Here is a 72089-nt window from a genome sequence, read left to right as displayed (position 1 = left end):
AGTTGGTGAGCATAAAAATAGCTGTTTTACGTTAAAATACAATGTTTTGATGATTATGGAAAGGCTGGATTCCAGTGCCAAGCACTGGAATGACATCCTCCCTTATGGAAATTGCTCTCAAATCACAATGTTCGTACAGCTATGGAATGAATCGCGGTATGACGGTTATCAGTAAACATGAATTACTTTAGCTATGCAATCAGGCTTCCTAAAAACACTTTGTAGCCAATCAATTCTTGAGTATAAAAAGAATTCCTTTAATAATAAGGTATGCTAATCAGGAATTTAATAAAACAAGCAACTCAAGTAGGAAGCAGTGAAAATGCAATACGGTATGTCGAATATCTCTATCAATTTGAGAAGTTTAGAAACACATTAAACCTCACTTTATCACTAATAAAGCAAAATAGGCTCTCATTTGAAATATACCAAGAGGGATTAGTGGATATGGAAGAGGGAGTGTGTAAGACAATCAGGTCTTCCAGTGTAAATAGATATGTTATTGTACTGAGGAAGTCAAACCCATACATTATAGTGCATGAACTTTCACACATGGTTGAAAATGAACTGAACTTAAATTTGGAGCAGGAATTCCTCCATAAAGTTTACCAGGATATTGAGCAGAACCTAAAGCAAGCAAATATTCTTGTGCAGAAAATTATCGGCCAAGTTATATTTAAGGAGATACAGGCTTATCAAACTGCAAAATCACGTGCATCTGAATTATTTGCACGCTATTTTGAGCTATTTGCTTGGGCGCAGGAGGTTTACCCTAAAGATAAAGAATACTTAATCCGCACTCAAGACTTAAACAAAGTGTTCCTTGCTACTGGCCAATGGAAAAAGAGCTACCTTGATTCACAAATGATGGAGAGAATAGATAAGGAAATCAAGGAATACAGCAATAAAACTGCCACTAAAGACGTAACCAAAGTGCAAAGCAGTTGGACTAATAAATTTTCTCCTGGGGGCAAAAAAATTAGCTCTATATTTGGAGATGATGATTAGCTTATAGTGCAGGTTTTCCTACGTCATCCCGCGATTCATTCCACGACTGTACGAACGTCTAGTTTAGTGATAAAATGTATATAACTATTGATGTCATTCGAGCATTTACATTTGTTACATCAGCACTCACATTTGTCATCTCAGTCTCCTCTTCCTGTCATCCCAGTGCGTGACACTGGGATGACACCATCATAAAGGAATCAGTGTCAGCTACTTTCATGACACCATTCTTTTTTCTGGATCCAAGTAGTCAGGGCACTGGGATGACGAGAGAGGAGACCTGGAATAACAAGAAAGTGCTCCATCTCAATAGCGCAATGTTCATACGATTGTAGATTCATTCGCGGTATAGATCCCGCTAACACGTAGCGGGATGACGGTTGTCGGTAAATCTTTCAGCTGTAGAAGTTAACTTTGCAGTTAACTTCTACAGCGTTTCAAGATATAGTTTTGATAATAAAGTGCTCGAATATACATGAAAACCATTTTAGCTGTTGAAACAAGCTGCGACGAAACTGCAGTAGCGATTGTAAATAGTGACAAGCAAGTCCTTGCTCACGAAATTCTCTCCCAAGCAGAACACAAAAAACGTGGTGGGGTGATCCCTGAAATAGCTTCACGTGCTCATATGGAGCATTTAAGTGGTCTAATAAAAAGCGCCGTGGAAAAATCTAACCTTAACTTTTGTGACCTCAATGCAATTGCAGCAACATCAGGACCAGGACTCATAGGTGGATTAATAGTTGGTACAATGATGGCTAAAGCAATTGCGCATGTAGCACAAAAACCATTCATTGCAGTGAATCACTTAGAAGCGCATGCATTGGTTATTAGGTTACTGCATGAGGTAAAATTTCCATTTTTAGTCCTACTAATATCAGGTGGTCACTGTCAATTTTTAATTGCACAGGATGTAGGTAAATACATTAAACTTGGAGAAACGCTCGATGATTCACTAGGAGAAGCATTTGATAAAGTTGCTAAGATGCTGGGTTTAAGCTATCCCGGAGGGCCATTAATTGAAAAGTTAGCTAAAAAAGGCAATGGTGCAAGATTTAAATTGCCAAGGGCAATGATAAAACGTTATGGATGTAACTTTTCGTTTTCTGGAATTAAAACAGCAGTAAAAAACTTAGTGCAAGAACTTAAAATGAGCGAGCAAGATGTGTGTGATGTATGTGCTTCCAATGCTTCAGGAGAAATGGGATTCATTTTCTTGTATCTCTTCAAATCAGTTATAGCTTTCTCTCTTGCTTCCTGAGAAAGCTTTGTTTCATTTATCTTTTTTTCAAATTCATTGAGTATATTCCCTTCATCACCATTCTCAAATTCGCCTAATTCTTTCTGTATAGCTTTCAATTGCTCGTTAAGGTAGTAAACTTTCTGAGTGCTTTCAACTTGCGATTTAATTGTCTTATATAAACGGTTTTGTGCGTTCAAAATACTCATTTCTCTCTCAATAAAAGCAAAAGCTTTTTTTAAACGCTCTTCTGGGTCATAAGCCTCAAGTATACTTTGTTTATCTGATACTTTTATATTTAAATGTGAAGCTACCGTGTCTACAAGTTGATCAACTTCTTTGATTTGATCAATGGAGTTAATGGCAACCTCGGGTTGATTTTTCTTGTTTAGCTTACACCAGCTATCGAACGCGTCTACAACAGACCGCCTTAAAGCTTCTAAATCAATATTGTCTTCATCTTCTTTATAATAATTGTCTAACTCTACCCTGGCTTGTAATAAAGTATGAGAGCTAATATATTCTACAACTCTTCCCCTTCTTATCCCCCGGATTATAACTTTTACTGCATTGTCAGGTAATTTTATTAACGGTTGTACAATGCTTGCTAACACACCTACTTCATAAAGATCTTCAGGCTCTGGATTATCAACAGAGCCATCTTTCTGTGCTACAAGAAAAATCTCATTTTGGTGATTACTACTACTTATTGCATACTCTAGTGCATTAACAGATTTTTCTCTGCCTATGAATAAAGGCACCATTATATTTGGAAAAATTACTACATCTCTTAAAGGTAATACTGGCAATGCAGTAAAACTAGAGCTTACAGCACGTTCAATGTTCATAATATATGCCTCAAATTAATCATTAACCGTTATAACATTGCCATTGTTATTATGATTAACCGTTGCTTTTCCTAATTCTACCATTTTCTTAGTGATTACTATAGTGCTACCTTCAAAGCCTCCGTTTCCAGATGTATACATAATGTCAAGCAAAAGTGACTCCAAGATAGCACGTAACATTCTTGCACCTGTTTTGTAGCTTATAGCCTTTTTAGCAATAGCTGATATTGCTTCATCTGAAAACTCAAGGTTTACTTTGCTAAACGCAAGCAATGCTTTGTACTGTTTTATTAGTGCATTCCTTGGCTCTGTCAACACATGTATTAAATCTTCATGATCCAGCTCATCTAAAACAGCAGTTATTGGAACCCGCCCTACAAATTCGGGTATTAAACCGAATTTGATTAAATCTTCAGGTTGAACATCATGTAAAGCATTCTTTTTCTTTTGCTCTTTAGACTGACTTATATCTGCTCCAAAGCCAACTGACGTTCCCTTTTTTCTCGCTTCAATAATTTTATCGAGGCCTTCAAAAGCTCCTCCACAAATAAACAGTATGTTACTAGTATCCACTTGTATAAACTCTTGTTGTGGGTGTTTTCGCCCTCCTTGTGGCGGAACATAAGCAACTGTACCCTCCATAATCTTAAGCAGAGCTTGCTGGACCCCTTCACCTGAAACGTCACGGGTTATTGAAGTGCTTTCAGATTTTCTTGTAATCTTGTCTATTTCATCTATAAACACTATACCACGCTGTGCTTTTACAACGTCATAATTTGCAGCTTGTAATAAACGCGACAACACGCTTTCTACATCATCACCCACATAACCTGCCTCAGTTAAAGTTGTCGCATCAGCCATAGCAAATGGCACATCTGAAACTTTAGCAAGTGTTTTGGCTAGCAAAGTCTTACCAGAACCAGTGGGACCAATAAGCATTATATTTGACTTCTCGATTTCAATATCACTTATAGCATGAAATTGTACCATGGATTGACAATGGTTATACATAGCTACAGATAAAACGTGTTGCGCGTGTTCTTGACCTACAACATGCTTGCTGAGAAAGTTTTTTATATCCTCAGGTTTCTTTAGTAATAGCTTCATATCAGATATACGATCTGAATTAAAAGATCTATCTTTCTTTTGACTTATTGCTTTATGGGATAATTCTATGCACTCATTACAAATAAACACCTTTAAACCATCCGAAGAGTTAGTAATCAATTTATCTACTTCATCTTGCGCCTTGTTGCAAAAAGAACAGTAGTGTAAATCATTATTGTTATCCATTAACCCACCTTTTGTTTAACTTTAATATTTTCAATTTCAATATCTGTACGCTCAGCTATCACCCTGTCAATTAAGCCAATTTTCCTTGCTTCTTCAGGATCCATGAATTTATCTCTTTCCATCATTCCTTCAATTTTCTTCAGTGAATTTCCAGTATGTTTTTCATAAATTTGATTTAGTTTTTTCTTAACCCGCAAAATTTCATTAGCATGTATTTCTATATCAGTTGCTTGACCATGATAACCACCAGATGGCTGATGTATCATAATTCTTGAATGAGGTAGAGAGTAGCGCTTACCTTTTGTACCAGCTGCAAGCAATAAAGAACCCATAGACGCAGCTTGACCTATACATAAAGTTGAAACGTCTGGGTTTATATATTGCATTGTATCGTAGATCGACAAACCAGCAGTTACAACACCACCTGGTGAGTTGATGTACATACAAATGTCTTTATCGGGATTTTCCGATTCTAAAAATAAAAGCTGTGCTACTATTACACTGGCCATGTTGTCCTCAATAGGACCTGTTACAAAAATTATTCTTTCTTTCACTAGTCTTGAATATATGTCATAAGCGCGCTCACCGCGACTAGTTTGTTCAACTACAATTGGTATAAGAGTCATACCTTTTCCTACTAAATATTATCAAATAATTCCTTTAATTCTTTCACAGAAATAATCTGCTCTTCTTTACTAACTTTTTCTATTATATAATCTGTCACTTTATACTCAAGCGCTTGCCCTCTAACTAATTCTTGAAATTGTTTATTTGATTCAAAATGCTTAAGTACTCTGTCAAATTGCACATCTTTACTGACATATTGATTTACAATAACACTCAAAACATCATTTTGAGTTAATGATATTTTATGTTCTGCACTAAATTTCATAAATAACATAGCAAGCTTTACACGTTTTTCAGCTTCTTTACGAGAATCATTTTGAGCACCCAATTCTCCTTCCATTCTTTGTTGCTCTTGTTTTACTATGTCTGTGGGTAAATCAAAACTATAGTTAGCATCCAAATAATCAAACAGCTCCTTTTTAATTAAGAGATTTCTCATTTCGGTGCACTGATCACCAATCATTTTTTTTGCATGATTTATTAGCAAAGAATAATCTTTAAACCCAATACTCTTAGCTATTTCATCATCATTTTCAAAATCTTTGGCAATTTGAATCTCATTAACTCGCACAGAAAAATCAGCTTCCTGTCCTGCAAGGGAAATGGCTTGGTAATTTTCAGGAAATTTCAACTTAAAGTTCTTTGTTTCTCCCTTTTTCATACCAGTTAATTGATCTTCAAAACCATTAATAAATGTGCCAGACTGGGGTCTGGGTTCCTGGAAACCAAGAAAAAGACCTGCCTGTAATACTGCCCGCGGATGTGGAATTCACAAGTGGTGGCAATCCACTTGATAAACATCCTACTTGGAAATTTGTTGATTGCCCAAAATGTGGAAAGCAAGCAGAGCGTGAAACTGATACGTTTGACACCTTTTTTGAATCCTCTTGGTATTTTGCTGCATTCTGTAGCGAAGATAAATCAATAGACAAAGATGCGTGTAATCGTTTTATGCCTGTTGATTATTATATAGGTGGAATAGAGCATGCAATTCTGCATTTGCTTTACTCACGATTTTTCTGCCGTGCTTTAACCAAATGTGGCTATTTTGATATTAAAGAGCCTTTCTCTACTTTAATCACTCAAGGAATGGTCTGCCATGCAACTTATAAAGACGAAAATGGTAAGTGGCTATTTCCCGCAGAAGCAAAAGAATTAATAGCGCGAGGTACAAAAGTTCAAGTGGGCAATGTTGAAAAAATGAGCAAATCGAAAAAGAATACAGTTGACCCAAACTTTATCATAGAAAAGTATGGTGCTGATACTGCTCGCTTGTTTGTGTTGTCTGACACTCCTCCAGAGAAAGATATGGAATGGTCCGATGATGGTGTGGAAGGTTGTTCTCGTTATGTAAATAAATTGTGGCGTATGGTCATGCAGCTTAAGCCTGTGAATATGCACTATGATAACAAAAGTGTTACGGGTGGACTTCTAGAGTACAGAAAAAAAATTCATAAACTCTTACATGGACTTACAGATGACTTGGAAAACTGCAGATTAAACTGTGTAGTGGCAAAATTTCGTGAAATGACGAATTTAATAGCTGAAATAGACGTAGCAGCTGGAAAATCTCTTATTGATGAAGGTATATGCATACTAATCAGAGTAATCGAACCATTTATGCCGCATTTAGCTGAAAGCCTATGGCAAGAAATAGGAGGTCAACCTTGGCCAAAAGCTGATGAATCATTATTAGTTGACGATACGGTAACTATAGCAGTGCAGATCAATGGAAAGTTGCGTGCGACAATCGAAGTGGCAATTAACTTACCTCAAGAAGAATTGAAGAAAATAGCGATAGACTCTGTGTCCAGTAAGATCGATCAAAACAAAGTTCGCACTGTATATGCTGTACCAAATAAGATAGTAAATATAGTTATATAAAAAATCCGTAGCGCATCTTTGACTTCATGGTTATACTCTTTTTAACATGCGATTATATCTTTTTTAATATAAAGGATATATACTTATGCATTATATATTTTTTTGTATGAGGAGTTATATGAAAATGAAAAGATTATGTGCTTTAGCTGTGTTGCTCACTTCATCTCTAGCAGGTACAGCTAATAATAGTGCAAGTAAGTCAGAAGATCAGTACTATGCAGGTTTAAACTTTGGTGCTGGATGGGGTGGTGGCTTAAAAATAAAACCTAGCGTTGTTTTTGGTTATCATCATGACAAAAACTCTAAGTTTGAACTTGAGGTTCTCACTGACATAAGTGATATGTTTGGTAAAGAAGAAAAGAAAATGGGGGCTAGCTTATTAGCAAATTACCGTTATTACCCCGACCTTGATATTGATCCCGTTAAGCTATATGTCAGCGGAGGTTTAGGAGGATACCTACAAGTAATACCTTTTGGCTTTGGTAACAGTGGTACAAGTGAACCTGCAAGCAAAGATATTGAAGCTGCTGGAGAGAAGGCATCTGTAGTAGATAAAATACTGGGTTCTATTTCCTATAAACTAAAGGTCGGTGTTGATTATGAAATTACTCCACAGATAGTTGGTACAGTTGGTATTACCGCAGGCGGGCAACTAAGTGGCTTTAAACCACCAGTACAAATACCGGACGCGATTCTAGAAGTAGGAATACGTTATAATTTTTAATGCTGCTACTTAGTTCATAAAGGTAGAGGCAATGTTGAGGATGAAATAAACAGCATTAAAAAAATCTGGAAATATATGAGATACTTTTCGAATATGGTTTTGAACGCTGACTATAGATTAGAAAAATAACAAGAAAAAGGGTAAACATACTGTAATTGCTGTTGAATGATGGAGTCCATTATTTTAGCACGAAGTAACGAATTCAGTAGAATAAGTTCTTCAAAAATAATTTAAACTTTTATTAGTAGGAGCAGTCTCATGGAATATTATAGCGATCTCACTAAAAGAAACTTTTATAAGTATCGTTGATGAGAAAGGAAAAATTGTTAAGGAAGAAGTTGTTGCAAGAGAAAGTAAGGCAATAGCTGAATTTTTTCTTGGTCAAGGCAAAAAATATGAATCCATGGGAATAGAAAGTGGACAGTTGTCAATTGACCTTACCCAGAAAAAGTGGAGAGAAAGTGTGGAATGTTTTTTACAAAAAGAATGATGCATCAAATTGTTCTGGAATGCAATAGTTAGAGGTTGTCCGGAAACAAGTAAAAGGCTATAATATCTGAAATTTTAGTACGGGGTAAAGATGAGAAAAAAGTATCCAACAGATCTAAGCGAAAGGGAATGGGCAAGAATAGAAAAACACTTCAGAGTATCATACAAGAAAGGAGGAAGGCCGCCAAAGTATAGCAAAAGAGAAATATTAGAAGCAATTTTCTATGTATTGCGTACAGGGTGTCAATGGCGGTATTTACCAAATGATTTTCCGCTATGGAAGACTGTGTATGAGCAGTTCAGGCAATGGAAGAAGCAGGGAATTTTTGAGAAAATGAATTATGAAATTACAAAATATAGTAGAAGAAAAATAGGAAGGAATGAGCAGCCGAGTGCCTGTATAGTAGATAGTCAATCTGTAAAGACTACAGAAAAGGGGGGATCAAAGGCTATGATGGAAGTAAAAAAGTAAAGGGTAGAAAAAGGCATATAATTACAGACACTCAGGGTTTTATACTAGGTTGTTACGTAGGCGCTGCTAACGAAAATGATAGAGATGGTATTAAAATAGCATTAAACAATATGAGAACAAAATATACTAAAGTTAAAAAAATGTGGGCTGACATGGGATACCAAGGAAGAAATTTAAAGAATCACATAAAGGAAGAATATGACATAGATATTGAAATTGTTAAAAGGCCTCCATGTAGATTTTGGGTGCACAAAGATACGCCACCTGAGCTACTACCAACAAGAGAACAAGGGTTTAAAGTACAGCCAAGAAGATGGGTTGTAGAAAGGACTTTTGCTTGGGTTAATAGGAATAGAAGGCTATCGAAGGAGTATGATTTACTCACAACATCCACTGAGAATTTCATATACCTAGCTATGAGTAGGGTTATGTTAAAGAGGGAATATGCTTGAATTTACTAGTTTCCGGACAACCTCTTAATAGTGACGTTGTTTGTTATAAAAAATTTCTATGTATTCAAATATTGCAGTTCTAGTGTGTTGAGCAGAGTGTTGTGAAGTATCAATAAGTATTTCTCTTTTCAATGAGCTAAAGAAGCTTTCTGCAACAGAATTGTCGTAACAACAGCCTTTATTACTCATCTATATTCTTTACAGCTAAGAGATATTGATACCCTTGCGCAGTATATTGTGAACCTTGGTCACTGTGCAGCAGTAGATTTTTAACAGGTTTACGCCTATTAATGGCCATTAATAAAGAGTTCATAACCAATTGTTTATTTATTGCACTACTCATTAACTACCATACGTGAGAATTATTGCTGCCAAATATAGCCATCCCTCCTTGGTTTTGATGTAAGTAATCCCATACTTTATTTGGTTGATCAACAATAAAGTTTTGATCTAGTATATTGGGAGCTACAGCTCTATTATCTGTTTGTTGTTTTTTAATTTTAAACTTTCTTCTCAGTATAGCCCTGATGTCATTTTTCTGCATAATACTTTGCACCGTTTTCAAATTGCAACTTTTACCCAAAGCCTTCAATTCAGCATGAATTTTAGGAGCTCCATATCTACATTTAGAAACTTGATATATTTTTTGAATAGCTTCGAGTAGCTCTTTATTCGCTGATTCTCTACTGCTTATTTTTCTTGTGGTCCACTTATAGTAGCCACTAGCAGAAAATCCTACATAATTCCTGTACTTTATAGCAGTTACTATATAAAAAAATATTTTACTCTTTTTGACTGGCCAGGGCTTTTTTTTAAATGTCTCTTTCCCTTGTTACTCTTGCTTTGTAAATCAAACCTCTCTTTGTCGTAAGGAGCCATGTTACCTCTACCTGGAAATGCATCTGCTGCCGACTTTTTTTCGTTGTGTTTCTTTATCCATTTTCCTAATAAACCACCCTTTATTCCTAAATCTCTTCCTATTTTTGTAATTGTTTGACCTACCTTTCTTTGTTCATTTGCCAGCTTAACAGCTTCCAATTTGAATTCTGCCGTATATTCTCTTGCCATTTCTAATCCTCCAAAATTTTATTTTACCCGAAAAAACTCCTTTCTTTCTCTCCACTTTTTCTGGGTAAGGTCAAACAATGACTATGCAAAAAAACTAATAACATGTATAATCTATAAATAATTTCTGAGGTAGATTGTGAAACTAGGTGTTAATATCGATCACGTTGCAACCCTCCGCAACGCACGCGGAACTTCTTATCCAGATCCATTGAAAGCAGCAGAAATAGCCATTGACGCTGGAGCAGACTTTATTACTGTACACTTACGAGAAGATAGAAGGCATATTAGAGATGAAGACGTATTTAACCTAAAAAAAAGCATTAGCACTGAGTTAAATCTTGAAATTGCAGCCACGGAAGAAATGCTTGAAATAGCAAAAAAGGTAAAACCCTATTCGATTAGTATAGTACCAGAAAAAAGAGAAGAATTAACAACCGAAGGTGGCCTGGATATCGTGAATATGCACAGTAAACTTTCTAGTATAATAGAGGAAATGCATAGCTCTAGCATAAAAGTCTCACTGTTTATCGATCCAAATATTGATCAACTAAAATATCTTGAAAAGCTAGGGACAAAACCTGACATAATAGAAATTCACACAGGGGATTACTGTGATAATCCATCAGAAAAAAAGTTACAGTTAATTACTAATGCTGCAGAGTACGTCAATAAATTAGGAATAGAATGCCACGCAGGACATGGCATAACTTATGAACACGCTAAGAAGATGACAAGAATACCTCACATCTCAGCTCTTAACATAGGCCACTATTTAATTAGCGAAGCTGTATTTTACGGCTTACACAGCGTAGTAAAAACAATGAAAATGACAATGTCTAACTAACTGCTGCTTTTTCCTTCTCATTTAAAATACTTAAAAGAGTTTGGCTTGCTTTAAATTTTACCCTTGTCTTTTTAGGAACAGTCATGATCTCACCACTTTGGGGGTTACGACATTGTTTTTCCTGACTGATAGCAGTAGAAAATGTTCCTATTCCATGCAAACGTATTTCACCTTTCCCATGCAGCTCATTCTTTATTATTTTAATAAACGCATCATGAATCTTGCTCAAATCAGATTTTGTTATATCTATATTCTGACTAGAACAATCTTCCTTTAATTGTTTTATTATATCTTCTTTACTCATAAATTACCTTAATATTGAAAAAATCACATAAATAGCATATTATGTTGACACCGATAGTCAACTAAATTCATCACAAAAATAGAGGATATCATACATTTTTGCAAATATTTGTATAATACTTACAAAAAAACACCACTATAAAATAACTATCTCTTAGAAAATTGACACTTTTTCCGAGCTTTATGTTGACCATATTTCTTACGTTCAACAACACGTGAATCTCTAGTTAAGAACTCACCATTACGTAATATAGAATGCAAATCTTGGCTTACGCTACTTAAAGCTCTGCTTATTCCATGAGCTAGAGCACCTGCTTGACCAGATAGCCCTCCACCTTTTACAGTTGCAAATACATCATATTTATCTAACATAGAGGTTGCAACAAATGGCATTTTTACTGTTTGGCACACTGACTCTCTTTTAAAATAAGAAATTAGATCGCCTTTTTTGTTAACACTAAATTTTCCACTCCCCGGCTTTATCCATACTCTTGCTACAGATTCTTTTCTTCGGCCTGTAGCATATAAACGACCAAGCGAATCAACTGCTGATTTAATTGTCTTTTCTGACCAATCATTGTTATTTATTGTAGAACTCTTCATTTTTACTCCATTACTTTTTATTTTTACGATTCAAAGAGGCAAAATCTATCTTTTCAGGTTGCTGTCCTTGATGCTTATGCTCTGAACCAGAATAAACATACAAATTTTCAAAGCGTCTACGTGCCATAGGCCCATCATCAAGCATCCTTTTCACTGCCATTTCTATTACACGCTCAGGAAATTTGCCATTTAAAATATTATCTGGAGTAGTTTTCTTCAAACCACCAGAATAACCTGTATGCTTATAGTAAATTTTATCTTTAAGCTTCTTTCCGGTGAAATGCACCTTTTCTGCGTTGATAATAATTACATTATCGCCACAATCCATATGAGGTGTATACTCAGGTTTATGCTTTCCACGTAATAGTGTCGCTACAACACTACCACTACAACACTCCCTACCACTAATCCTTCTGCATCTATGACAAACCACTTTTTATTGATTTGTTTCTCCTTTAAGAAAAAAGTCTTCATTATTTGATCCAACAATAGTAAGCTATGATATACTTAATTTCTCAATAGTGTCAACAATATTAGTTATTGATTATTAAAGTAATTTATGTTAGTAATTGAGCTGCGCAACCAATATGCATAGGAATTAGAATGTTTCGATTGATTATCACACTTGCGATCATTTTTAATACTATAAGTTGCTATGCAACCGATGTGGGAGAAGTGATAAGCAAAGCCATCAAAAATAGCTCAAAAATAAAGTCTCAATTTTACCAATATAAAAGCGCAGAAAAACACTATAAATCTTCTGGGTTAGCTGGATTTTTACCTGACATTAATTTGCAATACAATTTCGATAGTAACTTTAATCTTGATACATCTGAAAAAAAACTTACATTGCGCCAGAAATTAATCGATGGCGGTGGTACCTTTGCCACATTCAGTCGATCAAGCCATCTTCTCAAAGCAGAAAAGATGCGATTTCAGCAATTAAAACAAGAGCTTGCACTTAATGCTGTGAAAGCATATGTTAATGTTTTACAAAAGACAGAAATATTAAAGCTCAGAGAACATAAAGAACGCGTTTCTTTGGAACATTTGTCAGCTATGAAAAAACGCTTTTCCCTTGGAGAGGTAACCAATGCTGAAGTTTTGTTAGCAAAAGCAAAATTTTCGTCTTCTATATCCGAAAGAGTTGATGCTGAAGGTAAATTAAAGTTGGTAAATATTGCTTATTATCATTTGATTGGCGAAGATGCTGATGACCTTTCTGAAGCTAATGATAAACTACCTTCTGTTCCAGAGCTAAATGAATGTTTACAGTTAGCAAAAACCAATAATTTATCTTTAAAAGCAGCAGTTTATCAAAAAAGAGCAGCCGGAATGGAAGTGATCGCTGAAAGCTCCAAGTGGCTTCCTTCTTTAAATCTAAGTGCAAGCAAAAATTTTGGGGAGGATGGTATGAAGGTAGACAAACTATTAGAAAATGTTCATGTAGTTTTTACTCTTGATGTTCCAATCTTTAAGAGAGGAGTTAATGCTTTTGGTGTCAGTAAAGCTAAAATGGATGCAAAAAAATCTACCTACGATTATTATGAAACGGTAAAAAATATAGAACAAGCAGTTGTAAATGCTTGGAATAATGTGTTGACAGCAAAGGCCATTATCAAAGCAAGTCAAGAAGCGGAAAAAGCAGCAGCTCTAGCATTGGAAGGAGTTGAGCAAGAAGTAAACTTAAATTTAAAGAGTACATCTGACCTTTTGGACACTGAAGATGCATTATTTAAAGCACGTTCAGACTTAGTTGAAGCAAAAAGCAATTATGTGATTAGTGTTTACAACTTGCTTTTTATGATAAATAGTATAGACCTCTAAATTTAATGGTATTAGCACTATGCATGATGAACAAGGCAATCAATCTGTAAAAGATATCCTAGAAGATATAAAAAAAGCTATATCGGGTAAAAACGCGAGTAACGATAAAGCAGAAATAAAGGATGAAAATGATGATGTGCTATACCTTGAGGAAGAGTATCCAGAAGAAATAGAAGAAGATGGCAAAAAAGAAAATAGTGAAAAAGAGGACATTGATAATGATGACCAAGGTGAAGAAATGGCTTGCAACAGTAACCAATTTAATGGCCATAGCTACAATTCAGAAGAAAAAAAAGATATTTATTTGTACGATAATATCCAAACGAGTAATAAAAAAGTGAGTAATAGTGGCTTACAAGCGCAAAATAACGATCATCTAATTTTAAAAGAGAATATGGAAGAGATCAAAGCGTTGCTTGGAAAAATGCAAAACGAATTACAGCATAAACAACAAAAAAAAGCGAACCTTACTGTTGAAGAATTAGTTACATCTCTTTTAAAACCTCAGCTCTCAGAATGGCTGAATAAATATCTACATGCACTGGTAAAAGAAGTAGTTGAAAAAGAGCTTAAAGATATAATCAATAATAAGTAGGGTATTAGCAATAAAAACTAGAGTAAAGACGGCTAGAGGCAGAAAACTATCTTCAACAAGGTGGCTACATCGTCATTTGAATGATCAGTATGTGCAAAAAACTAGCAAGGATGGTTATAGGTCACGCTCAGCATATAAGCTGGTAGAAATGGATAACAAATTTAAATTATTCCAAGAAGGGCAAAAAATTATTGATCTTGGTGCTTCTCCTGGTGGATGGTTACAAGTTGCATCTCAGAAAGGTGCAAATGTGGTTGCTCTTGACGTAAAACCAATGAACGCAATTAATGGAGTAGAGTTTATACAATGTGATATTATCAATGAGTTTGAAATTTTAAGAGAAAAATTCAAGGATCAAAAATTTGATGTAATTTTATCTGATATGGCGCCCGAATCTTGTGGTTTAAAATCGTTGGATCATATCAGAATTATGCTTTTATGTGAGGCAGCGCTCAATTTTGCAAAGCATTTCTTGAGCCATGGTGGCACGTTTGTAGTAAAAATTTTCCAAGGAGAATCTGATAAAGATTTTTGTAACGAGCTAAAAAAAATGTTTAAAACAGTAAAATACTTTAAACCAAAGTCAAGTAGATCTGAATCTACAGAAATGTATTTGGTAAGTTTAGGCTTTATTGGCAGCAGACTTTCTATATAATATTAATCTAGGTAGTTCGCAGAAACAAAAAACTTACTTGACAAACTCCGCCAGCCCACTTATCATGAAACTGAAGCTATTGTATTTGCTTTCGCCAATCTGCAGATTAAAAGGTAAGGATTACTTAATGTATCGGCGTCTTATGTTCAATTTTTTGCAGTATATAGATACTGTATGTCTTTACAAAACTTCATCTACATCTAGATTTTTATCTAAATAAGCTGAACGCGCTTATAAAGCGTTACAAGACATCAAAAAATGCCAATACTCGACAGAGATAGTAAAAGACTAGCTAACTCGGGGATTCTTTGTCTTTTTTTCTGCTTAGTAAATTTCTTAAACATTTGCAGCGTAGGTTAGTTGCAATTAAAAGCAGCTAAATCTTGCTTGTCAAGCGTTTAAAACATAAAAAACGCCAATATTTTAAAGCAGATAATAACCCCAGGGCTTCTTTTGCCTTTTTTTTTATTTGGTAAATTTCTTAAATATTTATAGCTAAACGACAATCGTCATCCCAGCGGGATCTGGAGATACCGCGGCGGTATGACGTAGGACTGCTGTCATTCTGCTACTTGTTAGCGGCTGAGATACCGCGAATGAATCGCGGTATGACGGTTCGCGTTGGCATGATGTAGGACTGCTGTGACACCATTATAGAATGAACCAGTGTCAGCTACTTGCATAGAAAATGTTTATGACTAATTTTTAGATCAAACATGGAATTTCGACAAACTTAACTTTTTTGTGAGACTGTTCAGCAATAATAAATAAATTGAGAGGAAAGGTTATGGCAATGGAAAAGAAAAAGTTTTTTGAAATAATAAATGAGGTAAGCAAGAGTGAAGGTTTAAATGAGAATAATTTACTTGAAAGAATAGGGAATAAGCTAAAAGATGCAGACTCAATAGTATATAGCACTTATAACAATTTGAAGATAGATAAGATGTTCAGTATATTAGATTCAGACAAAATTGTAGATTATATGTTAGTACATCTTGCTGTGGAATGTAACAGTGTACCAATAGTAAAACTCCTACTAGCAAAGGAAGCAAAAGTTAATGAACCAATATATGAACTTGATGAAGCTAAGTCTAAGCTAACTGCTTTGCACATTGCTGCTTTGCATGGTCATCAAGAGATAGTTCAGCTTTTATTGAATAATGACGCAAATCCTTTACTAAAAGATAGTCAAGGCCGAACTCCAAGGGATATTGTCGGTGATGTAAAAGGTAAAAAGGCTATAATAGAAATGTTAGAGGAAGGAGATAGTCAAGGCCGAACTCCAAGGGATATTGTCGGTGATGTAAAAGGTAAAAAGGCTATAATAGAAATGTTAGAGGAAGGAGAACAACGTTATGCTGAGGCAGGAGCTACGAGAAGACAAAATAGACAAGGCACTTTACCGCAGCCTAATAATAAAACTCCAGGAAATTTAGCTGTGAACGGAAATAACGCAACTGCTGCAGTGCAAGCATGTAATGCAAGAGATCAGGAAGAGAACAACGGAACTACACCAAACAACAGAAAAATCTATGTACAAGATGAGGATGAACAGACTTCTTCAAACTCAATCATTAATGAAAACAATACAGACAAAGTAGATGATACATTAGAAAGAGAACAGGCTCTAAGAGAAAGAAATGCTGTGGAGCAAAAGTTGCAAGAGGTAGAACAAAGACTTGCCAATAATCAGAAGCGCATAGAACAAACCGGTCATAATCAACATTCGGAACAATACGGTGCTACATATAATGGTGAACAGACCTTTTTAAATAAAAGTAATAGTGGCGATAGTGGAATATATTTTGATGCAGATGAATCTGAAGCTTTAGGCCAATCTATATTAGAAAATGGAGAAGACATTAATGCACAAGATAAAGATGGCGTGACCCATTTACATTATGCTGCTACATATGGTTATGTAGAGATTGCAGAATATCTAATAGATAATGGAGCAGATGTTGATGCACAAGATAAAGATGGCGTGACCCCTTTACACTATGCTGCTGCAAAAAGCGCTAAAGAATCAGTAAAACTTTTGATAAAACGTAAAGCAAATATTAATGCACAAGATAAAGATGGACATACCCCTTTATATTTTGCTGTTGCAAATGACAATAAAGAATTAGCAAAACTTTTGATAAAATATGGAGCAGATCGCTCATTGATAAAGGATGAAGACCTAATAGATAGACTAAACAGTATGTGTGATCAGCCATCTGAGGTTGTATCTAGTACTTCTTCCCATTCCAAAACACTCAACGCAATGGAAACTCCAGAAGAAGCAGAAAAGGTTAAAAAAAGTAAAGTTAAGTTAAAAGAATTACGTACTCAGCTAAAGGATAAGCAGAAAAAGAATGAATTGCTAAAACAACAAATACAAGATCTAGAAAGTGAAAAAGCAACGCTTAAGGATAAATTAGACAAAACAGAAAGTCAGCATTCTAAAACAGAAGTGTTGTTAGAAAAAGCGCAAAAAGAACTAGAAGAATCAAAAAGTTGTATAGCTGGATATGGGACTAAGTTGAAAGAATTCAATAAAGAGAATGAATCACTAAGACAAGAAATACAAGATCTAGAAAGTGAAAACACAACACTTAAGGGTGAACTAGGCAAAACAAAAACTAAAACAAATGAAGTGTCGCTAGAAAAAGCAGGAAAAAGACAAATGAGTTTCTTAAAAGTTGCTTCTGTGAATCTTGTAACTATGTTAACAGTAGGTGCTACTCTCAGTATTGCTTTCGACTTGTCTGTTCTACCAATAATTGTAGTTTTTGTAACATCTGCATTGATAGCTAGCGGCGTTACATATGCAATATCAACGAAACCTACCACTGAATTGAAAGAAGTGGATATTCAAGGTTCAGCACAACGGTGTTTGTAAAACTTAGCACCCACAGTTGTACGAACATTGCAATTTGCAGATGCAAGTAGCTGCACTGGAATCCCAAAAAAGGATGATGTCATTCCAGTCTGGAATCCAGCCTTGCCGTAATCTCATCAAGAACGTTGTGTTTTAACATAAAACGGCTACTTTTATGCTTACCAACTTAATAAAATTCCTGGATCCCAGTGTCAGCTACTCGGATGACAAGAAGAGAGGGTACTTGGATAAGAGTCATTGCCCTCCTGGTAGGCCCAAATTGCAATGTTCGTACAGTTATGAGTTACACAGTAGTGCGAATTTTTTACTTTGGTAGTTTTTTTATTACAGTTATAATCATAAAAGTAGTTGAGTTTAATTGATATGAAAACTTTTACGAAAAATTTTAAAAATAACGAAAAAAAGCTAGAGGAGTTTAATAAGGAAATTGAAGATATAACAACTATAGCTCAAGATAAATTTGCACATGAACTTGAGAACATCGCATATGACAGTGTGCAGAAATTTCGCAGTCTGCTTGCTAAAGAGTTAAACTCCATCTTCAACAATATTCATTCTCAAAATGTTAATCTACTAAAATCTAGCCTAGTTGAATATGCTATAAGTTCAAATTTTATCAATAAAAAAGGAGAAACAGCTTTAATTCGCTCTCTTCTTAATATATTCATACGATAAAGCACTCAGAGTTGTTGCTGCGCCAATCTAACTTAATGTTGAATGCAAGCTGTATAGCTAAAGTAAGTAAGATTTGCCCCACGCTGTCACGAGGTAAACCTTACTTATTCTAGCTATATCAAAAAGGAGGGTTATTATGTCAATAAGATCTACTTCACCAAGAATATCTGTGCAACGTAAATCTAAGCCTGAATCTTTTCCAGTTACTTTAGAAGAGGTGAAATCTTTTTTACGCATTGAGAACGACCAGGATGATAAATTGATTTCAAGTTTAATTTTTATGGCAACTGATTACGCTGAATGGCATATGGAAAAGTCACTGGTGAAACAAACATGGCAAGTTTCATATGAAGATTATGTAAAAGACAAGATTTGATCTGACAGACAAGAATTAACTGACAGAAGAATTGAGGTAGTCAAAACTAATATCAGGCTCTTGTGTAATGCTACTAATATTTTTCTGAAAAGCAATATATTTGCTATCAAGAAAAGTTTGCATAGGCGTTTTGCCATAGCAATATTTACCCGAGTGAGGTCTTGTCTCATTATAAGAACGCAACCAATGATCAACATCAATCTGTAGATCTTCCAAAGAACTGTAGATTTTCTTTCTAAAGATGATATTGTAACACTCATCTTGCATGGTTCTATGAAACCTTTCACATATGCCATTAGTCTGTGGAGAGTTGGCTTTAGTTCTAGAATGATCGATGTTTTCTATGCCCAAATAAAGCTGATAAGCGTGATTTTCGGGCTTGCCACAGTACTCCGTACCCCTATCAGTTAAAATGCGTAATAATGGAATTTTCTGCTCATCAAAAAATGGAATAACTCTATCGTTGAGAAGATCTGCAGCTGTAATAGCTGTTCTGTCCGTGTAAAGTTTAACCATTGCAACTCTGGAATAAGTATCAACAAAAGTTTGCTGATAAATGCGCCCTATACCTTTGATATTGCCCACATAATAGGTATCTTGAGAACCCAAATAACCTGGATGTTGCGTCTCAATTTCACCATGAGCTTCCCTTTGTTCTTTCACTTTTTCTAAAGCTGCAAGTTGTTCTTCAGTTAAAATGATTCCGTCTTGAGCTACTTTTGTCTCTAGTGCTTTAAGTCTCTTTTTGAGAGTTTCAAGGTCATTTCTTAGCCATACAGACCTTACTCCTCCCTGAGAAATTATTATACCTCTTTTTCTCAGTTCATTTGCAGCTCTTTTTTGCCCATATGCTGGAAATTCTGTTGCTATACCAATCACTGCTCTTTCTATATCGTCGGAAACTCTGTTTGCTAATAGCGGTTTTTTCTTACTTATTTCATGTAATGCTTCCTCTCCTCCATTTTCATATAACTCCTTAAAGCGATAAAATGTATCTCTTGAGTATCCCATCACTTTGCATGCTTGAGACACATTTCCTAGTTGTTTTGCTAGTTCTCTAGCTTTGGTTTTAATATTTTTGTCTGTATTGTACTCATATCTAACACTCCTTTATTTTTATTATTTTTAACTTACTTTTTTAAAGTGTCAGGTCAAGTCTTATTTAATACAGTTGATGTTGTATACGAAGCTGGTTATGACAATGTTCCTGAGCAGATAAAACTAGGTATTATGCGGCATGTTTCTGCTCTTTACAAAAATCGTGAATCGGAGGTAAGTAGCCATTTGTCTGAAGTGAAGAAGGTATATTCTCCGTTTCGCGAACCAAAGGTTGTGTTGTAGCTCTTTCTTGTCATCCAAACTGGGCTACTACGTCATACCGTTACGGATAGATCCCGCTAACAAGCAGCGGGATGACGAGGTATAAACCTTATCGTCATACCGCCGCGGTATCTCAGCCGCTAACACGTAGCGGAATGACAGCAGTCCTACGTCATACCGTCACGGATAGATCCCGCTAACAAGTAGCGGGATGACGAGGTATAAACCTTATCGTCATACCGCCGCGGTATCTCTTAACATAGATCCCGCTAACAAGCAGCGGGATGACGAGTTTCTATATATCTTTTGAGGGTTAATCATGAAAAAAATTCAAGCTATAAACGAGTTGTACAATAGCATTTATGAAGCACTAAAAGCAAATTCTGATTTAAGAAAATATGTTACTAACATTTATGACTACTTACCTAAACAGGTCACCATTCCTTACTTGAGATTGCGTGCAGTGAATTATAGCAACCTGCATATGCTGTCCAATTTTGCTACAAAGGCAAGATTTTCATGCGACATATATACTTATCATATAAACAGTATGTTTGCCATTATAAGGCATATTAACTTGATACTTAAGAGCATTGAAGGTTTTAGTAGTGAGGTCATTTTAGAAAGTAATTGTGCTATGGATCAGCACGATGAAATTTTACATTCAACAATTAATTTTGATATTTTAATAAAAGGAGGTGATAATGAGCAAATTACAGCTAAAAATTAAAGATCATGACAATAATTTTATTGTGTTAAATAATATAAGAAACCTAAGGTTTACTTTGCGTAATAACAGAGAAGAGGTAAAAGATATTTCTTCTTTTGGCTGGAGGAAAGTGCTCGATTGTGCTGGAAGCAGACACATTACGATAAAAATTAATGGAATTTTAGACTCTGTATTAGCTGATGAATTATTACGTAATTCTGCTATGCTAAACTCTAATAATGATTATGAAATTAGTTTTAATGCTAAGGAAAAGATAAGGCTTAGGTGTTCAGTTGAATTGTATGAGAGGTATTATGATCCTGTTACTTTTGACAGCTTTACTGTCGTTTTAGCTAGCGCTGAAGTTGTAAACGCTTTTCATTAATGTTAATTTAATCTTTTCATATACAATAGTAACTGGTGAGAATTTTAACTAAATTAAAAAAAATCATGAACGACAAAGACCTTTTCGAGGAAGACGGTGATGATATTGAAGAAAATAACGATGATAAAAGAGAGAAAAGTTTAGAAAATGAAAATCAGCAAAATCAAGAAGAACAACACAAAGAGGAAGATAAGCAATACATAATACAGTATATTCAAGACTATTTGAAAGTTTTTGAGGATATTCTAAATCAGATCGACGAAGGAATTGATAATTCGGATAGTTACGAAAGGACTATGCAAATAAAGCGAAGCATAGACAGGCTCATAGAGACTTTATATAGTCAGGCTGCGTCCGAAGATATTGATGCAGAATTTGAAACTACCAAACACACTCGCGATAAATCAGAATCTATGAAAAGAGTTAGAGAGAAGAGAAGAAAGCAAGTGATAGAAGAAGTATTAAGTAGCATGTTTGCCCAGCAACAAAAGGAGCTAATGAACGCTAAACACTTAAGTCATGGACATGAAACAGCAAAAGATGGGGATGTCCACGAAGCAAAGGAAAAAGTGAAGTCTTCAATCAGGGGAGTGTTGTTTTCGGTGATTGCTCATAGGATGGATCCAAGAAGGAGGGCAGGGGAAACTGCTGACGGTAACGAAAAGCAAGCTCATATATATGGCAGGGAAGCAGTTGGTGGAGCTTTAGGTGCATTGTTAAAAACGTTTTTAACAGCAGTTGTTGCCGTTGTGCGTGAAATTGCTAAGCCACTTCAGAAACCGGAAACATCTTTTGCAAAACAAGTTGAAGAAAGCAGAAACGCAGATTCACAAAAGGGTCGATCTGTGTAGATTTCTCCTTGTAATAATCTTTCGATTCTACTGTCTGTTAATTCAAATTAGGGTTATAAAATTTTAGAAGCTAGCCTTATATAACCAATTTATAGCAAGAAATTACGATACAAAAATCAGCGTCCGTTAGAAAATAAACATAACACAGGGTGATAGAGTTGCCCCTATCCATAAGCGTCAGTTAAGCTCAAAATTGTAAGCTTAAAATATGGTTGAATAATTATTAATAATAGTATATAATTATTAACGTTTTTCAGGCATTTTGTTATGGGTGCGCCAAGTAAGCGTTTAGAATACAGTTGGTGAAAATCCAACGGACCTTACCCAGAAAAAGTGGAGAGAAAGTGTGGAATGTTTTTTACAAAAAGAATGATGCATCAAATTGTTCTGGAATGCAATAGTTAATAGTGACGTTGTTTGTTATAAAAAATTTCTATGTATTCAAATATTGCAGTTCTAGTGTGTTGAGCAGAGTGTTGTGAAGTATCAATAAGTATTTCTCTTTTCAATGAGCTAAAGAAGCTTTCTGCAACAGAATTGTCGTAACAACAGCCTTTATTACTCATCTATATTCTTTACAGCTAAGAGATATTGATACCCTTGCGCAGTATATTGTGAACCTTGGTCACTGTGCAGCAGTAGATTTTTAACAGGTTTACGCCTATTAATGGCCATTAATAAAGAGTTCATAACCAATTGTTTATTTATTGCACTACTCATTAACTACCATACGTGAGAATTATTGCTGCCAAATATAGCCATCCCTCCTTGGTTTTGATGTAAGTAATCCCATACTTTATTTGGTTGATCAACAATAAAGTTTTGATCTAGTATATTGGGAGCTACAGCTCTATTATCTGTTTGTTGTTTTTTAATTTTAAACTTTCTTCTCAGAGGTTGTCCGGAAACAAGTAAAAGGCTATAATATCTGAAATTTTAGTACGGGGTAAAGATGAGAAAAAAGTATCCAACAGATCTAAGCGAAAGGGAATGGGCAAGAATAGAAAAACACTTCAGAGTATCATACAAGAAAGGAGGAAGGCCGCCAAAGTATAGCAAAAGAGAAATATTAGAAGCAATTTTCTATGTATTGCGTACAGGGTGTCAATGGCGGTATTTACCAAATGATTTTCCGCTATGGAAGACTGTGTATGAGCAGTTCAGGCAATGGAAGAAGCAGGGAATTTTTGAGAAAATGAATTATGAAATTACAAAATATAGTAGAAGAAAAATAGGAAGGAATGAGCAGCCGAGTGCCTGTATAGTAGATAGTCAATCTGTAAAGACTACAGAAAAGGGGGGATCAAAGGCTATGATGGAAGTAAAAAAGTAAAGGGTAGAAAAAGGCATATAATTACAGACACTCAGGGTTTTATACTAGGTTGTTACGTAGGCGCTGCTAACGAAAATGATAGAGATGGTATTAAAATAGCATTAAACAATATGAGAACAAAATATACTAAAGTTAAAAAAATGTGGGCTGACATGGGATACCAAGGAAGAAATTTAAAGAATCACATAAAGGAAGAATATGACATAGATATTGAAATTGTTAAAAGGCCTCCATGTAGATTTTGGGTGCACAAAGATACGCCACCTGAGCTACTACCAACAAGAGAACAAGGGTTTAAAGTACAGCCAAGAAGATGGGTTGTAGAAAGGACTTTTGCTTGGGTTAATAGGAATAGAAGGCTATCGAAGGAGTATGATTTACTCACAACATCCACTGAGAATTTCATATACCTAGCTATGAGTAGGGTTATGTTAAAGAGGGAATATGCTTGAATTTACTAGTTTCCGGACAACCTCTCATACCAACTCTCATTGTTGGCCAGTCAAATAGGAGACATTGCAGAGTTGTTTAATTGTGGAGCTGGCAAGAGAAGTAATAAATTTGCACAAAGCACCCTCAAGCAGAGCAATTGTATCGTATATTTTATTGCGCAAAATGTTCTGTTTTATATATAACCAAAGCCTCTCAACAGGATTTAGCTCAGGTGAGTACGGAGGTAGGTATATAATATCGATATTTTTAGGTACCTTTAAATTTTTTGACCTATGCCAACTAGCACAATCCATAACAAGAAAAGCCTCTCGTGTTTCTAGATATTGCGACATCTGCTCAAGAAATATGTTCATGCAATCAGTGTTGACATTTGGTGCAAATAAGCTAGAACTCTCTCCATTTCTAGGATTAACCGCACTATAGAGATAGAAATTTTGCCTACCTAATTTTGTTTTAACCTGTGTTCTAATCCCCTTTTTAAACCACCCATGTCCAACCTTTGAATGTGTGCCAAACCGTGATTCATCAAAGAAAAATAGCTCTTTTTCTGGATACTTGCTAATAGCTCCATTGAGATTTTTTTTTGAATTCCTCTTGTTTGCTTTTATCTTGTCCATTATGAACTGGTCTTGGTGTAATATATGAGAATTTCATCTTTTGCATATAGCGGTGTACTGTAGATTTGCTGATATTTAATCTGAACTTTTCCTGGATTCTTATTCTCATTTCTTTAATGGTAATATTAGGATTTTCTTCTATCCACTCTTCAATTTGCTGTAGTTGAACCTGATTTAATTTAGTTTTTCTACGGCGTTGTGGAGGAGCAAACAGTTTTTCTTCTCTGCCAAATTTCAAGAGTTTTACCCACGAAGTTAGTGCGCTTCTTGAAATGCAATATATTTTTGCTACAGCCGTTATACTGTACTTTTTTGCTGCAATTACAGCATTTAGTTTTTTTGAAACATATGCATTATTCCTTACTTTCTTCAGCATTTCTTTTGCTGATTCTACTACTTTTTCATCCAATAATTTTGATCTTAATGCCATTTATACCTCAACTATTTTACTTACTTCATTATGGCTTTTCTTCCATCTTTGTCCATCTGTTTGCCGTGTAATGGGAATTGGTATAACGACGTTTTTGTAAACGGTAGATCTGTGTGTCGAAAAGGAGATATCTTAACTATGGGAGAGACACTAACGCAAGGATCAAACAGCGTATTTGTTAATGATATTGGCATAACAAGAACCGGTGACTTGGCATCGTGTGGTTTTCATGTAATGAGTATTAGCAAAAATGTATTTGCGAGCTAAAAATGCGTGGGATGAGCAATAAAACGGGAAAAGAGCTTGAAGGAATAGAACATTTAAAGCAATCAATTATTGATATATTAACCACGCCGATAGGCAGCAGAATAATGAGGAGGGAGTATGGCTCAAGGTTATTTGAGTTAATTGATCGGCCAATAAATAGAGATTTTTCGTTAGAAATTTATGCAGCAACAGCGGAAGCACTGGGAAAATGGGAAAAGAGATTTAAGTTAGAAAAAGTAAAAATCACAGAAGTAAAAGAAGGGAGAGTAACATTGGATTTAGAAGGTGTCTATCTTTCAGAAGGTAAGTTCATAAATATTAATGGAGTAGTTGTTTAAAAATGCAGCAGCCAGAGATAATTGAAAAACTGAGCTACGAAGAAATATTCTCGAGAATGAAGGAAGAGTTAGTTCTTCGTGACCCAAGCTTTACTGCTCTTATTGAAAGCGATCCAGCAACAAAAATTATGGAAATAGCGGCCTGGAGAGAGCTTTTGCTAAGAAAGAGGGTTAATGAAGCAGCAAAAGCAAATCTGCTCCGTTTTGCAACAGGAATAGACCTTGATCACCTAGCTGAATTTTATGGCGTTGAGCGAAAAGGTGAAGAAGATGATGAACGATTTAGAAAAAGAATCAAGGCAAAAATAGAGGGCTGGAGCACAGGAGGTAGCAAGGAGCACTACCGCTTTCATGCGCTTTCAGCAGATAGCAGAGTTAAGGATGCGCTGGTTGAATCAAAAGTGCCAGGGAGTGTAGAGATCTCGATTTTATCCACGGAGTTATCCACAAATGGCATAGCATCTGAAGAACTACTGGATATTGTAGGAAAGCAAGTCACCAGGGATGATATAAGGGTATTAACAGATACGATAACAGTAGTTGGTTGCAATATTATTGAAATAAATATCCACAGCAGAATTAGTATTAAAAGACCAGATATTGTTGAAACAGTGAAGAAAAGATTTATAGAAAAATTTGAAACAACGAAAAGATTGGGATGGAGTGTAACAAGGGCGTGGATTATAGCAAATCTATTTATAGAAGGAGTGGAAAACGTGGAATTAATAGAGCCAAGAAAAGATGTTGTGGTAATGGGGAATGAGTGCGTTTGTTTAGGCAAGCTAGAAATCGAATTAATGGGCAAAAGCTAATGTTACTTCCACCTAATAGCACAAAAGAAGAAAGAGCCATAGTAGAGGCTATCGATTACAAAGTTGATCCAAGCAGGATAAAAGGATTTAAGTTTAATTCTAAAGATGAAATACTACCGTGGATAATAGAAGAATATGGATTGGGGGAAATTCTGCGTTGGGTAACAGACAAAAGAAAGGCGATAAAAGAAGGGATAAAATTTCAAAGACTGCGTGGCACACCAGAATCACTTAAAATAGCATTAAAATGGGCAAATATAGAAGATATTACGATCATTGAAGAGCCACCCGGTAAACACTTTTTTGAGTTGCAGGTAGGGATAAGAGATGTACCGAATGACTTCTTCGTGGATGCAGTAGTAGAACTAGCAAAACTATCATTGCCAGCAAGATCGAGGCTAATGAGGCTTTTCAATGACCACTATAATATTGGAAGATTTATTTTAGATGAAAGCTTTTTTGGCAGTTTGTTATCGGATTATTCAGGGGTAAAAGTTGAAAAAGATGGACCAGTGTTATCATTTGGAAGAGTAAATTTTTTCAGGTCTAGTGGTCCAGTTATTAGGATTATAGAGAACTATCTACGCGATCATTATGAACAAGCTTTGAGCAATGATATATATCGCCTAGATGTAGCAATACTTGGAGAAACCGAGCCTCACACAAAGAATTACAGAGGTATTTATGAAAGGAATCATGTGTGGTATAACTTCAAAGCGCTATATCCGCTACCACAGAGCTTATTACCGGCAATTAAGTTTGCTAAGGCACAAATAGTATTATCAGATAGCTGGAACTTAGGGGAAATAAACGCATGTTTTCCGGTTACTAGTATAGAAGAGGAAGGGGATAAATTTTTATTGGGAAGTAGCAAACTATCTGAACAACTGTGGAATTTAAAATATAAACCAGTTTTAGAAAGGTTTAGCGTTACTCACCACTACAAGGTAGAAGATTTTACCAACCAAAAAGTTATAAGATTTGGTGTGGCAGAGCACAATGTTCATTTTGAAAGCGATTTAAATTCAGAGCAAAAGGATTCAATACATGAACCGGAAAATTACATTTTAGTGTTTTACCCAGGTGTACTAACATGGCACGAACATCGACATTTGAACAGGTCTTGGAAAGAGACGCAAGTAATATGTTTAATGCGTTAAGCATATATATTTATATCTTCATATACTATATTAGTATTTAGTTAAAAAAGGTGTACTACACGAAAAAAGACTTGCCTTTTTATGCTAAAACACGCATAACTTAAATAGTAGCAAGTAAACATAAGAAATTTATCTTGCGCTAAAAAAGCTAATTTTGTGAGGTACATATGTTATTTACGTTAAACAAAAAACTGGAAAAATTAAAGGAGAATTCATTTCGTGGAATAAATGAAAAAGACGCAGCAGGTTGCACAATATTGCACCGAGCAGCACAAGTGTCAGACCCAGAAGTAATAAAGTTACTGATAGAAAAGGGAGCAAAAACAAATATAGAAAACAAAAGCGGAGAAACACCACTACACCTAGCAGCATTCTATGGAAAGGTAGAGAATGTAAAAGTACTATTGGAGGAAGGAGTAGATGTAAATGCTAGAAACGGTAAAAGAAATACGGCATTACATTATGCGAGTCTAATGGGGTATGAGGAGACGGTAAGGGAGCTAATAAAAGGAGGGTCAAATGTTAATACTGGGAACTACATAGGAAGGACCCCCCTACATGAAGCAGTATTTATGAGGGAAATAGGGAATGTGAGAGCGATATTAGAAGCGGGAGGTGACGTAAATGCGAGAGACCAAAAAGGATATACATCACTGCATATAGCATGCAAAACAGGAGAAGGAAGGATAACAAAAGAGATAATAAAAGAGCTAGTAAAAGCTGGAGCAAATGTAGAGCAAAAGGATAAATTTGGCAAAACAGCAATGTATTATGCGAGAACTGAAGAGTTGCTAGAAAAACTAAGGGAGTTATCGGAGCGGACAGTAGATGCGATATTGAGCCTAAACCTAAAAGAAAAAGGAGAAAGAAGGTTTGAAGAAATAAGGGAAAAGCTAGAAGAAGCACCATTGGTCAAGAAGGCACTGATGGAAGTGGAAAAAGAGCTAGAAGATATGGATGAGAAGATAAAAGAGCTATAAAAAGAGCTTTCTGTAAGAGAAGGGAGTAAAAGGTAGGCTACAAGATAATAGGAATAATATGGAAAAAAAGATCATTAGAGGGAAAAAAGGAGCTTGATGATTTGGGAGAGTGCTCAATTGATGAAAGATAGCGTATGTGTTTCTAAAATTTTGCATAAAAGCTGAGAAAAACAAGGGTTAACAGTTGCGTCTTTTTCGCAAGAGTGACTGATAAATGGATTTATGGAAAAAAAGGAGTGCCCGAACTATAAAAATATTTACAGGAGAAACTATGAGAAAAAAGGTATTAACTGTAACTTGTCGATATGAACCTGATGAGTTAGCAGAGCAACATCTAGCAGACGCTTATGAGCTGTTACTAAGATATGCGGTAAAAAGAAACAACGAAAAGGAGATGAAAGAAAATGACAACAGTAGCATTATATGCGAGAGTTTCATCGAAGAAACAAGCGCAGAACAATACAATAGAGAGCCAAATTGCCGAGCTCAAGTGTAGAATTGCTGCGGATAAACATGAGTTATTAGATGAGTATGAATTTAAGGACAATGGCATTAGTGGGTGGATTTTAGGGCGTGAAGGTTTAGAAGCGTTACGTGATAAAGTAGCAGAAGGTGAAATTGATAAAATTTATATTCATTCACCTGACCGGTTGTCAAGAAAATCTGCACACCAAGTGGTATTACTTGAAGAGTTTGAGAAAGCAGGAGTAGAGGTAATATTCTCAAATCATAAGATTGAAAATAATCCAGAGTCTAAATTATTGCTAGGAATGCAAGGATTATTGTCAGAGTACGAATGTACAAAGACTATGGAACGTAGTCGTAGAGGAAAACGCCATAGGGCAAGAAAAGGTTGTATAAGTGTAATTGGTATTGCGCCTTTTGGTTATAAACGTATGAAGCATGTAGATAGAGAAAAGACAAGTTTTGAAATCAATGAAGAAGAAGCAAAAATAGTAAGGCAAATATTCATGTGGATAGGACAAGAAAGAATAAGTATAAGGGAAGCTATACGTAGACTAAAAGATATGTCAGTAAGAACAAGAACTGAAAAGAAGGTTTGGCGTCCAATAATAATTTGGAAGATGTTAAGAAACCCAGCGTATAAGGGACAAGCAGCGTTTGGTAAGTTAAAAAGGGTTGAAAGAATATCAAGAAAAAAAAGTAAACAAAAGGTAAAAAATGTTTATGTTTATCGTACAGATGAAGAAAGTTGGATTTATATACCAGTACCAAAGATAGTTGATGAAGGATTATTTAACAAAGTACAAAAGCAACTGGATGAAAATAGAAAAAGAGCAAGAATGCAGAGAAGGGAAGAGATAAATCTACTACAAGGTCTAACTATATGTCAAAACTGCAAAAGTACGTATAGTGGTGTGCATCATAGAGATGGGGAAAAAACGTATAGCTATTATCGCTGTAGTAGTATAGTACGTATTACTGATGATGAGGAAAAATGTAACAATAAATTAGTCCGAGCAGATATGTTAGAAATAGCTGTATGGGAAAAGGTGAAAGATGTACTAAAAAACCCAGAGATGATAAAAAAGGAATACCAACGTAGAGTATTAGAAAATAAAAATGATGAATCATCAGAGAAAAAGTTTGCAAGAAGAAAAAATCAAATAAAAGAAGGTATCGAAAAATTAATGGAAGATTATTATAGTCAAGAAAATGCAGGAGAGAAAGGATATATAAGCGAGGAAGAATTTAAACAGACAATGAAAAAAATGAAGGAACGCTTACAAGGGATAGAAGAAGAGAAAAAAAAGGTAGTTGATCAGAAGGCAGTAGAAAAAGGAATAAGTCTTATTATAAATAGTATAAAGAATTTTTATTCTAGTGTAAAATCGAACCTGGAACAGCTAGATTGGCAAACTAAGCGCGGCATTATTAAAGCATTAATAGGACAAATTAACATTGGTCGTGATCAGGTAGAAGTAGGATTTCAGATCGAAGAACCAGAGCAGGATGGGGGAATTCTTAATTTGTATCATTGTACTACACATCATGATAAGGGGGCTGGCGGAGTTTGTCAAGCAAGTTTTTTCGTTTCTATTTCCAATAAAAGTTCGTTATATGGTTATGCAAGAAGTCTAATGAATCGCGGCATGACGTCTTAGCTATAGATGCTGGTCTGTGTGATTTCAAGAGAAGCTTAGTAGATAAGTTGTGTTTTAAACCAGATTCGGTATTTTAAACTGAACATTTTCAATAATACCACCTGGCATAACTGAAACTTCTACATTCATGCTTACTTTTAGGTAGTCCATTAATTCATCAACTAATATGTCAGGAGCAGAAGCACCTGCAGTGATCCCTATCTTTTCTACGCCCTGAAACCAGCTTTTATTCACACATCTGTAATTATCAATCAAGTAGGCTCTTTTTCCTCTAGCAGTGCACAGATCTAATAAGCGGTTTGAATTTGAGCTATTTTTACTTCCTACAACTAATACCATGTCTACAATTTCAGCTAGCTTTTTAACAGCATTTTGTCTATTTTGCGTTGCATAGCATATGTCCTTTAAATCTGGACCTGTTATGCCTGGAAACCTTAATTTTAGGGCAGCAATAATGTCACGGGTATCGTCGATGCTTAACGTGGTTTGTGTAACATAAGATAAATTATCTGGATCTTTAACCTTTAAATCATATACATCCTGCAAAGTTTGCACTAAAGTGATAGGATTGTTTACTCTTCCCCTAATTCCCTTAACTTCTGGATGGTTTTCATGCCCAATGAGAATTAATTCTTTACCACTGTTTTCATACCTTTTTGCTTCTTTATGCACTTTGTTGACTAAAGGACATGTTGCATCAATCACTTGAATACCCTTTCTTTTTGCCTCATCTTCTATATTTTTTGACACTCCGTGCGCGCTGAAGATCAGTATTCCTCCATTATCTTCAATTTCCTTGATACTGCTTACAAAAACCACTCCTTGTTTCTTAAAGTCCTCTACTATATATTTATTGTGAACAATTTCGTGTAGCACATAAACTTGGCGCTCGTTTTTGTATTTTTCTAAAGTAATAGCTAATATGTCCACAGCTCTTTTTACCCCGGCACAAAAACCTCGTGGTTCAGCTAAGATGATTTCCATTTTTGTCAAATCAAGTAAATATGCAAGCATTACTTAAAAATAAGCTCCGCTCACTGTGTTTTATAGTACCATTATTTATATTTTATATAATAATTATTTTTCGCATATTCTCTTTAACATTTGATCAACTTACTACTTCAGAAAATTTTAGAAAAGATAATATAGTACATAAACAACCCGATATTTTAGATAGAAATGGAGTGGTAATAGCAACAAATGTGCCCACAACATCACTATATATAGATGCAACCAAAGTAAAGAATCCGGAAAGTATAGCAGCACAACTGTGTTCTACTTTGCATGACCTCGAATACAAGAACTTATATAGAGTACTTACTTCAGAAAAGAAATTTGCTTGGATAAAGCGGCACTTGACTCCAAAAGAATTACTAGCGATCAAAAACGCTGGTGTACCAGGAGTAAATTTTTATGACGACATAAAGCGTATATATCCTCACAGTAATTTATTTTCACACGTGCTTGGTTACAATTGCATCATAAGTAGTGGTGGAATAGTGATAAATTTTTAGGACCAGCAATACTATTACAAGCTTACAGATGGATTGCTGACAGCCGTGATAATAAGACAGGTGAAAGACTTGATGTTTTAAACGACCCATTCAAGTTGTATCGTTGTCATGCAATAATGAATTGCACAAAAACTTGTCCTAAAGGACTTAATCCAGCAAGAGCAATAGCGAAAGTAAAACAGCTCATGGTAGAGAGAGAAGGAGTTTAAGTATTATCTTTTGCATTCTTCGTAAGAGAACAGCAAACCTTCCGAAGCGTAGGGTATTGTTAATACCCTGAACGCTTTTCCGTTTGTGAAGTGCATCGTATCATCGTACGATTCAAATAATTTTTTGAACAACTCATGTCTTTGGTTACTAATAGTTTGAAAATCCTCTTTTTCTAAAAGCTTTTTAGATTCGAAGAGGTAAAGCATAACTTCGTGATAAGTTGGGTAAGATGCCAAAAATTTTGGGTCAAATTGAAAGGTTTTTATAAAAGCATTATTATAAAATTTTAGCTTTTGATTCTTACTATATATTACTATAGCAACCGGTAACCTCTCAAGCAAATTTTTCTGTGTAGCTAAATCACTGTTTAATTCAGTATATAATTTCTCTGCATCACTAACATCTTTCCCATACATTACTATGCTACCAGAACCTTGTATTGGAATTTTAACAAAATCGAAAACCTTAGGTTCGTTCTTATAAGTTATGACATGTCTTCCTGGTTTTGTGCTATGAGCGCTACCGGTAATAGCAAATTTCTTAGAACCATCTACATATTTATCATAAAACAAGTTATAAAATTCCACCTTTCTACTCTTGTTATATCTTAGTATTGGAAATGGTAAAGAGTTGAAAACGTTTTTATAGCTCTCCACTTCCTGTGTAAGCTTACTATTTTCTAACTCAAGTCCGTTAGCCTTTATCTTACAGTCTGAGACATTCCTTATCCATAACAGCACACCTATCACATTGTTAGAATCATCTATTATGCTTCTACCGTAACATATGCAATAAACCTCACTGTCTTTTGACTTTAAATCTAGAGTAAAAGATTTATTTATTTCCTTTGCCTCAACAAAATTTTTGATTAAGCTTTCTGATTGCTCAAAAAAATTCACAAACTCATTAAATGAGTAAAAAACAGTATTAAGCAAAATTAGTAAATTGGGAGAGAACTTTTCTATACGTTTTTTTGCATCCCAAATATAAAACCCATCATTCACAGTATCAATTAAATTATTTATGATAACATTTTGATGCTGTAAGTTCTTAATCTTATTACTAATTTTTAATTTAGAATAAGAGAGAAAGAATAATATTAGAATCAATATTAAAACCACTTCATACAAAAAAAACATAGCACTTTTAAAACAAATGTAAAAATTTGTAACCGCTCAGAATTATGCTGAAGAGGTATATAAGTAAAGATTGCCTAACATTTGAAAGCCCAATCTCTTATAAAGGTTCACAGAAGATTTCATACAATGTGCTACTATATATTTGCATTCAAGCTGTTTAGCTATCTTTATTCTTTCTAAAACCATTTGGGTACCTATTCCACGATTCCTGTAAATTGGTAAAACTCCATCACTATAAAAACCAGCTACGCTATCTTGAACATAAAGACCGCATGTCCCAATAATTTCATTATTTAGTGTTACAAGAAAAAATCTTAATCTTGAGTTCTTATCATCATAATTTGATAATCCGCGAAAAAATGTGCTGACAATTCCAACGCCATGATAAAAAATTTTAGAAGTGTGTAGATCTAACTGTTCTAAGAGGTTGCTACCATTCACAGCATTTAACCTCAAGTTTGGAATAACATCAGCAGGTAAAAAGTAATTTTTCATATTAAGTAAAGCTTTTTTTGGTGTGCTAACGTGTTTTATTTCACACTTTTCTAAAATATCTCTTATTTTCATATGTGAATTTATTACCAATGTTGCTTCTATATCTCTTGTTCTGAGATAATCTAGAGTTTTTTGTATAGAAAGCTCGGTACATTGATCTCCACAGAACACAAAATTAAATAATGACTCCCTGGTACCATTTATTGTAAATATGATGTTATCAAATTCATCGTGTACTTCCCACTCAGATAAATTCGCTGTGTACAGTATATAATCCTTTAGATTTTGAACAATTAAGCTTGAATAATAAATTTTTTTATCCATTAGTGTAACTACTTTGTAGTCACTAATTACAGTCTGAAACCTTGCTCCAGGAAATTTCATATGGAGAAATTGCTCGAACATCTCAGATTCGATCAAGTGCCTCAGTATTTCCTTTTTATCTTGTGAACTCAGCGTATAGGTTTGATTTTCGATCTTTTCCTGCAGCCACATCCTCTCCTCATAAGAGGAGATATGCATAAATTCAAAACCGATGTTCTTGCAGTAAATATCTCTATAGATTCCAGCGTCACTTGCCGGATATAGATTCGAATATTTCTGATAATCTACTTCCTTATTCACATTGGGTGATAACGGATTAAGATCCGCAAAAAAATGACCGTAAGATCTGAAAAAATTTGCTACTGAATCATCCACCTTAGTTACATGTTGTGCACCGCAGGTCTCCGCTTTATTAACTTCTAAATTACTTGAAAAAATTCTGTTCCAATCTTCCCCGATTGATTTATCGCCCTGCAGATAACGGCTATACATCTCTTCTACAAATTCTGCATTATCACCATAAAGGCAGCTTAAACTCGACATAATCACTATAAAAAGTATCAAATACTTATAAGTATAACTTAAGTTTTTTAAAAAAGAACTTTTTTAGTTTCTATACGTCATACCGCCGCGGTATCTCTTAACATAGATCCCGCTAACACGTAGCGGGATGACGATTGTCAGGGTGTCATTCCAGCGCGTGACGCTGGAATCCAGTTTTTATTTGCAGCCTACTTGACTCGAAGCTAAGTTTTCTGGATCCAAATAGTCAAGGCACTGGGATGACAAAAAAAGGAGCACTGGAATGACAAAGCTATAGGTTGCAAGCGAGACGTCATACCGCCGCGGCGCTAACAAGAGATCCCGCTAACACGTAGCGGGATGACGGTTGTCGTTTAGCTATAAACATTAAGAAATTTACTAAGCGAAAAAAAAGGCAAAAGAAGCCCCGTGGTTGGCTAATTACTTACATTATACTTTCAAGTATGGCGTTTTTTTATTCTAAACGCTTAATAACCGCGATTTAGCTGCTTTTTAATGCAACTAACCTTTAGTCATAAATGTTTAAGAAATTTACTAAACAGAAAAAAAGGCAAAAGAAACCCTAGGGTAGCTAGTTATTCACTATCCATTTTTAAGTTGGCGTTTTTTTATGTTTTAAACGCTTTATAAGCGCGTTTCAGCTTATGTAGGTAGAAGTTTTATAAAGACATAAGGTGCACATAGTGCAAAAAATTAAACATGAGACGCCAGATACGTGAGTTTTTTTGTCATTTAATCTGTACAGAGAAGATAAATAAATAGCTTCACTTTCATGATAAGGGGGCTGACGGAGTTTGTCAAGGAAGTTTTTTCGTTTAATCCGTTTCTATGAGCTACTTGGATGACGAGGTTACATATTTATGGCAACCTCATTACCTACGCTCAAAAAGTTTTTCAATATCACTGAGTTTCATTTCTATATAAGTTGGTCTTCCGTGGTTGCATTGCCCGGAATATGGTGTTTTTTCCATTTGTCTCAGCAGCTCATTCATTTCATCTAACCTCATTTTTCTACCCGCTCTAATTGATCCATGACAAGCGATAGTGGCCAATATTTTGTTCACTTTATCTTCTACTGGCAATGTATCTTCTATTTCCGTTAATCTATCAATTATGTTAATTAGCATCTCTTTCACATCTATTGCTCCCAAAATTGCAGGGATTTCTTTTACTATCACTTTATTCTCTGATTTGATTTCAATATCAAAACCCATTTCAAATAACTTATCTTTATAGATTTCAATCATCTCCATTCCGGCTTGATTTTTGATTTCAACCGTTTCAGGAAGAAGTAGTTTTTGTCTTTTTATACTTGATTTTTGTTTTAGGCATTCATATACTAATCTCTCGTGGGCTGCATGCTGATCGACTATAATCAATTTGTCTCTTACCTCTGCAATAATATAAGTATTATAGACCTGACAGCGTGCAAACCCGAGCGGGTGGCTCTCTATCAAATCAACTTGCTCTAACACCTTTTTTTCTAGAACCATAGCCTCCGCTTGTGCTGGGAATTTCTGTATGCCGGTATAATCAAACGATTTTGACTGTTCTGATAAGCCTTTTGCTTTTTCATTTGGAGAAGCAAATTCTTTTATTAGTTGATTTTCAAAAGGACTTGGCCTTCTTTCATTTTGAACATCAGGTTTATCAAAAGGATCTGGCAATGTTGAATCCATTTTCTGGTCATGCGCTGGAAAGGTGCCTATCCTTCTTGACAATGCTTTAATTAATCCTCTTGTCATTATCTCATATATGAGCTTCTTATTCTGAAACCTTGCTTTATGATTACACTACTGTAATCAGTGACTACGACACTGCCTATGACAATTGCAGCCATTATGACTTGGCTATTGCTATTGGACTACTTGTTGTAATGAATGTGATACCAGTTGAAAAAGTTCAGTCTTATATAATCATGGGTGAACTGGCTCTTGATAGCAGAGTTATTCCAGTTTCAGGTGTGCTGCCAACAGCAATTAATGCAAAAAAGGACAATAAAGGAGTAATTTGCCCGAGAGGAAATGGTGTAGAAGCTGTATGGGTGAAGAATGTTTCAATTCTGGCTATAGAGAAATTAACTGATATTATCAGACACTTTAAGGGTGAGCAATTAATTCAGCCAGTAATTTTTAATTATAGTGATGCACCCAAAGAAAAAAGATTGGTTCCCGATATGAAGGATATCAAAGGCCAAGTTGTTGCAAAAAGAGCAGCTGAAATTGCAGCAGCAGGTGGGCATAATATGCTTCTTGTTGGCCCTCCTGGTACTGGAAAATCAATGCTTGCTAAGCGCTTTATAGGATTGCTGCCTGATTTAACCGAACAGGAGATGATTGATGTTAATATTATTTCCAGCATAACAAAAACTGGTAATGAAATATTCAAAGTAACTCGTCCCTTTCGTGAACCTCATCATTCATGCTCTATGCCAGCGATGATAGGGGGAGGAAAGAATGCAAAACCTGGAGAAATTACCATACCATCTCCTTTCACATCAGATGCTTCTGTGCAAACAGCATCAGAGCACGATTCACAAACCGTTAATCCCTCAGTGAGCAAGAGTTCTGTAAAAGAGAAGCTCAACACTGAGCCGGACAAAAAAGATAACACGCCTCAACCACAAGAAAATCAAAAAGAAGAAGGGTTTTTGAGTCTTCTGAAGCGCTTTGTTAAGAAAATATTAGAAAAATTTTTAGGTGAAGGTGAAAAGGATGTAGAGAATGCTCGTGGCATGAAAGAAGATGCTCAAAGAGATACGTCAAATAACGAAGAGCAACAAAAGAGTAAGCAGCTTGATGAAATTTTAAAGGACAAAAGTGTAAGCGAGGGTTTGAAGCAGGCAACAAAGCTTGAGAACCCGGCAATAACGCCTGTTAATACTCCTAAAGTGAATGAAGTAAACACGGGTCGTGAAAGGTGATCCGCTTTCAAGCTTCATTATACCGCCACGAACCGTCATACCGCCGCGGTATCTCATCCGCTAACAAGTAGCGGGATGACGATTGTCAGGGTGTCATCCCAGTGTCCCTATGATGTCATCCCAGTGCCCTGACTACTTGGATCTAGCAAGCTTTGCTTGCAAATAAGTCTAATACGCGTCGCGTTTTATGCCAAAACACAATTGGAGTTACATGCAAAATAGATCCCAGTGTCAGCTACTCGGATGACAAAAAAAGGAGCACTGGGATGACATCATTTGTTGTATTTAACAAAGTTCGTACTTAGCTTCATGTTAGCTATAAACATTAAGAAATTTACCAAGCGAAAAAAAAGGCAAAAGAAGCCCCAGCTAATATCTATTTTAGAACATTGGCGTTTTTTAAGTCTTAAACACTGCAATTTAGCTGCTTTTAAATGCAACTCACCTTAGTTTAAATGTTTAAGAAATTTACTAAGCAGAAAAAAAGGCAAAAGAAACCCCGTGTTAGCTAGTTGTCACTCCCTAATCCTGCAAATTGGCGTACTATACTGTCTTAAACGACTTATAAGCGCGTTTCAGCTTGTGTAGGTAAAAACCTAGAAATATTGTGAAGACATAAGGTGCACATAGTGCAAAAAATTAAAAATAAGACGCCAACTACGTTGTTTTCTTGCTGTTTAATCTGCACAGATGAAGATAACTGAATACCTTCAGTTTCATGATAAGGGGGCTGGCGGAGTTTGTCAAGTAAGTTTTTTCGTTTCTAACGGTTGTTGCCAAAAACTATGCAAGAAGTCTATTGACAGGTGATTAAATTATAATGTAGCCTATCGCCGTATATCCGGGGGTGGGTTGTTGTGAGGCTTTTTCACTTTTTATTCTTGTTAATGTGTTTTTCTCTGTATTACTATGCGGGTTTTATATTTTCGCCCTGCCCAAAAGCTACGGTTTGCTTTTCACCTGGAGAAGATTGTGCTGTACCGATAATCAACGTAATAGATCAGTCTAAAAAATCTATCTTAGTTCAAGAATATACATTTACTCTTGGAACAGTTGCAAAATCTTTGATTAATGCTAAAGAACGCGGTGTTGATGTTAAAGTCATCTTAGATAAATCGCAACTCTACTCAAAATATAGTGTTATAAATGAATTATTTTCAGGTGGAGTACCAATTTGGATCGATGATAAGCCAAAGATTGCTCATAATAAGATAATGATTATTGACAATCAAAAAGTCATCACAGGGTCATTTAACCTTAGTAAGACAGCTAAAAAAGGAAATGCTGAAAATTTATTAATTATTACAGATTATCCTGAATTGATTCAGCAGTATGTGAAAAACTGGGAGGCACGAATGTCACAATCTTACAAATACGCTCCCAACTAATCGAGAGCGCTTGCTCAAAATCAGTTTTAAAAACAGCAAGGGAGAGCTTTTTTGATTGATTGGCATAATGATTATGATATAATGAACTAAAAATTTAAGGAATAAAGTAATGGATTATATAAATGATGCTGCCGGTAGCTACACTGCTATTCATGATTTTTTTCAAAACAACGGTGTTGGAGATTACAAAGTTCAATGCAATTATGGTGGGGTGCCGTATGCTACTGATGAGTACGTGCATTCTGGCGATAAATTTTGGAGTAATAATTTCATAGACTCACATTTTGGCAGGGAAATAAAAATGTATCCTCAAAGTGAACTTTTAGCTAAAGAATATGCTGGAAATACGTTGCCAGTTTCAATATCACTAGATAAGGATTTAATAAAAATGAAGGAATGTCAGAAAAAAACGAAATTTGTGGAACTAGAAAGGGAGTCAGGTGATTTAGTGCATGATAAGCAAAAGTATGTAAAGTGTTACACAACAAAGCTATCATATGATGATGTACATATTTACAATAACGATAAAGTTTCAACATTTAGCATAAAATACGACGTGCCAAATGATCCGAAATACAGTTTAAATATAACATTTACAAAGGTTAATGATAATAAACCAGGATTTTGGCAGAAATTTAAAAATATGTTTTAACGTGACCATTCACTGGTTTTTACTCAATCAACCAACAACAGTTAATATCAAATTTTTATAATTAAAAAATATGCTATTTTTTAAAACTTTCATTCTCCTTGACTCTGTCAACTTCCCCTGACAAATAAGTAAGTTAGAAAGGTAGCGGTTTATTTTATCTCTTACTTTTGAGATAAATCTGCCATCAACTAAATGTTCAACTTTAGTGTCTTCTATGATGGGAAACATTAGTTCATACCTATCTTTTATCGCTTCTTTGAGGAAAATCTGAAACAGATTAACACTTTTAGAAAAAACTCTTTCTGCTCGCTGATTATTATGTATTCCACTTAATAGAGCATAATCTTGTGCACATCCACGAAACTCACTATTTATGAAACGTGGGCGAAATGTATAAAAAAGCTTGTCCTCTAGATCCATATCATTATTAAACATACTATTTTTTCGCAACGTCCACAACAAGTTAATGTGATTCAATATTTCTCTCACTTTATTACCATCAAATTTTTCATCTGAAAGCACCCGTAGTATTTCATTCCGAGAATTGAATAATTTACTATTTAAAAGTGCATGAGTTGCTTCGGGATCTTTTTCAAAAGCAACTATTAGATTATCTAAAATATTTTTATTTTTACTTTTATCACCCAAGCAATCAAAGAATGCTAAAACTTCGTCAACATTTGCACAGTTTTCATATAGCTCGGTACTGCAGATTTTTCTAAGGACTCCAATGGGGATGCCCCTGAACTTATAAAACAACCTATTGTTTGCTAACAATAAGTGCAGATTACTTATATCAGAAGCTGCTGTTTTAAGATCAAAAATTTCCCTTAATCCCAAAAAAGTGCTATAGCCATTGCATTCTAATGTATGTGGCAGAACATTGTTAATATCATCAATATGTTTTAAATTATCAATCATATTTTTATCTTCCAACATTGAAGTGAGGTTATCAAACTCGCGTTCACTCATCTCTTTACGCAAAAAATATTTGATTATTAGCATTAAACTAGATTGTGCGCCCAAGTTAGAAGATAAATTATCAATTAAATCCTTTTTTAGAAACAACTTTTTTAAATTGTCTTGCATTACCTTCTTACTGTAGTACCCATTGTACTCATGTCCAAGAAATATGGAGAGGTATTCAGCCATTTGCACAGCAAGTATTTGTTTGTTTCTAAAGGCATCAGACATGTTTTTTACTAAGTCATTATTATCAAACAAATCTATAACATTGGATAACCGCGAAATGCACATATATTTCGGGTTTCTCACTGAAGATTCATTTAACTTGAGCAGTGTTTTAAGTAATCCTATGTCAATATCATTAACTACTTTAATAAGCTTTTCATGTGTGTTATAAATTTCATACAGACGGCGTTCACCATAACTATCTTTTTGGATTAAAGGTTTTAAGTTACTTAGGCCTAAATAATCGAATATGATTTTTGATTTCTCTTTATCGGAAATCTTAGTAGTGACATCTGTCACAAACTCTAGGTGTGTTTCATAGAAATGGAAAGGTGTATCATCTTGTATACTAAAGTCGTTATCTTTAAGAAGTGCTACTAATAGTTTTCTATTACTATCTTTTATCTTAAAAAAAGTTTTAGAGTCTTTTATATATGCATAAAAATCCATATTATGGAATTGAGTAATAGATAAGCTAAAAACTCTACTAAACTTAATTCCTTCCTTAATTCGCAAAGACAAAAAGAACTCAGGAAAAAGTGTAATTTTTGCGACTGTCAACAAAGTACTAATTGATAAATGTAGCACTAGAGCTAGCATTGCACATGGCAAATATAGCACTACTAATGGAGCAATAATAATATACTTTAATGCTTTGTTTATACTTTCTGTATTCCAGATGTTAAAAACCAAGAGACTTAATGCTACAAATGGAGCTGCTGCTATAAAGAACAGTGCTATAAGTGGTAACATTATAGCTTGATATAAACGTTTTCTTATGTGCTTTACTGCCATTATAGTTTCGTAATTACTACTTCAATTAAACATACTTTAAGAATCGAGCTTTGTCAATTTTTATGTTAAACTGTTTAGTACTCACAATCTCGTTTGTGAACCTATAGCTATATATAACGAATGAATTTTTTTATATATTGGTTATTAGTATTTTGTATTTCCTGAACAGTTCCATGGGAAATGATCTCCCCTTCATATAATACTGCTATTTTATCAGCTATTTTAAATGCACTATGAATATCATGTGTAATCGTGATAATTGTAGGGTTAAGATCTCTAGATAATTTTATTATTATCTCGTTTACTATATCTGACATAATTGGGTCCAATCCTGAAGTTGGTTCATCCAAAATAATGATTTCTGGATTGTGTGCAATCGCCCTTGCAAGTGCCACTCTTTTTTTCATTCCACCTGATAGCTCTATTGGAAACATATCTGCTATGCTTTCCTCCAGTCCAACATCATTTAACTTCTCGATTGCTAGCTGTTTTGCCTCTTTTTTGCTGATATTAAAGCGCTTTTTATAATTAAAAGATATATTTTCCCACACTGTAACGTAGTCAAATAAAGCGGAATTTTGAAATAAAACCCCAAATTTATTTTTGCTTTTACTATTTATTTTAACAGACCCTGAGTCTGGAGCAAGCAAGCCGATAATTGTTTTTGTTAATACAGATTTGCCGCTTCCTGAGCCACCAAGTATGACTAATGATTCCCCTTTTAATATATCAAAATTTAGATCTTTTAGTACTGTCCTATCATCAAAAGATAAGCTTAAGTTCAATATTGATATTATGGGGTTACGCATGTATCAAAGTAATCATGTAGTTTGCTAAAATGATCAGTATGGACGATAAAACAACAGTTGATGTTGTAGCAACACCTACTCCTCGTGCACCTTCTTTGCAATGGTAACCGTAATAGCAGCTTGAGACAGAAATTATGGCGCCAAATACAGTTGCTTTTATTAGCCCAGTTATAAAATCATACGTATTAAAGAACTGAGCTGTGTGTTTAATGTATATATTTAAATTGTGGTTAAATTCGAAGACTGCAGTGATACATCCTCCAAATATTCCTATTAAATCTGCACATACTGTAAGTATGGGAAATACTATGATTGACGCTAAAATCCTTGGTGCAATTAAATATTTAAAAGGGTTGATGTTCAAGGTTGTAAGTGCATCTATTTGCTCGGTGATGCGCATTGTACCAATTTCTGCTGCAACTGATGATCCAACCTTTCCTACCATTATTAAGCTGATCAAAACTGGTCCTAACTCTTTAATGATAGTGATCGTAACAAGTTTGGGTATTATCTGTTCTTGGTTAATTAATGGGTCACTCAAGCTGCTTTGTAAAACTATCGCCGCTCCTATGAAAACTCCAGTGAGCCCAACAATTGGCAGAGAGAAAAAGCCTATCTCTATAATTTGTCTTGCTACGTTGCTAAAATAATATGGCGGCACAAGGCAGTGGTATAGAGATTGAATAAAAAATATGAATGCACTACCAAGCCTTAACAAAAAATTGATAAAGTACCTACCAATTATTCTAACACTATTTATATCAAAAAAGCTCACTTTGTATTCATTTTAGCTAGAGGTTAGTCTTACTGATTTTATTAAAATTTTTATTAACTTTATCGCAAAGTATAGCTGAGATATGTTTTAAGTTCGATATACTTGATGTTTTAATTTATAGCTAACCCAAGAAAGGTTTCCCTATGTCATACCGCAATTCATTCGCGGTATAGATTCCACTAACTGGTAGCGGAATGACGGTTTTTCAAATTGTAGAGCCACTTTAGCTATAGAACTCAATTACATAAGCAAACCTTACTTATTTTACTATCCCTGTTTACTTCCTGTAAAAAACATGTTACTAATGAATTGAATTTTGTAGTAGAATGGAGGAAGTTTTGGCAGTTCCAAAAAGAAAAAAGTCAAAGTCAAGGCGTAATATGCATCGTTCTCATCATGCTATTGAGCCTAAGAATGTTGTGGTATGTTCAACAACTGGGGAATTCATGTTGCCTCATAACGTAGCAGTTGATGGCAGTTACAAAGGAAAACGGGTTTTCATCAAGCAACAGGCAGAGTGACTATTATGATATGTTATCTACGGTCAATAATAATATAGTTATTGCACTTGACGCTATGGGGGGAGATTTTGCGCCTCTTTCCGTAATTCATGGTGCTGGTTTTTTTTTAGACAACCTTGTTGACCCAGGCATTAAAGTTTTTTTTCATATTTATGGAGATAAGGAAGAAGTATCTCCTTTGCTTTTGAAATATAAAAAAGTAAGTAACAATTCTGAATTTACTCATTGTTCTGACAATGTCCTTGCAAATGATAAGCCATCTTTTGCGCTGAGACATCGTAAAGACTCAAGTATGAAAGCTGCAATTGTTGCAGTGAAAGAAGGTAAAGCTTTCGGAGTGGTATCTTCAGGCAACACCGGAGCGTTGATGGCAATTTCCAGATTTGTTTTAGGAACATTACCAAATATTTATCGTCCTGCTATTGCCTCTATCTGTCCCACTAAGACAAAAAGCTTCGCTTTGCTTGACCTTGGTGCAAATGTTGATTGTAATGCCGACTCATTATTTCAATTTGCGTTAATGGGTAGTATATTTGCAAAAATAGCATTAAAAATTGACAATCCTGAAGTTGCTTTGCTAAATATCGGCACAGAAGAAGTTAAAGGTAATGACTCAGTGCGCGGCGCTTTTGAGTTGCTTAAAAACGCTCCAGGCATTAATTTCAAAGGGTATATAGAGGCAAGTGAATTTTTAGAGGGTAATATAGATGTGATTGTTGCTGATGGTTTTGTTGGCAATGTAATGCTCAAAACGGCTGAGGCAACCGCTGGTACCTTTATCAATCTAATAAAGCAGGAAGTATTCAATTCGTGGATAGCGAACATGCTTGTTGGTATATTGTTAAAATCCAAACTAAATAAAGCTTTAACGCGTTTTAATCCCAAAATTAGAAGTGGAGCTATGTTTTTAGGGCTGAATGGTATCATCATTAAAAGTCATGGAAATTCTGATGCTATTTCTTTTGCCCATGCCATAAAATTTGCAGTAAATGCAATTAGTGAAAATTTAAATCAAAAGATAATTAACGGGGTAAGTCATATTGAATAAAAGTTTCATATTAAGCACTGGATCTTACCTACCAAGAAAAATGTTGAGTAACAACGAAATTGCATCGATAGTTGAGACGAGCGATGAATGGATAAGGCAGAGAACAGGAATAGTTCAAAGGCATATAGCAGATGAAGGAGAACTAACGTCAGATCTAGCTGTAAATGCAGCAAAAAGTGCTATAGAAAAAGCTAAAATTTCAGTAGATGAAATTGACTTGATTATAGTTGCTACAACAACTCCTGATAAAACTTTTCCTAGCTGTGCAACGATTGTACAAAGTAAGTTAAAATGTAAAAACGCATTTGCTTTTGATGTACAAGCAGCATGCTCTGGTTTTATATATGCAGTTACAGTTGCTGATTCGCTCATAAAATCTAACAATAGAATTAAATATGCATTGGTTATAGGTGCTGAAATAATGTCTAGGATTGTTGATTGGGAAGATAGGTCAACTTGTGTACTCTTTGGTGATGGTGCTGGTGCAGTGGTGATGAAATCAGAAATGGGTAGAAGCGGCATCATATCAACAAACTTATACTCTGACGGCAATGTGGACATACTATGTACGAACGGAGGGATATCCTCAACTGGTGATTCTGGAAAAATATGCATGAATGGAAGAGAAGTGTTTAAACATGCAGTGGATAAGTTAACAGCCTCAGTAGAGGAAACTCTGAAATGCAATAATTTGAAAATCACTGATATTGACTGGTTAATTCCCCATCAAGCAAACATTCGTATTATTGAAGCAGTAGTAAAGAAATTAGATTTTCCTATAGAGAAAGTGATTAATACCGTTGATAAGCATGCAAACACCTCAGCGGCATCAATTCCACTGGCCTTAGACTATGCAATACAAGAATCAAAAATAAAATCAGGAAATCTGGTACTGCTGATTTCAATAGGTGCAGGCCTGACCTGGGGTTCCGTGTTGCTGCACTATTAGACTTCCTGCATTACCTCCTGTCATCCAAGTACCCTCTTTGTCATTCCAGTGCCTCTTTCTCCTGTCATCCCAGTGCCCCCTTTTGTCATCCCAGTAGCCCCTTCGGTGTCATTCCAGTCTGGAATCCAGTTCTTATTGTACATTCACCTGGTGTAAAGTTAAGTTTCCTGGATCCCAGTGTCAGCTACTCGGATGACAAAAAAAGGAGCACTGGAATGACAGCAGTCCTACGTCATACCGCGATTCATTCGCGGTATCTCTAGATCCCGCTGGGATGACGGTTGTCGTTTAGCCATAAATATTTAAGAAATTTACCAAATAAAAAAAAAGGCAAAAGAAGCCCTGGGGTTATTATCCGCTTTAAAATATTGGCGTTTTTTATGTTTTAAACGCTTGACAAGCGAAATTCAGCTGCTTTTAATTGCAACTAACCTACGCTGCAAACGTTTAAGAAATTTACTAAGCAGAAAAAAAGACAAAGAATCCCCGAGTTAGCTAGTCTTTTACTATCTCTGTCGAGTATTGGCATTTTTTGATGTCTTGTAACGCTTTGTAAGCGCGTTCAGCTTATTTAGATAAAAATCTAGATGTAGATGAAGTTTTGTAAAGACATACAGTATCTATATACTGCAAAAAATTGAACATAAGACGCCGATACATTAAGTAATCCTTACCTTTTAATCTGCAGATTGGCGAAAGCAAATACAATAGCTTCATTTTCATGATAAGGGAGCTGGCGAGGTTTGTCAAGGAAGTTTTTCTTTCCCGTGAATTCCCTTTGAGGTTGAATATTGAAAGTTAACCGGAGAATTGTGGATTACTTTGTATATGTCATAACAAGCCATGGCACTCTCAGCAAAACCACTTAATATTAACTTTAGTTTGCCTGAATAAATAGCTATATCTCCGATTGCATATATCCTATCTCTACTGGTTTTAAGTGTAGCTGGGTCGACAACTATGCGGCTATGTTCTAACTGTATACCCCAATTGTTTATTGGACCAAGATTCATTGACAATCCAAAAAATGGCAGCAAAAAATCAGCGGATATTTCTTTTTCTTCCTTAGAGGCAATGTTTTTTACTATCACTGTGCTCAATTGCCCATTACCTCCTGCTAGTTCGTGTAATTGATATGGCACTACCAGTTCTATCTTTCCATCACTTTCAAGTGATTCTAATTTATTTCTAGTTTCAGGAGTGCAGCGAAATTCCTTTCTCCTATGTATCACATAAATTTTCTTCGCAACTTTAGAAAGTTCTACAGTCCAATCAGCCGCAGAATCACCCCCCCCTGCAATGACTATAGTTTTATCCTGAAAATCGGAAATTTTATTTACACTATAAAATACAGATTTATTTTCATATTCTAATATACCACTTAAGGGTGGACGGTTAGGTTCAAACATTCCATTACCTGCAGCAACAATAACAGCCTTACATTTTACCTCTGTACCTATGCTCGTTATGATAGTAAAGTTTTCACCTTCGTTATTTGAAATCTTTTCTACTTTTTGACTTAAATGGTAAATAGGCTTAAATGGCGAAGCTTGCTCCATTAGTTGCTCAATTAATTTTTGGGCAGTAATTACAGGATAACCAGGTATATCATATATTGGCTTTTCTGGGTAAAGAGCTGTGCATTGTCCTCCTGCTTGATCCAAAACATCTATTATATGACATCCCATATCAAGCATTCCCGCTTGAAAAGCAGTGAATATTCCAACAGGTCCTGCACCTATTATTACTATATCGGTTTTCATATTCAGATGGTGATCTATTTATAGATATTAGCTTTCTTTGCTAACAAGGTCAATTTACAAAGGGATGTATTTTTAAAAGATGTGGCTAGATTAGACAAGATTTCCAGCGTTATGAACCACATAGTCCAAATAAGCTCTAAAAATCAGCTAGCATAGCGAGATGCTGTGCGGACGGAATGGGATTCGAACCCATGGTACGCTCATCACGTACGTCAGTTTTCAAGACTGGTGCCTTAAACCGCTCGGCCATCCGTCCATTTCTTTTCTATCACAACATTTGATTTTAAGCAATCTATAAAAGCTTTACTTGCCCACGCAAAAGTTGCTAAACACACTACTCAATATTTCCTCAACATCAATAATTCCAATCACCGCACCAAGTTCAAATGCAGCAAGCCTCAAATCTTCAGATATCAACTCAATTGGATTATCGATATTAAAACGTTGTAAATGTTCCAGTGCTTTCTGCATGTGATTCCTATGTCTTTGCCGAGTAATCACAGGAGTGTCTCTATCATGCCCAAATTTTTCCTCTGCCTTCTCTTTTATGAGAGAGATCAATTTGTTTGTACCTATTCCCTTTAGAATAGAAACGGGTAAAAGATCTATGCCATTAATTTTTATATCGTGATTATTGATAACATCGTCAGCTTTGCTCAATACATAAATAGTATCGCTATTTACAACGTTGCAATTGATATTAGGACGCTGTTCAAAAGGAAATAGTTCTATTCTTAAATCAGCTTCAAAAGACCTCTTTTTCGCTCGACTTATACCTTCTAATTCTATTGGATCTGAACTTTCACGAATTCCAGCAGTATCAGAGAGAATGATTGGGTATCCGCCAATGTCAATATGAGCTTCAAGTATATCTCTTGTTGTGCCTGCATATTCAGAAACAATAGCAATATCACGCTTGGCTAAGAAATTAAACAGAGTTGATTTACCGACATTTGGTTCACCAGTTATTACAATATGTAAACCCTCACGCAACCTTTCGCCCCGTCTATTATCATTTAAATGCTCTTGTATCAATCGCACGAGAGATTGCACTTCATTATTAATTTTTTCCAACTCACTTTTTTCTGCCCAAATGTCCTCTGGAAAGTCTATATATGCTTCGATTTTGGATTGTATCGTTATCAATCTTTGCCTCCAATTGCTGTATAGTCTCTCCAATTCTCCTGATATCTGCTTAATCGCTTGTTTAGCTTGCATTTTCGTCTCAGCATCAATTAAGTCTGCAATCCCTTCTATTTGCGTTAAGTCAAATTTACCATTTAGAAAAGCCCTAAGTGAGAATTCTCCAGGCTTGGCCATAACGAAAACTTTTGATAATTCCTCCAAGATGATTTTTATAACTGCCTTGCTTCCATGCACTTGTAACTCTATAACATCCTCGCCAGTGAAACTGTTTGGAGCAGGGAAATAGATGATTATTCCATTATCTATCAATTGACTGGAATCATCATATAGATCAACTAAAGTAGCAAATCTTGGTTTAATTTCTTTCTTAATATGAAAATGATTTAAAGCTTTAAGCGCGTAATTGCCTGAAATTCTGATTACTGCAACTCCTGACTTACCAAATACGGTCGATAAAGCGAAAATAGTTTCATTTGTGTTTGTCATTATTTATATAAACTACTTAGCAATGTTATACTTAAGGAACCAAAATACCTAAAAAGTCACCCAGGTGAAAATATTTATTTTGAAAACTGATAATATGATTTATAATGACTGACACAAGTTTTAAATATTTTATGCTCAAGAAATTAGCTTGGTACTGGTCTTTTGTAGAGTTAATTAAAGGGTTTGTTATTACATTAAAATATATGTTTAAGCCAAAGGTTACTTTGAGGTATCCTATGGAGAAGGGCCCTTTAAGTCCAAGGTTTCGTGGTGAGCATGCGTTGCGTAGGTATCCAAACGGTGAAGAACGATGCATAGCTTGTAAATTATGTGAAGTTATCTGCCCTGCTCAAGCAATAGTTATTGAAGCAGAGGAAAGAGAAGACGGTAGTCGCCGCACCACGCGCTATGATATTGATATGACAAAATGCATATACTGCGGACTTTGCCAAGAGGCATGTCCAGTTGATGCAATTGTTGAAGGTCCTAACTTTGAATTTGCTACTGAAACAAGAGAGGAGCTAATGTACAATAAAGAAAAGTTATTGCGTAATGGTGAAGTTTGGGAAGACGCAATTGCACTCAGGTTAAAGAAGAATAGGCCTTATTATTAATGTTCAGAGCTTATAACCCTGTTATCCATTATGATTTAGGGGCAGTGCCCACTAGGGGTGGTGTCATCCCAGTAGCTGATACACAACTGTACGAACATTTGTTTGCGAGGGCAGTATGTTAAATGTTATAGCCTGTTTTGCCTCAAACACAAAGGTGTCATCCCAGTGCTTGACACTGGGATCCAGTAAAATTGATTGTGAACAAGCACACTATACAACATTTTCAATGAAATTACAAAAAAGCTGGATTCCAGTGTCAAGCACTGGGATGACAAAGAGAGGGTTAGACAAAAGGGTCGATAAATGATTAGGATTACTTTTTCAGCCGAACAAAAAGTAAAAGAATACAGTGGTAAAGTTACTGGCTTTGATATATTACAACCGGATGTTTTGAAAGAAGCAATTGCCTTTAAGGTAAATGGTGAGTTGCATGATCTCTCACGTGAAATTGAAGCTGATGCAGAGATAGAGGTGATACAACTGAGTGACGAAGCGGGTTTAGATATAATAAGGCATGATGCTGCTCACATAATGGCACAGGCAGTGAAAGAGCTATTTCCTAATACTCAGATTACTATCGGCCCAACAATTCAGGACGGTTTTTACTATGATTTTGCTACAGGTCGTACCTTCACTACGGACGATCTTACCGCAATAGAAAAGAAAATGAAAGAGATTGTAAAAAGTAACCACAGATTTGTTCGAGAAGTTTGGACTCGCAAGCAGGCAATTGATTTCTTTAGTGATATAGGCGAAAAATATAAGGTTGATATTATCTCATCCATACCAGAGGGTGAAAACCTAACTGTTTATAGGCAAGGTGATTTTATTGACCTATGTCGTGGTCCGCACTCACCATCAACCGGCAGAGTTAAAGCGTTTAAACTTATGAAAGTAGCGGGTGCATACTGGCGAGGTGATGCAAAGGGCCCAATGTTGCAGCGAATATATGGTACAGCATGGAGAAATAAGGATGAATTAAACGCTTACCTTGAGTGCCTCAAAGAAGCAGAAAAACGTGATCACCGCAAAATTGCTAAGGATATGGATTTATTTCACATTCAAGAGGAAGCTGTTGGGCAGGTTTTTTGGCATGAACAAGGATATATTCTATATAATGTTCTTGAGTCTTACATCAGAAAGAAGCTAATAAATAATGGCTATTTTGAGGTAAAAACTCCTATTTTAGTAAGCAAAGAGCTGTGGGAAAAATCTGGACATTGGGATAAGTTTCGTGAAAATATGTTTATTGTTGATGAATCTGAAAGCAAAAAGCTAGCAATAAAACCCATGAATTGCCCCTGTCATGTGCAGATTTTTAATTCTCACACCAGAAGCTATCGTGATTTACCGATACGTATGGCAGAATTTGGTACGTGTCATAGGAATGAAAGCTCAGGCTCATTGCACGGACTGATGCGAGTGCGTGGTTTTACGCAAGACGATGCACACATTTTTTGTATGGAAGAACAAGTGAATTCTGAGACTATAAAGTTTTGTGACCTTTTAAAAGAAGTATATTCAGAGCTTGGGTTCAATGAAATTTCTGTGAAATTTTCAGACCGTCCAGATGTTAGGGCAGGAGATGATGAAGTGTGGGATAGAGCTGAAAAAGCGCTGCTTGAAGCCGTTAAAGAAGCGGGCTTGAGTTATGAACTGAGCCCTGGTGAAGGTGCATTTTATGGTCCAAAGCTAGAGTTTGTTTTGAAAGATGCAATAGGCAGAAGCTGGCAATGTGGAACATTGCAAGTTGATTTCATTTTACCAGAACGTCTGGGAGCTTTTTATATAGGAGCAGATGGGCACAAGCATCACCCTGTCATGTTACATAGGGCAATTCTTGGGACTTTTGAGCGTTTTATTGGAATTTTGATAGAAAATTACGCAGGAAAATTTCCAGTTTGGCTTGCTCCAACGCAACTTGCTATTCTGACCATTACAAATGAGGCTGACGGTTACGCCACAAAAATCAGCAATGTCTTAAAAGAACAAGGTGTAAGAGTCAAGACTGATTTGACCAATGAAAAAATTAGTTATAAGATACGTTTGCATAGTCTAAACAAGGTTCCTATATTGTGGATTGTAGGCAAAAATGAAGTTACCAGTAAAACTGTGTCAGTGAGAAATTTAGGATCGGAAAGACAGGAGTCTTTTTCTTTGGAGAAGGCTATTGAATTGTTGTTAAAAAGTATTAATTTGAATTAAGGGAGTTAAAGTTTGCAAGTTAAAAAGAACAATAAAAACAGAATTAATGGATTCATCACAGCTAAGGAGGTACGCTTAGTTGATCACAGTGGTGAAATGATCGGAATCGTGCTAATAGAACGAGCTTTGGAGCTTGCACAGGGTGTTGGTTTAGACTTGGTGGAAATTGCACCTGATTCAACCCCTCCAGTATGTAAAATTCTGGATTATAGCAAGCAAAAGTATGATATAAAAAAGAAAGCAAGTGAAGCAAAAAAGAAACAAAAAACATTAACTATAAAAGAAATTAAACTGGGTCCTAATATTGGTGATCACGACTACGAAACAAAATTGCGTCAAGCAAGAGACTTACTTGTCCACGGACATAAAATTAAAGTCACAATGAGATTTAGAGGGAGAGAGCTTATAAACACTGAAGTTGGACTGGAAAAATTAGAACGGCTAATTCGAGACACTGAAGATATCGCAAAGGTAGAATTGGCACCTAAAAGAGAAGGGAATCAATATTTTTTAGCTCTGGTTGCTAAGTAGCAAAACGGCTTAAGAAGTATAAGTAAAGTTAAATTATCGCTCTCTCTTTGATAACATGGCGAAAATGTCTTATTAATCCTTGAATCGGCCAAGCTGCAGCATCGCCAAGCGCGCAAATTGTATGTCCTTCTATTTGAGTTGTAAGGTCAAGCAGCTTATCTATTTCATCAGGTTTAATATCTCCTGCCACCATCCTCTTCATAATCCTCCACATCCATCCAGTACCTTCACGGCATGGTGTGCATTGTCCACAGGACTCATGCATATAAAAGTGTGATAACCTCTCTATTGCAGCTATTATATCAGTTGATTTATCCATCACTATTACAGCAGCAGTACCAAGCCCTGATTGTGCAGTTCTTAATGAATCAAAATCCATTTCAATAGTATCGCATATAGATTTTGGAATTAATGGCGCTGAAGACCCACCAGGTATTACAGCAAGTAAATTATCCCAACCTCCTCGCACTCCACCTGCGTATTTTTCAATTAATTCACGTAATGGAATTCCGAGCTCTTCTTCAACATTACACGGGTTGTTTACATGTCCTGAAATACAAAAGACCTTGGTACCAGTATTATTTGGTTTACCAAGAGATGTAAACCATTCTCCTCCGCGATTTAGAATATCTGGAACCATGGCTATAGTTTCAACGTTGTTTATTGTGGTTGGGCAGCCAAAAAGTCCAACACCTGCGGGAAATGGAGGCTTCATGCGAGGAAAGCCCTTTTTTCCTTCAATTGATTCAAGTTGAGCTGTTTCTTCTCCACATATGTAAGCTCCTGCACCCCTATGGATAAACACATCAAGATCATAACCTGATTTGCAGGCATTTTTTCCAATTAAGTTTTCTTTATAGGCTTCCTCAAGTGCTTTTTTCAGAACTAAATATTCATTATAAAATTCACCCCTGATATAAATATACGCAACTGATGCGCTGATCGCTCTGCTGGCCAGGAGAATTCCCTCAAGTAACTTATGTGGCTCATATCGCAATATATCTCTATCTTTACATGTACCAGGTTCTGACTCATCTGCATTGACTACTAAATATGCTTTTGGGAGATTTTTGGGCATAAAGCTCCACTTAAGGCCGGTGGAAAATCCTGCACCCCCTCGACCTCTCAAGCCAGATTTCTTTACTTCATCAATGATTTTTTCTGATCCTAAATCCAGTAATTCCTTTGTTTTTTGCCAACCACCACGTTTTTTTGCACCCTCAAGTAGTGGAGTTTCTTTACCATTTAGGTTGGTGAATATTTTGTCTTGTTCTTTTAGCATGTTTTTCAAAATTTGTGAGTGATCCCGACGCGATTCGAACGCGTGACCCACTGATTAAAAGTCAGTTGCTCTACCGGCTGAGCTACGGGATCATTTCATTTTTCAGCTATACTAAACATCAATACAGTTTTTATCCGTTTTAATCAAACTAAAATTTTCATGTGTGGTTAAATGAATTATATAATATACTGCGTTAGTGATAATTTAGTTAAAAAATTTTTAAAGGAAAACTTCTTGTTAATTTTCAGTTCACAGATTTATTTGGATGGTGTGACGTATAACGCTAAGGAGACAAAAAAATAGAGAAGTGTGTACACCCTGCAGAATTTGTACACTATTTAGCAATAGCCTAATAGATAAATATTTCTTGCATTTCAGCCTGAGTGATTTATGCTTTAAGCAAGAATTACCTGGGGGTATAGCTCAGCTGGTAGAGCATCTGTTTTGCACGCAGAAGGTCAGCGGTTCGATCCCGCTTGCCTCCACCAGTCTATACAGCTCTAGCCGCCACAAAACCTGTCAAAGCAGCTTATTTTAATCTATGAGGATTTTATACTACTTCCCTGAAAATCTATATTTCTTTTCGTAACTTTTCTCTACACAAGTAATGTTGGTTATTACAATTGTAATATATACCAATTTAACAATAAATTAATCAATAAATGTTAGAATACTAACAATTAATTTATTGGTAACGCCTATGAGTGGAAAAAAGCATGTTTTTAAGATGATACCTGGAAAAGAGGTGTTTAGAAAAACCCCGACTACAAGGATAAAGTGGCCTGAAGGTAATGATCCTACAATGCCTATTAAAAAAGTTGAGCTTGTATCGCTGGATGATAAAAACGATGTAGTACTAGGCTTATTGCCTATAAAACTTTGCAGCAGTTCTTGCCTAGACAGTTACATATGTCTGGAGGAAGAAAATGAAGGAAATCTGGTAGCCAAAGATTATAAAAGTGATTCTAACTTAGATTATGTAAAAGGTAACCATACATTTGTATATTACGGTAATGAGTTGGCTAAGTTATCATATACAAGAGAGCTTGTGCAGCCTTTCAAAACTATGTGTAGCAGTTCTATTAAATCAAAAAAATTGGAATACAAATATGTAACATGGGAAGATTCAGATACTGGCAACAATAAATATTATTTTTCAGACGAGGCAGGAAATATAATCGATTCACCTGACAATGAGGTATTACAAGACATTATGTTATACTACGGTGAGAGACATATAAGAGATGTGCTACTGTTGCTATCAAACGCGTTTACTAAAGTTTTTATTCAGGGCCTAACAGACGGCCAACTAAAAACTCTTGCCAATACTCTTAGTAACGAGCAACTACAAAAAATCATTCCTGAACTGAGCTCAAGCCAGTTGCAGGCCTTAGCAGAGAACTTAACAGATGAACAACTCCAAGCTTTAGTGGATCATCTAACCAATCACCAGCTAAAAACCCTCGCTCAGGAACTAAATCCAGAAAAGTTACAAATAATTGTTCCTATTTTAAATGATACTCAGCTTGAAGCTCTAGTGAGAAAATTAAATTCAGAGCAAGTAAAAGAAATTTTACCTCACTTAAAAGTGGATCAGTTCAAAGCACTTATTAAAACTTTAAATGACGAGCAATTTACAGTGCTTGCAAAAGACTTGGCTGAGCACCACTTGACGATACTCTCCAAAGAATTAGAAGGTGATCAGTTGAAAGCTTTAGTAAATAGTCTGCAAGAAGACCAACTGAAAGACTTAGTTAATAAGCTTGATCCTGAGAAACTCGAAGCAATTGCTCAGGATTTAACTGATTCTAATAGGATCCAGATTATCATTAAGTCTTTAGTTGATAATCCAGAAAAACTTCAAGCTTTTGCTCGCAATATGTCTAATGAGCAGTTTAAAGAACTTTTGGATAACATAGGCGCAGAAGAGCTTAAAGATATTATTCACAAGCTGCCTTATGAAAAGGTGACAGCTGTGATTGGTGATCTTGGCAGTAAAGATCAATCTAAAGCTATTATTGATGCATTAAAAGGGGAACTTGACGAGCAGAGTAAACAGAACAAGGAAATGATTGAGATGCTCAAGCAAATCAAGGACGATATGCCAGAAATCGGACAGGCCTCAGACTTCACAATAGTAGACATTAATAATGACTCACTGTTATTTGTATAGTAGTGATTTATAAAGATAAGTAGTTTTTTATAGGAGGTAACTATTATGAGTAAAAATACAGAATTATATTCTAGTGAAGAAGTTGAATCAAATAATACATTACAACTTCCGAAGCCGGCGTTTAATAAACCAAATTTTGCAATACCAGAAATAAAGAAGATTACTACTAAAAGCGCACCGGATGGAATTGATATAACTAAGGTTATGGAAGAAAAAGAGATTAATGCTATACCGACAATCACGGTAAGCGTTAAGAATCTTAAAAATTTTTATGATGGTCTGATGAAAAGTATTAATAAATATAACGATGATGTAAGTGATGTGATGACAAGCGGCATAGTAGAACCACTGTCATCAACTATAGAAAACATAGGCACAAAGACAAGCGAGATAGACGCTAAACTTAAAGATCTTCAGGCTAGACTTGATGATATACCAGAGATTGGAGAAGCTCCTTCATTACTCCATATTACTGGCGGAGAGAACGGATTGCTTTAATAAAAAAGGTAATAGCTTGCTAGCAGGCTGTTGCTTTCTTTCACATACCATTTCAAGGTAACTAGTTAGTTTCAAAGTTCTAATTTTTTATAGGAGTTAGCATGAATAATAGTAAACAAGAAAGCAAAAACGAACTTAAAGTAATAAGCAAAATAGAAGTTAACGCCAAACCTAAAGGTTATGATGAAACAGTTGCGCGAAATCCAGCGCAGCTTGGTTATGTCCACAAAGCTTTAGATAAATTAATCGCAGAGCTGAACACGAAATTCGTTCCTGAATTGGATGATGTATTGCATAACAATAGCAACTCTATCAGTCAATTAAATGACATGCTAACAGAAGAAAGGAGTAAGCTTGACGAGCTAATAAAAGAAATTAACGATTTAAAATCTTCGCTAGAACCGCCACCAATGGATGCTCCTGAATTCATATAAGAAAAAAAGTAATAGCCCAGTGGGCTGTTACTCTCTCTACATATCGTTTCAATACAGCTGAATTAGGGAATCTGTTTTAAAACTTTCGGCATATAGTTCTCATCATGTTTTGCAAACACTGTATCTGCAAGAAAAGTACTATTATCAAACATTTTACCTTGCACAACAACACCACTTTTTTCTGAAAACATTGGTGGAAGTATCCCTTGATATTTTACCACAACGCTTTTGTTAAAATCTGTCATTTGAAAAATTACTTCACTTTCGCTCCGTATCACGCTATTTTCAACAACCATTCCACCAACACGGATTAGTTTTTGACTATTTTGTAAAACTATTGCCTCACTTACTGTATAGAAAAATGAGATGTTTTCTTTGAGCGTTGTTAAAATAAAAAAGACTATGCAGCTTAAAAAGCAGAAAATTCCTGAAGTTATAAGTAATCGCTTATGTTTCTTCTTCATTATTATCTTTCAGGCTTTCTAGAATTTTTTTACTTTTAATATAGCAAGAAATGGTAAGAATCAGTTCTCCGGTAATCAATGTAAGACTAATAAGGTAAGCAAAAATCACATACGTGTTCATAATATATCGTTAATAAATAACTCACCTGCATCAAAATAAATTAAGCTTTCATCCTTTTGCTGCAACACCAATTTACCACTTTTATCTATATCAGCAAAAATTCCTTCATACAATTTGTCAGCTAACTTTACACTGATTTGCTCATTCATTTTGAATGCTTTTTTTAACCACATTTCTCTTATAGCATAAAACCCATCAAATAGCCATTGCTTTCTTAGCTTATTAAAATTTATTATTAATTCCTTTAACAGATCTATGTTAGACACAGACTCACCGTAATTGCTAATGCACGTTGTTCCTGGAAGTGGTGCATGACTGACATTAATTCCAATTCCTACAATAAGCCAATTCGAATTGGATCTTTTTTCAAGCAATATTCCACTTATTTTCTTGCCATCAATAAGGACATCATTTGGCCACTTATACTGGAGATTTAGACCATTTATAAATGACAGTATAGTATTTCCAACAGTAAGAGCAGTAACAAAAGTCAATTCTGTTAATTTGCTAACATCCGCAATTTTATTCACCAAACCCTTCTCTGTCATCCCAATGCCCTCTGATGTCATCCCAGTGCTTGACACTGGGATCCATTCTTCTTTTTTTCTAGATTCCAGCGTCACGCGCTGGAATGACACCGAAAGCTGGCTTTCATTCAGATAATCGTTAAAGAGGTTTATTACCAAACTTGCATAAAAATTACCCTCGGGAGAAATCCAACTTTTTCCGGTACGCCCTCTACCCTCTGTTTGTTTGTCGGCAATAATAGCGGTTTCATTTGATATTCCTTTATCAATTAAATCCAACGCTTCTTTATTAGTGCTTGAAACTTCTTTGTAATGATGAATATGAAAACCCTCAGGGTTTCCTTTTGGATACACAGCTCACAGATGTAACTACTACACCGAGAGTGCTTGGCGATACTTTAATAGCTACAAATAATTCTTATATTTATGGTATTGACGTAAAATCAGGAAATATTTTATGGTCAAAGTCACTGCAAGTAAAAAGTGTATCAGACATTGAATCATATTACAGTCCTCTTATTCCTGCAGAGAAACAAAAAGAAGGCGGCAGAATTTTTATAGTTACTAAAGATGATAAAATAATTGGCCTGGATATAAAAAATGGAGAAACAGTCTGGGCATCTGATTTAATAGAAAATACGCAATTGTTTGCTCCAATTATGCATGCCCATACACTGTGGGTGACAAGCAATAAAAGTTCAATGTTTGCTTTTCCGGGATCTGAAAGTGCAGGAAAGGTAGTCAAAGTACCTGGTAATGTGTTTCACACTCCAGTGTTTACTCGCAATAAGATATATGTAACAACTGAGAAGAATGGTGTTTATTCTTTAGAAAATAGGTTTGTTTTTTATGACTGATTATGATTTAATTGTTATAGGTGGTGGCCCAGGAGGCTATAAGTGCGCTATCGCTGCTGCAAAGCTTGGATTGAAAGTTGCCTGTATAGATAAAAATAGCATTTTTGGTGGCACATGCCTCAGAGTTGGGTGCATACCCTCCAAAGCATTGCTCCATTCTTCCTATCAGTATGCTCACACGAAAAATGATCTGTCGAAGCTTGGCATAAAAATTAAGGACGCAAGTTTCGATTTAAAAGAAATGCTAGGTTATAAGGACGCCAGAGTTCAGGAACTTGGAAAAGGTATAGAATATCTGTTTAACCTTCACAAAATCACTAAAATCAATGGGCTTGCTTCTTTTGACCAAGGTAATCTTGAAGTTTCAGTTGAAGGTAAGGTGCTGAAGACAAAAAATATAGTAATTGCAACCGGTTCTGACGTTATTTCTTTGCCAGGAATTAATATCGATGAGAAAAATATTATTTCATCAACTGGTGCATTATCTTTAACTGAAGTACCAAAAAAACTTGTCGTAATCGGAGCCGGGGCAATAGGGCTTGAAATGTCTTCTGTATGGAGCAGGCTAGGGTCTGAAGTCACTGTAGTAGAATTTTTTGATAGAATCGCTGCAGCAATGGATGGAGAATTAAGTAAGTCTCTACTTTCTAGTCTACAAAAACAAGGAATAAAATTTTTACTCAGTACTAAAGTTGAGGAGATAAAACAAAGTAGTAATTCTTTGAGTGTGAAAGTTTGCTCTGTAAAAGATAATCAAACAAACACTATAGAGGCAGATAAGGTGCTGGTTGCAGTAGGTCGCAAACCATGCACTGAGAGTCTTGAAAAAATAGAGAAAGACAGTCGTGGTTTCGTTCAAGTTAACAACAGATATGAAACTAATGTAAAAGGAATATTTGCTATTGGTGATGTGATCGGTGGAGCAATGCTTGCTCATAAGGCAGAAGAAGAAGGAGTGGCAGTTGCAGAGATAATCGCTGGGCAAGTACCTCACGTTGATTATGAAATCATACCATCTGTCATTTACACTCACCCTGCGGTTTCTTCAATCGGTAAAACTGAAGAGGAGTTGAAAAGTGTTGGCCGTAAGTACAAAGTTGGTAAATGTCAATTTGCTGCAAACGGCAGAGCAAAAATCACTGATGATGCTGAAGGATTCGTGAAAGTGCTGACTTGTAGCAGAGCAGATACAATACTAGGTGTGCATATCATAGGAGCATACGCTGACACGCTAATAAACGAAGCAGCGGTTGCAATGGCATATGGCGCAGCAGCAGAGGATATATACAGAATTTGTCACTCTCATCCTGATATAAATGAAGCCTTTCGAGATGCGTGCATCGATGCTTTCTTTAAAAAATAATTGTGGACCTCGGTTCAATCATTGAAAAATGGTATGAGTGGCTGAGGTGCAACAGATCTTATTCACCAAATACTTTAGAGTCATACATGAGGGACTTGAAGGATCTTATAAGTTTCCTAAATACTCACATTGGCGGAGAAGTAAATGTTGGTACTCTGAAAAATTTAAGCATACCTGAGTTAAGAAGTTGGCTTACCTCTCGTTACGCAAGAGGTGTAAACGCAAGATCCAACACTCGAGCACTCTCAGTAATCAGAAATTTCTTCAAGTACATAAAAAATAACCACAATATAGACAATGAAGCTGTATTTTCCTTATCAAGGCCAATTCAGAGAAGAACTCTGCCCAAAGCATTATCAATACCTAATATAAAAACTTTATTGAAAGAAATGAAACTATCCGACCTGGGTGAACCTTGGGTGGTAAAAAGAGAAATTGCGATTATCGTCCTGCTATATGGTACAGGCTTAAGAATCAGTGAAGCGTTGAACCTTAGGGTTAGTGATATTAACAATGAAAGTTTAATAGTAACAGGTAAAGGAGATAAACAAAGGCAGGTATTCATTCTCCCCGTAGTAAAAAAATGTATACAAGAGTATATAAAAGCTTGCCCTTACCTTGATGAAGCACAACATCTTTTTGTGGGAGTAAGAGGAAAAAAATTGGGAAGAACTTATGTGGCCAATCGTTTGCAGAAAATAAGGAGAATGTTAAATTTACCAGAAATTTTATCTCCACATGCATTTCGTCATAGTTTTGCTACTCATTTGCTTCAGGAAGATATTGACATAAGATCAATACAACAACTGCTTGGTCACTCAAGCCTGGAAACTACTCAAATTTACACTCACCTCAATTATCAAGATGTTTTTAACATGTACAAAAATTTTCAGCAGGGCCTGGAGAAGAAATCAAAACTTTAACTTCGTTCTAAACCACCAAGCTGAGTGCTTTCAACATCACTAAGTATTGTGTTTGCTTTATATAAATTACAACATCCTAATAAAAAAAAAGCCAGTGCAACTGCTGTAAAGAAAGCACTTATTATCCCTGGATAATCTTCTATTACTAAACATGCAACAACAGTATATACTCCAAGCAATATAAAACATGCAGAAGCGTAGTTGCTTAGTTTTCTACCAGAAGAAATTGCTTGCGAGGATTTTTCGTTTTTATTACTACGGAGCAGTCTATTTTCTGATGAAAGCCTATCTCTTTCTTCCCTTACTTGTTTCAAATCTCTTTTTAATCGTGAAATTTCGACAGTGTCGCTTGCTCTTCCACACACAATTCTTTTAAATTCAATCAATTCACTTTGTTGAGCCGATTTTTCCTGCCTTACTTGTACTAAATCTTTTTCTAATTGTGAAATTTTGCCAGTTTTATTCGTTAGCTCTTGCTCTTTCTCTACAAGTTGAGCTTTTGTTCTTTCAAGCCCTTGTAAAAACTTCTCAAAATCTTCTGGTATATTATTCGTATTTGCAGGAAATTTTTCATTTAAATAATCTTTAATAGAGTTAACTGGATTATCAACACCCCCCAATGCAGCAGTAACAACTGCACGATTTATAAAACAATTATCTTCTACTAATTTTTTCACATCATCTAAATCTTTTCTATTAATAGTATCAGTTAATCGGCTCTGAATAGCTTGTTCAATTGTTTGCTTTAATTGTGCATACTGCTCGTAACTAAAATCTAGGTCTTTATGTTTTAAAAGTTTTGTCAATACTTCTTTTTCATCTTCTGTTATCGTTCGTAAACATAATCGAATAATTAAGCTAAGTGGTGTTTTTATTCTTCCATCTTGGGTTCTTCTCCAGCAATTAGGATGAAGCTCTTGATTCAATAGTCTTTTCGCTTGGCAAATATTTCCGCTAGAAAGAGCAGCTAATAATTCTTTTCCTTTCTGTGCTTTTTGTATTTCTATTATCAAATGCCCAGCACGATTTTGTCTAGCACATTCCTCAGGATTTTGATGGTTTTTATTGGTTAGATAAGTGTTTATGTTTGGATGACTTAGTAAGAGTTGTAAAGTTTTCTTTTGTTGAAAGCACATTGCTAGATGCAAAACTGTATTGTTATTATTTTGTTCAGAAATATTAACATCTATGCTCCGGTGCAGTAGGAGCAACCTAATCATATTCTGATATTCTTTTTCTGTTTCAGAGCCTGCAGACAAATTAGTAACTATGGACATCAAAGGTGTCATGCCTTCTTTATCAAACGCATTAACATCCGCACCCTCTGCCAGAGCTTCTTTAAAATCTTCTAGGTTTCCATCATCAATAGCCTTAAATAGCTGTTTTGTTGATTCACTTAGCTGTCTTGAAGTTGTCGGATTTCGAGCTTGCGATGCCGTGTTATCACCACCTCCATAAGCTCCATAATATGCTACACCGTTTCTATAAGGCATACTAAACCCTCTTTATTAATGATTTACTAATATAATTATGTAAAAGAAAAGATACCGTCTTGTTAGTCAACAAAAAAGTCATAAAAATTCTCCAAATTGCATAATAAAATCAAAAAATACTTCCAACTGTGTAGCAGTATACAGATTATAGTTAGTGGATATGTTGATAAGTAAATTAGTTACATATAAAACAGCAGAAATTTACTTATCAACATATCCACTAACCAACAACATTCAATAAATTTGTGTAAGATGCCATTTTACATAAGATGAATTAGAAGCATTTTTTGATTTTAAAGTACTAAACCTTCAGTTAACCTTTTAGCCCTATAGTTCTTGATATGATCTGGATCAAAGGCCTTTTTTGAACTTAAAACACCAAAAACTATATGAAGTAACTTACGCATTGCAGCACCAACTATGGCCATAGCATGCTTGCCTTTCTCTTTTAATCTTTCGCAAGAAGCCATAATGATAGGATTATGCTTTTTAGCTGCTATAGCAGGAAAGTACATTGCTTTACGTAATGTTCGTGAACCGGTTTTACTTAATCTGGGCTTGGCATGTACGGATGAGCCTGATGTTATATTTTGTGGTATAGTTCCAGCATATGCTGCCAATTGCCTAGCATTTATAAAGGCTTTTATACCAGGAATTTCAGCTAAAATAGCTATTGCTGTTTCCTCTCCTATTCCTGGAATAGTTAATAGGAGTTGAAAATCTTCCAACAATTCTTTGTGTTGTTTTAATAGTTCGCGTATGGAGTTTTTTATTGTTTCTATTTTTTGCTCTATGTTCATTGCAAGGTCTTCCCAAGCATTTGCAACTTCTTTAGGCAGTCTCTCTTTCTTTTCTAAATGATTATTTGCTAATGTTAACTCATCCTTTAACGCATTTGAGCAACGATAAAGATGTTTTAATTTTTTCTTTTCAGGAGAAGGTGGTGTCCAACGAGAAGGTTCCTGTCTTTGACAATAATCTGCAATAATCTCTGCATCAGTCTGGTCATTCTTTTGTCGTGTAAGCTTACTTTTTGCATAAAATCTTATGCAAGCTGGGTTTACAACACTAACGAAATATCCAGCGTTGTGGAGGAACTCAGCCAAAGCTTCGCTATAACAACCAGTGGATTCCATGCAAGCTTTTACTTCTTCTACGTTATGTTTTTGTAGAAAGTTCAGTAGACCTTGAAACCCAGTATCATCATTTTTAAATTTCCTTTTCCTAGTTTCACGCTTTCCTTTTTTACTTATGAATGAGAGAGAAACATCAAAGCGTTCTTTTGAAACATCTATACCTAAAAAGTTGTTGATCATATATAACTCCATATACTACTATTAAAAATGAAAAGTAAGGCTTACCTTGTGAATACAGAATTAGAACCATTTAGGCCTTTCTACGATACCGTCCAGCCTCTACTTTTGAGAAGGGAACTCTTTTCTTTTCTACAGATTTTATATCTAAGGAATCTTCCAGAGTTCTTCCCTTCTCCACCTAATGCTTAAGCTTAAAAACACTAGATGCTTTTTTCAAGATACAAGATGTCATCCCAGTGCCCAGACACTGGGATCCAGGAATTTTATTAAGTTGGTAAGCATAAAAGTAGCCGTTTTATGTTAAAATACAACGTTTTAATGATTAAAAAAAGGCTGGATTCCAGTGTCAAGCACTGGAATGACACCATTTGCTGTGCAATTTACCTTCAAAAATGAATGTTCGTATAGCTGTGCGCCCGGCACTGCCCTACATTATTGGTAATTATATTATAAGGTGCAAAAGTTGTATAATTCATTTGACTTAAAACGGCTCATTGTATAAAATTGTGGCTAATATATGAATAAAGGTTAACATGGCAGTTAAAATAAGGTTGGCGAGGTTTGGCGCAAAGAAACGCCCTTTTTATAGGATAGTTGTAGCTGATTCACGAGCACCAAGAGATGGGCGTTTTATTGAGAAAATAGGACAATATGATCCAATGTTACCAAAAGACAATAAAAATCGTGTTGTGGTGAAAGCTGATAGATTAAAACATTGGCTAAGTGTAGGCGCGCAGGCAACTGAAAGAGTACTGTGGTTTATCAAAAAAGGCATAGTAACTTTAGAAACAGAACCAAAGAAAACAGAAAAGAAGAAAGTAGAGAACGAGAAAGCACAAGGGCAAGAGGCATAAGTCTCTTAAAATGCTAATAACAAACAGCGATAAATTAGACGATATTGTATCTTCTGATTTGTCAGCTATGAATGACTTTGTCTTCAAAAATGTCAATGATGAAGATGCTAAGCTTGCTACTGATATTATATCTCATCTTGTTAGGTCAGGTGGAAAAAAAATAAGGCCTAAACTAGTTTTTATTATATGTAAAATGCTAAACTATTCTGGGGAGAATAGGATCAACGTTGCTGCATCGGTAGAGTTTATACACAATGCTACTTTACTTCATGATGATGTGCTCGATGAAAGTGAGGCACGCCATGGAGTTAAAACAGCGAATAAGATTTGGGGAAATAAATCAAGCATTTTAGTTGGTGATCTATTGTTGACTCTAGCATTTAGATGGCTTATAGAGTGTGGAAATTTAAATATTCTCTCTATTTTATCTAAAGCATCGCATTTACTTGTGAAGGGTGAAATAAAGCAGATGACAGCACGCTTTGACCCCCACACAGTCAGGGAAAATTATTTTGATATCATTGGAGAAAAGACAGCATCTTTATTTTCTGCATGCTGTGAAGCTGCATCAACAGTATCTGGTGCAACAAATGACGAAACAGAGAGGCTAAAGAATTTTGGTTTTAATTTTGGTATGGCATTTCAAATAGTTGATGATATGCTCGATTATACTGCTAATCAAGGCACTTCTGGAAAGCAAGTCGGAAAAGACTTTTTCGAAGGTAAAGTCACCTTACCTGCTATTATAGCATACGAAAAGGGCAGTCCAGCAGAGCAAAAATTCTGGGAAAAATGCTTTTCTTCAGCTAGACACAATTTTGACCAAGCATTACACTATATTAATCACCATAATGCCATTCAGCTTTCTATGGAAAAAGCTAGACACTACATTAATATGGCACAAAATGATATTAGTACTTTTTCTGATTCTTTTTATAAAACTACTTTAATTAACTTTTTAAATGCGAGCATAGAAAGACGAATGTAGCTGGCGCTTGATATTTTCAGATTAATTGTTATATATTTATTAGATTCTTAAGGGTAATGATATGTCAGATAGCAGTAAGGAGAAAAAGAAGAAGTTTGCTGATATGGTAAGTAGGCAGAAAGGTGACGACCAACAAAGTGATAACCATAAGCAAACTGATGATTTAAATGAAGATCTCAATACATTAAAAGAACGTGCAGTTCAGCTTGAAGATCATTTACGCCGTGCTGTTGCAGATAATGAAAACGTCAAACGTATAATGCAAAAGCAAATTAGCGATGCAAGTGACTACGCAGTCACAAAACTTGCACGTGATATGATCGACTCGTGCGACAATTTAAAAAGAGTAATGGAAATTTTGAAAGACGGTGATCCTGTTCATGAGGGGATTAAAGTAGCTTATCAAAAAATTATAAATGATCTAAAAAAACATGGAATAGAGGAAGTAGATCCACTTGGTGAGCTTTTTGATAGTAATTTACACCAAGCTGTTGTGGAAAGAGAAGACAATGAAAAAAAGCCTGGCACCATTGTAGAAGTACTACAAACTGGTTATACTATCAAAAATAGGTTGCTCCGTCCTGCAATGGTTATTCTTTCTAAGAAATCTGCTGATTGTGGAAGCGATTAGCATGAGGTAAATGTATAATGACAAGTATTGTCTTTTCAGGTATCCAGCCAAGTGGCGTACTACATTTAGGTAATTATCTTGGTGCAATCAAACAGTGGATAGACTTACAGGATAAATACAAATCTCTTTTTTGTATTGTCGACCTACACGCAATCACAGCAAATAAGCTTCCCGCAAGTGAATTAAAAAGTAATATTTTCAAAACAGCAGCAGCTTATATTGCATGCGGAATAGATACAGAAAAGTCCATTATTTTTAGTCAGTCCACAGTTAGTGGTCATGCAGAACTGGGCTGGCTGCTTGGATGCTATACACCAATTGGTTGGCTTAATCGCATGACTCAATTTAAAGATAAAGCTGGCAGCGATAAACAAAAAGCCTCTCTTGGATTATATAGTTATCCAGTACTTATGGCTGCAGATATATTGTTGTATCAAACTAAATACGTTCCTGTTGGTGATGATCAAAAACAGCATTTGGAGCTTGCACGTGATATTGCATCAGCTTTTAACAATCATTATAAGCTGGATTATTTCATCGTACCTGAAATCTTAACTTTGGATTGCACATCAAGGATAATGAGCTTAAGGGATGGCACAAGCAAGATGAGTAAATCTGATCCTTCAGAACATTCGTGCATTAACCTTGATGATACGGATGACTTAATTGTCAAAAAAATAGAAAAAGCAAAAACAGATTCAATTCTAGGCTTTGCTACTTTAAAGTGCCGACCAGAAATAAGCAATTTGATAAACATTTATTCAGTGCTTAGTAATGTAAATGCAGAAAAAGTATGTGAAGAAGTGAACAAACATGACATGAAGCACTTCAAAAAAGAGTTAGCTGATTTAATTATCAGTGTTATATCACCCATACGTGAGAAAATGAATGATCTTTTAAAAGACCAATTCCATTTACATGAAATATTAAAAAAAGGCACAAAGAAAGCAGCAGAAATTGCAACCCATAATATAAAAGAAATCAAGGATATTATTGGATTTGCTCAATATCTGTAAGGTTCCAAAGTGTGATGGTGCGAACCGTCATACCGCCGCGGTATCTCAGCCGCTAACACGTAGCGGGATGACGGTTTTTCAAATTGTCGGTAAATCTAAGTCAGTTTAGCTATAGGCAGCAATTTTCTGTATTTATTTTAAGTTGAAGAAAGCTCAAATGAAAAATCGTGTTTTGCTAAAAATCACAGAATGCAGTCTGGTTACAAAATTCTCTAATGGTCTTAAATAAAACTTCCAGTGAATGATTGTCAGACATATTGTGCTCTGCTGATTTTATTAAGTGTACTTCAACATCGGTTGACTTAATTTTTTCAGCTAAATTCAATGAAGTTTGATAAGGAACATCTTTATCATTAATGCTATGCAGCAAGCGCACAGGACAGTTTATATCTATTGTCTTTTTGTTTAAAAGAAGGTTCTTTCTGCCATCTTCGATCAAATTTTTAGTTATTTTGTATGTACAATGCTCTGAAGTAAAATCTATTACACCTTTAGAATCTAGTTCTTCTTTTTGCTTGCCTGACAATTGCTTGAATATCAAATCTTCAGTAAAATCGGGAGCAGACGATATACCAATTAGTGCTGCAATTTTTTCTGGAAATTGAAGGGCAGTGAGCAACATCAGCCACCCTCCCATACTTGAACCTATAATTATTTGTTTATCGCTAGTTAATTCACTCATTACTTTAGCACAATTTTTTTGCCAATCACTTATCGTGTAATCAATAAAATTACCACTTGAATGACCGTGACCAAAATAATCAAATAGCACAAGTGCTACGTCATTTTCTTGGCAAAATTTGTAAATAGCAGTTGCTTTAGTTCCATCCATATTGGATGCAAATCCACCGAAAAAAACTACAGAAGCTTTCTTTCCTTGTAGCTTTCGATATGCTATGTGACCATTATTTCCATCAAACAATTTACAATAATCCATACTACTTTGGCAAAGCAACCGGGCTATCACTCAATTGATGCAAATAACTAACTAGATCTGCAATTTCTTGTGGATTGGAAATACCTGCAAATGCCATACGTGTACCTTTTATATAGGCTTTTGGGTTCTTTAAAAAGGCAAATAGCTCCTCATACCCCCATTTTCCACCTCTTTCAAGCACTGCTTTTGAGTAATTGAATGAGTTACCAAGATGGGCCTTTTTATTTCCAACTATGTTCCATAAGTTTGGTCCTACTTTATTCATTCCACCTTTCTCAAAACTATGGCAGGCTATACATTTTTTTGCTGCTGATTTACCTTTCTCAAAGCTAGCATTCTGCATGAGCGCTCCAATATCAAGCGCCACTTGCTCGATTTTTTGCTGGAACTCATTGCTGCCAGCAGCTACTATCGTTTGGTGTTCAATCTTATATTCTTCTGGACTGTAAAGCATATCAACTACATTACTAACTATCATAATGATTAGCCCAGAAAGTAAAATCGATGCTGCAATCTTATTAAGCTCCATAGTTAATTTTTATTAAGTAATGTTACTTAAATTATGCGAATATTTTCGCAAATAGCAACCAATTACCTTGAAGCTCGCTAAAGATGAGAGTCTCTATAGCTGACCCAAGAAAGGTTTTCCTACGTCCATACCGCCGCGAACCGTCATACCGCGATTCATTCGCGGTATCTCAGCCGCTAACACATTCAAAGGTGTGGGCTATCACATTCTATAGACAAAAGTGGTTATCAAATGGATTATAAAAATGCGCGCGAAGCAATGTGCGAAATTGAAATGGATATAAATGAAGGTGCAGACTTTATTATGATTAAACCAGGTATGCCATATTTAGATATTATCAAAACAGCAAGTGATAAGTTTAATTTTCCGATTTTTGCTTACCAAGTAAGCGGTGAGTACGCAATGATAAAAGCTGCTGCAAATAATAGCTGGCTGGATTATGACAAGGTGATTTATGAATCTTTGATTGGTTTCAAACGTGCGGGTGCAAGTGCAATATTCACTTACGCTGCACTTGATATTGCAAAAAATTTAAGTGCATAAGCCCTATAAAATTATTAAATTTTTGGCGCACGTTCTTCTACTGTTGCTGCATATTACCTAAAATCTTCCAATACATGTTTTAAGTTATTGATAAGTCCGTTACAATACAGTATTATAAATAATATAAACCAAGTGTTACTTAGAACATGGGGATTTTTTTTAAATTTTTGGGAAAGATGCTAGGTAAGGTTTTTCCTGCCAAAACAGTAAGCTCTCTTTTAGGAATAGGATATTTACCAAGTTGGCAGAACTATTGGTCTTCTTTTTTAATATTATTTATTGTCGATGTTATATTAATTCTTACATATGGAGGCGAATACTTACTATATAAAATGCCAGGCTCAGGAATAGTTGTAGCTGCTGTTTTTACAAAATTGGCAATAGTTATGTTAGTAATGCAATTAATTGGAATATTTATTTTTCATGCTCAAGACCCTTCAGCAAACAGTGGTGAAGAAATAGTAATACAAATAGCGTCAGGGCAAGTACTGACTGTAGCACTTTCAATGCCAGCAATAATGTCAATTTATTATGCTGTAAGTAAACTCTATGGGAATATATGTAAGCAGATGTTTCAATGCCCATTTTGGTTTAATGATTTTATGCACTTTTTCTTTTTTCTTATGATACCTTACGTATTTTTTAATGTCGTAGAAGTGATAAAACCATGGCCAATAAGTTCAATACAGCTCAGCTATAATAATGCAATGTCAATTACATTTGAGGGGATTTTTCACACATTTTATGCGGTGATTTTACTGTATTTAACAGCATTTATATTCTGCGATTTAACTATGCATGATGCAATTGTCCTAAATAAAAGCATAATTCAGTATGTGAGGGAAAGTTCAGCAGTCTTAGGTGATTATTTACATGATACTGTTAAAAAAATAGGTATTGAATAGTACTTATTTATTTATATATTTAGTATAAAAAGTGTGCAATTTGTGTGAACTTACAAAGTATAATAAAAGAGTTACAAGATTTTTGGGCTAGTGAAGGATGTGTTATACTTCACTCATACACATCTGAAGTTGGTGCTGGCACATTACATCCTGCAACAATTATGTCTGCAATTGATACAAAACCGACAAAAATTGCATATCTACAACCAGTAATTAGGCCAGCAGATGGGCGCTATAGTGATAATCCTAATCGCTTGTATCAACATCACCAATATCAAGTTATAATAAAGCCATCTGGTAATAATTTACAAGACGTCTATTTAGATAGCTTAAAAGTTCTTGGCATATCTACAGAAAAATGTGATATTAAGTTTGTTGAAGATGATTGGGAAAACCCAAGTGTTGGTGCATCAGGACTTGGATGGGAAGTTACATGCAATGGAATGGAAGTAACACAGCTTACTTATATACAGCAAGTTGGAGGGATTGACTGCAAGATGATTCCTGGTGAGGTGGCATATGGGTTGGAACGTTTAGCAATGTGCATACAAGGTGTAGATAATGTTTACGATATAATTTGGAACGATAACGGTGTAACTTACGGAGATATTTTTAAACAAAGAGAATATGAATTTTCTTATCTAGCGTTAGATTATTATGATACTAAAGTGGTACAGCAGCAATTTGAAGATACGGAAAAATTATGTAAGTTCCTTATTGAAAAGGAGCTACCAATGGCAGCTTATGACCAATGTATTAAAACTAGTCACCTACTTAATCTGCTTGATGCAAGAGGTGTGCTTGGTGTGAATGAACGTACAGCTTATATTGGTAGAGTTAGAGAGCTGACAAAAAAATGTTGTGAATTGTACATGAGTAAATAGCGTATGTCGTTGCAGTTGTTATTTGAGTGCCTTTCAGAAGAAATACCACCGAGAATGCAGAATTCAGCTACAGTTCAAGTTAAGAGCTGTATTGCCAATGTTTTTAACAAAAATAATGTAAAATTTACATCAATGGAGGTTTTTATAACGGCACGTCGCATTACCCTATTTGTCGACAACATAAATGCTTTGGAGCTAAAGGATTCCAATAACGAAGTTAAGGGACCAAACATTAACGCACCAAAAAGTGCTATCGAAGGTTTTTTAAGAAAATATCAGAAAAATGAAGAAGATTTGCTCGTTCGAAAAGTAAATAATGAGGATTTTTACTTCATTAAAAGAGAAAGCTGCTCATTTAACATCAGAGAATTCCTCAAAAATCAACTGGAGGAAATGCTCAAAAACTTTTCTTGGTTGAAGAGCATGAGATGGGGCGAAGGAAAAGAAAGGTGGGTTAGGCCAATCAAAAACATTTTATGCATTTTAAATGACGAAATAATACCTGTGTCTTTTGCAGGGATCACAGCATCTAACACAACATATGGCCATCGATTTCTCTCAAGTGGTACAGCGTTAACTGTTAAAGCACCTAAAGACTATTTTGAATTGCTAGAAAAAAACAGTGTAATTCTCCAAATGGACAAAAGAAAGCAATTTATACTAGATCAGATTAATAAATTCA

General features: G+C 35.4%; 1 protein-coding gene and 3 non-coding genes across 4 annotated transcripts; 1 reads left to right on the top strand and 3 right to left on the bottom strand.

Moving 5' to 3' along the window:
* Positions 1-47855: 47855 nt before the first annotated feature.
* Trnas-uga lies at positions 47856-47943 on the bottom strand. The gene has a single exon. It is a non-coding gene; the product is annotated as a tRNA-Ser (tRNA).
* Positions 47944-52633: 4690 nt separating this feature from the next.
* LOC123258057 (NADH-quinone oxidoreductase subunit F-like) lies at positions 52634-54500 on the bottom strand. Its single transcript, XM_044717966.1, has one exon. The coding sequence runs from the start codon at positions 53949-53951 to the stop codon at positions 52698-52700; it is 1254 nt and encodes a 417-aa protein (XP_044573901.1). The 5' UTR covers positions 53952-54500; the 3' UTR covers positions 52634-52697.
* Positions 53971-54043, bottom strand: Trnak-uuu. The gene has a single exon. It is a non-coding gene; the product is annotated as a tRNA-Lys (tRNA).
* Trnaa-ugc lies at positions 54364-54436 on the top strand. Its single transcript has one exon. It is a non-coding gene; the product is annotated as a tRNA-Ala (tRNA).
* Positions 54501-72089: the final 17589 nt, after the last annotated feature.

Source organism: Drosophila ananassae (genome assembly GCF_017639315.1).
Source record: "Drosophila ananassae strain 14024-0371.13 chromosome 4 unlocalized genomic scaffold, ASM1763931v2 tig00000241, whole genome shotgun sequence".
Classification (NCBI taxonomy): domain Eukaryota; kingdom Metazoa; phylum Arthropoda; class Insecta; order Diptera; family Drosophilidae; genus Drosophila; species Drosophila ananassae.
This window is presented reverse-complemented; position numbering and strand designations above follow the sequence as displayed.

Excerpts from the sequence above, each read along its gene's own strand:
- LOC123258057 (XM_044717966.1), bottom strand. The coding sequence starts at position 53,951 with ATGCTAAAAGAACAAGACAAAATATTCACCAACCTAAATGGTAAAGAA.